The sequence below is a fragment of the Paralichthys olivaceus genome, chromosome 16, assembly GCF_024713975.1.
Source record: "Paralichthys olivaceus isolate ysfri-2021 chromosome 16, ASM2471397v2, whole genome shotgun sequence".
Classification (NCBI taxonomy): domain Eukaryota; kingdom Metazoa; phylum Chordata; class Actinopteri; order Pleuronectiformes; family Paralichthyidae; genus Paralichthys; species Paralichthys olivaceus.
Genome location: NC_091108.1, coordinates 17171970 through 17230779, shown reverse-complemented (window position 1 = coordinate 17230779; position 58810 = coordinate 17171970). Strand labels below are relative to the sequence as shown.

Here is a 58810-nt window from a genome sequence, read left to right as displayed (position 1 = left end):
AAACGATGTGTGATGAATTTAACACTTAACTCAGTGTGAGAGGCTTGATGATGCGGTTAGGAGGCTGATCCATATTAATGCTCTCTTGCCTCGGCAGGACGCCCCCTCACAGTTACAGCTGCTGCACATACAGTATGTGGTGGGAGAACAGGGGAGGCGGCTGCTCGTCCAAATCTGCTACTCTAGATCACCACTTGACCTCGGGGCCCCATCCCCGCCTGCTGACCAAACAACTCCGGGGACTATGCGACTTGATCACAATCGAAACCGCGATTCGTAAACCATGTCCTCAAGCCGTCAACCATTTCTCAACTGCCTGCACTGATATCACTAATGCCACATTTCATCCCTCCCAGCACATAATCACAGAGCATGGCTCCCTGTCATAATGGATTGCTGTTTTTGTGCCTGATGGATCCCTTCTCAGATTTTCCAACATGTCCAAAACAGTTTCCACAGACAACAAACCGTAAAACGCCATGAAATTTGGGAGCCAAACAACAAATCTTTTATTTACACTGAAGTTGGGAACGACGGGTGCAAAGCCACTGGCTGACAAGTCACACAGATTCCAGATTAGTCTGTTTGCAGTGTAGTATTGCTGTTGATTTTATACAGAGTGTACACAGAAGAAAACTGTATAAGCCAAGAAATTAATTCATTGTTGTCAGTTAAACATCTCAAATGGTTCTTTTACACTGTTATACGAGTGCTGATAATAGAGTCATAAAGGCTTCCGAACACAAAAGGCTTCAGGCGTTGTGACAAAACTAGGAGAGAAAATGAGGGTCTGATGGATGAATATGAGCGTTTCAGGTCAGTCAGTCACATTTTAAATCAGACCTTACTTCCCTTTTGAGTCCATTGGCCTTTAAAAATCAGATAATGGAAATCAATCCGTTCAACAGATTATTCTAATTAACTGACTCCCTCTGGTTGTCAGCTCCTGAAAACAGTAGGCCATGTGTGGTTTGGGCGAGTAAAAGTGGGAACACTGAGGGTCCCTGCACTCAGGCGGGGCGCCAGAGCAACAACGTAACTTAGGGGAAGATGTGGACAGCCTCAGAGGCTGCAGGAGAGGGACGCTCGCTGGAGCTCAGATGGACAAACGTGAAGAAAGATATCGCCTAACAAAAAAAATGGTGGAAGGGGGAAGGGCTTGAGAAGAGCTCAGTACTTCTTGAACTCAGCATCGTCTGGTGGGTTCACGTCCACTTTTCTCTTGCCCACGTCTTTCCAGTTGGTACTCAGGACTGTACCACCTGACTCCATCTGCCCAGGGAGGACACAGAGAGAGAGAAATGGAACAGTCCGTCATTACATTAGTAGTGATGCAACACCTTCTCTGCTCAGGGTTTAGATTAGTCCTCTGCACCAACTTTCCATAAGTATTGATGGTCAAGGTTGATTTCTTTTCGGACCTCTTTTTAATTTTCCTCTTTTCCCATAATAAGCTGAAAAGTCAAAAAATTCAAGTGCTCGTCTCCATATGAGATGACCTTTATTCTCCTAAAGGTCTTCAGCTCTGGGTTATTTAAACCAAATGGAGCTGACTACTTGATGTGAATATTAAAAACTGTCAGCTTCAGGAAATTACAGCAAATCCATAATGTCACAGGTTAATAACAGAATGCTGATTCAGACCAATCAAAATTTAACTGCAATCACACAACGTTACGCATCCTTCCACACGAATAAATAAAAGCACTCCAACGGAAGCTCATTAACTAGACAAACAGTCACTGCTGCATCAGTCCACGCTGCATGTGACATATTACTTTGTGGATTACACAGATATAAAATAAACAGCTCTGTGTATAGTTTAATTTAACAACAGTATTTTTCCAATTCATATAATTGAGGTAACTCTAACTGTATTTGTACACTCTGTTGTGGAGTTTGAGGAAACATGATTCTTGGAAAAAACTAAAGGGAAAAGAAATGTGTCCAGACTTCAGTTTGTGTCTGAAAGCAGCTGGTTCATTAAGTGTAAAAACTCTGATGGAAACTGTGGGTACCTGAATACTTTAGATTAAAACTTACAAAGGACTTGTTCATGGCTCGCTTGACCTCGTCTGAACCATCTGAGTAGATCTGCTGGAAGAGCTTGTTGAGCGCCGCGTCTCCCTCCAGATTCTCGCTTTTCTCCTCCTCACTGATGTCAACCACCATCTTGTCCCATTTGTGGGCGTAGTGGGATGATGTCGGGTACTGATCTGATGGAAAAGGGAAACAGTGTTTAAACTGGTACAGTATACATGTTTATGTAAAGGTAGGGTTGGTAAGAAGAAAACAGTTGGGGTCTGTGGCCCTCGCAGGACTGCAAAAAAACAACCAATAATTTTTTCTTTCAGTCCTAAAGTAGTGATTGGTTTGTGTATTTGTCTGTCACTAACATGGATAAATTGGTTTCTAGCAGTTGTCAGGCAGTGCATGTTCATGTGTTTTGGGGTGCAGTTTTGATAAGAGGGACGATGGGGGGGCAGGGATGTGTTAGTTGCATTTTTTCAAAGTGTAGGACGCTCTTCCTAGCTTTTTCAGGATTACCAACCCTAGCTTTAAGGCAGCATCAAAGATTTGAAAGACGCTGAGCGGCATTCCTATTAGAACTACAACAAATGTGTTATTGCTATAAGAAACAGTTCAGGTTTTAATATATACTTTAAATTTCATCATCTCCTCACCATGAGACAGGGTTTTACTCAATTTGCTACAGAATCGTCTGACTCAGATGGCGATGGATCACAATGTGATTTGAAGTCTATTTTTTTTTTTTTTTATGGACGCAATACGCCCACTATAATCCTAACAAGAGATGGAGAGCCAGAAATGTAATCCAGACACAGATTTACATAAATACAGCAACAGACGAATTCAGGCCAAGTGCGGACACAAACAGTAAAGTGATCCCACAAAGTCAGATATCAAATTTAAATGTAACACTGGCCTAAGTTATAAGAAGGCCCCTTATGAACAGGGCGTCCTAGAGGGTGAGCCGGGTGCAGAGAGGACAGTTTGGCTGCCCACTTAACTTTTACTCCACACACTTACATAAGTAATTAATCCTGTCAGTAATAGGAATGTGTGGGCTGAAAAAACTGACTCATATTTCGCTGTCATACCTTTCGCTCTTCCTGCCTACTTTTGCAGTCAGACTAATGAAAGACTCTAGCAGGGCTCGACTGCCCACTCTCATTTTAGTGCCGAACAGACAAACACAGGCGCTTATATTGATCTTTGCAGGGAGAGTGAGAGAGAGAGGAATAAGAGGAGGTTGAGTGAAAGAGGGAGCGACGGAGTGATGAGAGCGCAGGCAGGAGGAAAGCTGGGGGAAGGTGCATAAATGCCGAAGCCGTGGACTGACTCGGATTGAAGTGTTTGATGTTGGACTCCTGTCCTTCTCCCTCCAGCTTCTCCCATCTGATGGCGTCTGTCTTCTTCATCTTGATCTCCACCTGACAAGAGGAGACGGGGAGTGAGGGAAAGAGAGGGAACAAGGAAGATAACAATGTTTAACAAAATGGCCTGCTTTGGTGCGAGAAAATAATGCTTCCATTAAAGTGACATCTTAAAAGTACAGGACATCTGATTATTATTGAGGCCAAAGAAAGCGAGCGACTGTTCAGAGCTGCCGTCAACTCAGCCCTCGTAAGTGTCTGTGTGTTTGTGTGTGAGAGAGAGAGAGAGAGCGAGAGAGAGACATCGGGGATATGCGGGGGCACAGCTCAATCTCAAACCTCACTGACAGACATAGTGCACTAACGAGATGCCTGTCAGCCAGAGGGGCAGTGTGAGAGACAGCGGGAGCGAGAGGAGAGGAGGGTGAGGGTGGTGGGGGGATCCTAATTCCACACAGCAGCATCTGATCCAAATCATTACACCGGGAGAACGTGGGAGAGGAGGAAAACAATGAGTGGAGGAAGGACACGGACACACTTTTAACACTGAGCTGCGCTGACAGGGCACATACCAGCGAGACACGCGAGCTGCAGCACTATGTGGGCCCCCCCCCCCTCACACACACACATTACCCCCTTCCACCCATTAATAGTGTGTGTGCATGTGTGTATGCCTGTGCTTGATATGAAAGCCAGCACTGGTTATGTCGGTGCAATTAAGGAACATTTCTGCTCTGCTGGGCGATGTGATTATTCATTTATGAGGGTGCCAGAAGAGAAGGAGAACTAAGAGGTAGACAAGGTTAGAGACGAACAGGCAGAGAGGCTGACTGGCAGCAAGAGGAGCATGAGTGAGGGGAGCAGATTGAGGGAAATAAGACAGCATGATCGCTGCTGCCTTCCCCCAGCGAGGGTGATGAGCTAGTGCGAGTGGCAGCGCTCTGATAGATCGCTTTGGTATGTGTCAGCGCTTTCTGCCCCACAAAGGTCCCCGTGCACAGCCAGGCATCTGTGCAGTGTCCGAAATTAACTTTTTTTTGGCTCACCTGCGAAGGACTGGGGAGCTAAAAAAAGAAGATCTCCGCTGAGAATACAGGTTGCTGCTCGAATCCTTCAAAAGAGTGCGTCGTATAACATTTTTTGTGTGCACAGAATGAGATTCCGTGTGTTCATTTAACATTTCGCTTTCTGAATTCAAAATTGAAGTTTGTATTCTTACAAGAGCTGCAACAGATATTTTACTGCAAGGGCAATTGTTATAGTAGACCATGTCTTTAATACTTGCAGACACAGACAAGGTGTGTATCAGAGTACATGTCAGATCGTCGAGCAGCTTTCTGAAGCTAAATATCACATTCTCACTTAATGCTGTGATCCAGAGGTAAAGAGTTTATACAGTAAGAAAGGTTGTTTTCTCAACCTCACAGTTTCTATTCTTCACACAGCTACTAAGTCACTTTAGCTGCTTTCAGACACGCACTGAACTTAATCTCCTGAAAATATTCAGAGGAGCTGTATGTGAGAAGGTACATTTCCAAGTCAGTTGCTGTTGCTCCTGCATTATCCAGTAAAACCTCTGGATAATGACCACATGCGAGTGGGTGTGTTGATGAGGTGTCAAACGCATTAGATGCAAAACTGAAATAAAAAAAAAAGGATATATAGAAATATCAAGCAGAAGACTCAAATGAAGATGTCAACTTGTAAAGACGACAAGCTTCTAGAGGTTTGGTGATAAGAGCTGACGCCAGTGTTGATATGCTTTAAACATAAACAAGTGATCTCCACAGCATAATTTATATTTTATATCCTGCCTCCTGTATGCTGCGTTACCCCCACACCTGAACCCTCTGGAGATTTCTGTCATGTTGTGAACACGTCTGACCAGAAAAACCCCTGCTGCATTTTCATATGTGAGAGGGACGTAGTCTGGACCCCTTTGTCCGGATTTTTTCCAGAGTTCATATCTGAAAATGGCTTTAGTGTGTGTGAACATGCTATGGAACACTATGTATGTCTTTAAGGAGAGACTGTGTGAAAATGTGCGCTGTTAAATAACACTTTGCATCTCAACCTACTTTATGATGGCTGGCATTTCAGTCTGCCTTTAAATGTAGTTTGGCAAATCTTTTTTGTGAAATACGTATATATTCTACATACTGGGAGTAAATGGAAACCATGACATGAAAGAAGTGTTTGGTTTTAAAGTAACTACCATCACACACACTGCTTCAAACGTGGGTCATATTAGTCAACCCCTGTAGAGTCGAGGTTGAAGGAGTTATTTTGAGCTACCAGGAATCTGGAGGTAACCTTTACCTCCCTGTTCGTTTTCTGCTCAGACTGTTAGAGCTCTTCAAAAGCATCTGTATCAAACCCTCCTGGCTGAATCATCAATACAAATGACGAGTAACAAAATATCTGGCTCTGTAATAAAAATAAAAATAGTGCAAGCCTGTGTAGATGGAAATGTAAGACGAGAAGCTCAAAATTCGTGGGATTTCACCGAGAAACATTCAATCATGATGAGCTTGATTTTTTTCGTTTGTGTTTGCGCTGCAAATTGCGAGAACAGAGTTTACAGTGATGATAAAATAAACGGCTAATATCAGTTCACTTTCTGTTGTTTTTAGCCTATTAACGATAAATTAAGCAACTATGATGGAGCAGTGATTTACTCTGCAGAGCTGCAAAGATTAGTTAATCCACAGAAAATGAATAATAATAGGCAACTAGTTTGATGATTAAATGTGTTAGTCAAGTAACAATAGTAAGTATTCTCTGGTTTCAGCTTCTCAGTGTGAAAGTTTGATGCTTTTCTTTGTCAAGAGAGATGTTCCAGTTCTGATACCTGGACTGAACCAATCTGATACCAGTGCATATATATATATATACACACACACACATTTAAAACATTTTTTGAAAAAGAACACAAATAAATAAATCAAGACAGAACCATTTCTTCCATTTAAAAGCTGTTAAATTGCAGACACAGACGACCTTTGAAGTTTTAAACAGTACAGTAACAGGATAAAACACTGAAATGGAAACTTCAAAACTAAAAAAAACACCCTAGTAATATATAATAATTTCTTTAAAATCCTTTCAACATGCTGCCATAGTTTAGAAAAATAAAATACCTAGGTCTTTCTTTCTGTGAAGAGGCTTCTCCAGTTCTAGAAGAAGCCTCTTCAAGAAACACAAGCAAGTCCAGTTGCCTAAGTAGACCTTGGACAGCATGGGTTTTTGATTGTTATGAGGCAAACTTTTTGGATTGGCCTGCAAAGATTGATGAAAAGAAGAGTTTTCTCAGATGTCATGACATACACAGTATTCGTTTGTATGAGACAGTGTTTCTATGGCGATCCACCTGCTCATCAGCTGTGGAATACAAAGTCATTTTAATTATTTTGACATATGCACCTTAAATCTGGGCCAAGATCTTTTGAGCTCTGTGAGGGGCCTCGTGCTTTTAAGACTTCAGCAGGTATCAAAGTGTTAATTTACCAGATATGTCTGGAAAATACTGCTAATTGGAGTTCAGTCTAATATAGCTTTTACAGCAGAGCCTGTAATTCTTATTAAGTTATCTTAGATTTCTTGAGATCTTAAGTCTTTTTTAATCATGTGGTCAATATTCATCTTTACCCCTGTGGATACAGTTTCATATTCTGATATAAATTCTAAAATTATCTTCAGTCCAGTTATCAAAGAAGGAGAGCTGGTCGAGTTTTTGGTTTTAATGAGGCTTGTAACACGGCAGCAAATCATGCGCCCGTTGGACTGTTTTTATTGGATTTGTTCATAATGATAGAAAGTTTATGGCTGAGACAAAGTCTGGGAGCAGGACAGGACCAACCACTACAGACCAGGAAAATTAATTGTTAGCAACTTAACAAAAAATACCAGCCAGTGCTGCAGGTGCCGTTTATTGTCAGGAATCTTTTTTTGTAGAGCTAAGTGCAGCAGAGCTCAAGCCGATGCCCTTTGTGTGTGTCAAAGTGTGTGTGTGTGCTTCTATGCGTGCTCCTGGGCCATACAACATTAATCTGCTGCCACATCTGTGTTTCCTGGCTTTTAAGGGACATGGCAGGCCAGGCGCCGTGTGTGTGTCTCTCTGCATGCGTTTCTGTGTGTGTGACAGGCGAAGCGATGGCTCGTAAAGGGATGTGACAGCAGAGCCACACACAGGGGCCACCACCCACAGGACCCCAGGGGCTGAACTATAGAATACTACACACACAGACACACAGACACACAGACACACACACACTATTTACAGAGGGGCACTGGGTTCCTGTGTTGCTTGTCACATGTGTTTGTAACCATCACCCCCCCCCCCCCCTCACTGCCATGACTCCTCACCCAGCATCCTTTCCCTCTTTTTCCAGATCCCTGTGGATTTCAAAACAAACTTGAAAAAAGGCGCATAAATGAAATAAATATAAACATTCTTAGACGTTGACAGGCATGGAAATTAAAGAGGGGAGACGCCACTTTAGCTATTTGCCGAAAAGAGATGAGTTTCGAACTGAATGGACGAGCGAGCCCGGATACGAAATTGTGTGTGAAAGTGTGTGTGGATGAGACTGAGTGTGTGTGTGTTTGTGTCAGCCGTCTGTTCTGATCAAACACACTGGTGTGTAATTGGCTCCCCGTTGTCGCGTTGACCCCTGCGGTTGGAATGTCTGTCATGGCGGAGGACAGGAGGAGGTCGCACTGAAGATAATGTGCTACAGACGACACTCACGCACACACATACACAGCAAATACTTTGGTTAAATGGCACAAGTGTGTTGAAAGATTACTGTTTAGCCTCTGTATTTGTGTGTGTGTTAGTGTGTACGATCGTGCACGCTCATGACCAGCTTAGCCTTCCCCTGCTAAGTTGTCTTTAAAGACAGCGAGGAGATGAAGCGTAAACATTGTGGAGCGAAGAGTGCAGGGCAGGCTATTACAGAGACAGACAGACTGACATTGGTTGGGAATCAACAGCTCCGAGGGCAATGCAGTTTTTTTTCCGAAACGTTCATTAGGGATGCATGCCAATCTGGAGAAACTTGATTTGCTGATGCTGTTGTTCATTTGAATGTTTTTTCTCCCCAGTGGCTGCTTGGCTTCGGGAAAATGAAACGCCTCCAAAAAATGTAAATGAGACACAAAGCGAGAGAGCCACTCAGTGTGTTGGGGTCTCTTACATTGTGGTGAATGAATTTCACCTGTAGTTTATTATGAGTGAGGACCTTTTATGCTGTTCTGACTTTGAATGTTATATTTACCAATAAGGACTTATGAGCTTCGTGTTATATGTGTGTATGTGTGTGCAGGGCCCATGTGTACCCAAGGAACCTAGTGGACCAGGGAACAGTCAGGGCTTTGTGGGAGAGGAGGAGGGCTGAGCACACTCTCTCGTTATCCTTGAAGTGTGTGTGTGTGTGTGTGTGTGTGTGTCCGTGTTTGTATCAGCCTAAAACAGACAAAGACTGAAGGTGTGTGCGTGTGTGTCAGTGAGGGGGCATGAGGAGATTGACAAAACATATACAAAGAAGGTAAATGAGGTGAAGAGAGAACAGACAGTGAGTGTAGAGAGATAAGAGGGAGTCTAAGACCATCTTCAGCTGTGGTCTCTCAAAGACTGAGCCCTTGTTTAAGCTGCAACCCACGTGCACCTCTGGTATGCAGTGTCTGCTGTTGCCATGGAAAAGTGAGAAAGTGAGTGAGTGTTTTTTGAGAGGGGGCCGTTTCTGTGCAGGTCAGTCTCTGCTCGGCACAGCGGAGCCAGTGGATATAATGCATACAATACAGACTAAAGGCAACTAATCAAATTTCTCAACATCTTTTCACAACTCTGGAATTCCAGCACTACGTGACAACGTGCTGTGACTTCATTCCCCTAAAACCTTGCTGTAAAATAAATTAAAATAAATATCAGTGCAGCTGTCAGAGGTTTTGTGGGGGATGGTTTGTTTTGGGTAAAAAATAAAGGTAGTACATTTGTTAATTTTTTTTAAAGTTGGGGAGTTTTCAAAACTGGAAGTCTGATTTGGTTTGACATTGCAATTCAGGGAGTGCTCTTAAGATTTGGTTATTTCACATTTATGGCTTGTGTTTACCTATATTGGACATTTATTGGTTTGCAGACAGGCGGGCATCTGATGTTGGTGTGTTGTCAATTCAGCAGGTAATAGTCTTTCAGTTTGAATGGAGGAAATTAATTAACCAATTAATTTTGTTGCCACTGTAGTTTCACTATGGTATTACCACCAGCATCTCCAACTTCAGGTGAAGTGCTTCACACTAGTTTGTTTCTCTTAGTCCAAACATTATATCATCGGAGGTGAAGACTGCAGTTCTTTGAGCATTCAATGATTCTTCTTTATTCTTTGAAGCTGTGTCAACCTCCTGCAATTGAACTATGAACTATATATATATAAAATTATCTTCGGTTCCGTTTAATCCAGACCGAGACCATGTCTTTTGGTCTGGACATTTCGCACCTACACTGTGTGTAGGTCCAAACCAAACAAGTTAGGAGTGAAAACACCCTTAATCCTAAAAATAAAATAATTTTATCTGTTTATGTCTGGAGAAATGGGTCCGGACTACCTCTGGATTTTGCCTGTCACTCATGCACAAGTATCTTATATAATGCTAGACACAACAAAACTGATTCTAAATAAACTGCATTTTTCATCAGCCACCTTGACAGCAAGTGGGCACCATTAAAATAAAGAGTTGATTAGCTGGAAAAATAGCTGCTAAATTTCTTAGGTAAGACACAATGTTTTGTTTCGACAACGTGTAAATAAACTAAACTAAATTAACTTGTCAATAGCAAGCAGCTGTGAAATTGGGGCAGACTTTGTGTTTGTTGGCCTGGTTGGGGTTCGATATTTCTCAGTTTGAAACTTGTGTTTAAAACACAATGAACAGTGTGGTTCAGTCCAAGGTAGTTCCTTTCTGGGTTGAATAGTAAAACCACTATTCAACTCCTCTACAAAGTGTATGTGGCCTATTAACATTTTGTGCATTTCTAGCAATAATACTGTTTTTCTTTTGCATGGAGTTGTGGTTGGGTTGAAGTAAAGGTTTGAGAGTGAAGATCAATTCATTATCATTATTTTCTTGAGGCAAAATCCTCAAACTGCATCTGTGGATCAGTCCAGGACTTGACTGCATAATAAGCTGCTAAATATACATAGAGAGGGCTCCTAATTTATTGAGTACTGCAGCAAGAATGCTATGTTCTGCGTAAATGTGGCCTGTGTTGAGTTAAAAAGTATCAAAAACTGGATTTAAAAACCGCATAACAGATAATGAATCTGTCCTGACACAGACCTTGATTGATTCTTAATACATAACCAAGCCCTGTATTTGAGTATGACATACACATAGCTTTGCACAGATTCCAATCTAATTAATTGATTTTTTTTTTTTTTACTTCTTACAACAGGGTGTAATAGGTTTGCTCCTGAAGATGCTCTCTTCATAAACTCTGGAAAGATTGTCCACAACTGTCACTTAGAATAAGTTTCTATGTATAAACAGGATCCCAGGAAAGAAAGAAAAGATTTAAGTTGTGCTGTATCGGCAAGGCCAGGTAGATTAGTGCCCTAAAAAACAAATCCCTCCCCTTGATGACTAAAACAACAATCAACACGACTCACACTAAAACCTGCCTCTTGATCCACAGGCTACAACCTGACAGTGGGTCTAAACCCTGAATCAGCACACATTCAGCCAGCACACTCATTAGCCCACATTCTCTACAATACACACTAATTAGTCGATAGTAAAAACTACCCTACCTACTCATTAGGCCCATAATCATTTTAAACAGTGCTGACGAACTCGCAGCAACTACAGCACTAATAGATGTGTGTGTAGGAGGGAGGATTTGTACACATGCATGAATCTCCGGTTAGCTGCTCAGATGAACTGTGCTAATGTCTCTACAGGAGCTGGTCTGTATGCAGCAAGATTGGATTTTCTCATTTTGATTCCAGCTACAGCGAGCTTTACCAGCATTAAGGAATTATAGGTGGTGACAGCCTATTTTAAAAGGCTTTAAATTATTGAAGAGATTAAGATGTTAATCTCAGAGTGGTAACCCAAGTAATGATCAGTCACAATTTCAGTGAGCTGCTTAAACTCTGCATCATTTTCTTCTTTGCCTTTTTTATTGTTATCTGACATTTGATGCTCTGCACTTGAGAAGCAAAAAAGTGCCTGCGCTTCTCCAGTGTGCGACATTACTACATCATTACTACATCATATTTTCTTTATAGTGACATAAAAATGTTCCCTGACATGTTTAATAGTCAAAGCTACGTCCACTGATTCTGATCTGATCCAATGACCTTTCATTGACTTTCAAAAACTTGAGCCAAAGTGTTTCCATGACCTAAAGATGTTTTTTCCTTGTCTGTTCATGCTGACTGAGAGACATTGTTTAAGTGGTAAACAAATACATTTTTGAGTTCGCTGCTGAGAAAAAGATCTGATACTACTGCATGTGAGAAGCAGGTTGGTAAATTCATGACAGAACCAGAGGAAGTATAATGTTTTCTGACTTCTTCTTACATGGCCTCACACTCAAGGACTCCAGGAATGGTTTAATGATGATGCTGCCACCAATGTTATTTAATAAAAGAGCTTCAGACTTTTGAGTTGGGTCTGAACCAAAATAACAAGTTTGAAAGGTGGCTCAGACAATGGTCTGGACCAAGAGACTAAACTTTTGTTAGAGCAATAGAACTCTAAGTCCAGATCAAACTAAACCATGGTTTGGTTAATTTGCAATATCACATTTTTGGGGGCATTGTGGGGCAGGTGTATGATCCCTGTGTCTGCCCCAAGGAAATACCTGTATAATGTTTGTACGAGGAGGACGTTTCATTTTGGACTAGTGTCGAGCACTGTACCTGAAGTTGGTGATTCTGGCAGTGATGATATTATAATGGCAGTGAAATTAACGAAGTGAACTGGCTCATTAATTATTCATTCAAATAAAAAGATAACTTCTTTATAAATGGACTTCATTCAAAAATGTTGGGGAATTCAAATCAAAGCCAATCAATGTCAAGTATAGGTAGACTCAGCCCAAGTAAGTCTAGGGCACTACCTAAATTACAATGTGAAACCAAAACTAACCAGATCAAATGTAAATAATGTAAAAAAAAAAAAGAAAAGAAAAAAAGACATGAACCTTGGTTTGGACTTTCCGGGGTGAATACGCCCTGAGATTAAAACATGATCCCATTAAGGACAACAGCTGGCTTGTTTTGTTCTTTATGCTCCAGCGTCAAAGAACACACATCACAACACATTTTTACATAACTGGTGCTTTTGAAAACATGTAGCTCTGACAAATGGTGTTAGATTCTGCTTCATGAGCATGACTTCTGTCTCAGTAAATATGTCAAGTCCCTGACAATCTATGCCAGAAAGTAAAATCATAAATGCTAATATCAACATTTTATTCCTAAATAGTGCATCCCCTTTGATTTGAAGGTGGCACATTAAGCTCTGATAAAGATGACTGAACAGGATGGGTGTGGTACCTTGGTGGTGAGGATCTTGAAGTTGCTCTGTTGAGGGACGATGGGGTGCAGCAGGTTGAGGTGAAAGTTGTAGTTCTCCCCTGATGCCAACTGAATCATGATATTGAGCTGAGGACACCAAAAATCCCAGTTATTAGTCAATAGCCCTCGCTGATTACCATTACGTTTAGAAGTGAGGAACGATGAACACATACAAAACAGTTTCATATGAGACAATAGCAGGAAAATGAAGTAACTCATCCTTTCAGATCATTTTTATAAATCTTAGATTAGATTAAAAAAATAACAACCCTAGATCTTTAACTGTGGCACCAATATATTTTGTCAGCATGTGAACAATGATCTGATGTGGCGGTGTGTGACAGGCAAGAGTATCCGTGTTCTGTCCCCTTCAGCCAGTGTGACCAGTTATCAGCAGGTCACAACGCTGACAGCCTGTCACTCACTGAGACTGGGTGGGTGTGTGTGTGTGTGTGTGTGGGAGGGAGGGGATGTTGGTTTAGAGGGACATGGGCTTGGCTGTGGCCCAGATCCTCACTGCTTACACACCCATCATCTGGCACATGCTGAGTCCACATAAAAAAACATACTGTGTTGTTTTATTTTGTCTTTTTGGACAAACACCTCATCACTCCAACCTAAATCCAAGTGCGATTTAACGCCCACCACTTCTCTGAAAGTGGAACTTTCTGATTTTGGGCCAAAGTAATGCAAAACTTTACTTCATCGAGGATAAAAGCTTAGAGAGTTATATGAAGTAGCTTTTGGGCAATTCTACAAAGCTATTAAACCCTTAATATTCATTTCTAGTTGAGTTTCTGCGCCGTCTGTAGGTATACAGATGCTGCATACTCAGCCACAAGGGAAAATAACTGGAACCACTGCTTTTCATCTTTACTTTTTTGTATAAACTGACCTTGTAAAAAATATATGAACTTATTTGTACTTCGCAGCAAGCTGGTAGCTTAACAAGTGACTGTGTGATTCAGAGCGAGTGAACTATTACTTCTGAAATGGGGTAAACTCAGTTTGTTATTCTATTAGGAAAGACAAAGCTGCTCCCTCGGGTGCCCTGCAGTTACCCCTCTGAGAGCAGGAAAGAGGAATGGAAAGACTAAAAGGAAAAGAGAAAAAGAGAAAGAAAGATGTTGTCCCCGGAGGGCTCAATGGCTGATCCTAGATCAGTTATGCCTTTTATCTATAGACAATTAGGAGGTTGGAGAAGCTGGGGAGGGTAAATTGTTCTTAGATCTGTACTTTGGGGGCAATGTTAACAAGGCACCACTGGAGGCATAGTTGGATCCGTGGGGAGCGGGTGCGGGTATGTGTAAGAGACCCACCTAATGGGCCCCCCTGAGGAAACACCCAAGAGCCAACCCATCTCTGTATCTCTCACTCACACACTCACACACTCACACACACACACACACACACACACACACACACACACACACACACACACACACACACACTCCTACATTTAACATGTGCTTGTACCTCTTTTTCCATGAAGTTGACACACACACCGTCCTTGGGTACATTCTTCGCCATGACTGTGACAATGACTTGAGATTCTGTTTGGTACCAGTCATGTCTGCAAGAAACACACACATATAAGCCATAAAAAAGTGTGAATTACACACAGTGTACTGATATGACAGTCCATCTTATTTCCACGACTGATGTGATCATTACAATCTAGAATCACAGAAAATTAAATGATCAAAGAGCAGCTTGTTGTTAAGTGTGTATTGTCTATGCACAATTTATTTACACACGTATATGGAGTGAGGCTGCTTTGACACACTGTGGCTTGGTTAAATATTGAGCTGGCATAATAAAGGCACAGTAAAGACATAAAACTGATGCCTGGATAAGGAATATTTACAATTATATACTTACTTGACAGGTGGAACCGCCGGTGTCTGCAGGGTCATTCAGCACCCGAGACAGGATGACAATTAGAGAGGAAGACGCCGTGATGAGACAGAGGGATGAAACAACAAGGACACAAATGAGTAAAAAAAAAAAACATAAAAGCAGATTGGTAGAGATTTCTTCTTCAAAGCTGGAGCATTCACTCAAGGCTGATGCTGGCTATTAATGCCGAGAGCAACATTGCCCCCAGGTGGCTGTGCAGAGAAACTCACCCTGCTTTCGCTGCCGTTCTGTGTCCAATCTGGAGGGACAGCGAGAAGAGATTGAATGTAGTGCAGGTGGATGCATTTCATACAACATTTGAACCAAAGTCTAGTCAATTAAATATGATTATTACAAACTATAAGAACACAACGTTTGAGCCATCTGTCATAAGATGAACAAAAGCACACAGGGGCCTCATTGACATTGACAAACACACACACACAAAGACACAATCTCAATGCCTTGCCACCAGTTTGTTTGCTGGTCCATCCACGCCCATTATAAGCCCTGTGAGACCAAGCAAATCTGATCACCGTTTACCAGCATGCTATCATATATTATTCACTGCTTTCATTACAAACACAGAGAGAAAGAGAGAGAGAGCAGAGAAATAGAACGAGAATACACAGAGAGAGCAGACAGAGAGCAGTGAGAGAGAGAGAGAGAGGGAGAGAGAGAGAGAGCAGAGAGAAATAGAATGAGAGTATACAGAGAGAGAAAGAAGAGAGGTGATGATAGGAGGTGTGTTAATGTTGTCTTAATGAGGTTGCGATTGAAATGGTGAGGTGGCTGTGCGACTGTGAGTGTGTCTCTGTGTGTTTTGATACAAGCAGGGTGCCACATGTGATGGAATATCCAGGTGCAGTGTGTGTTCATGTTGGTAGTAAACATACTGTCACCAGAAGAAACAACGGCTTCTCCTGGTGTGAGTGTAAGCAAATGCAACTAGGGTACTTTCAAGTTTTAAAGTGGTTTTCGTGTGTGTGTGTGTGTGCGTGCGTGCGTTCCGTCTTTGAGCAGACTTAAGAAGGGGTTGGGTCTCATCGGGGGCTTTCAGACATCAGTAAAGTTAACTCTGATGAATCATACCGCTCCTGGGAGGACGTGTGCACGCGGGTGTGAAGCGTGTTTGTCAAAACTCATGCTCTTGTTTACTTGAGACGATCCAGAGGGCCCAGACATCACCAGCAACAGAAGCACACCGCCCAGACATGGCATGCATCTTTTATTGGACTAAGCAGCTCTAAGTTAACATGCTACCTCCATGCGCACAAACTGTAGATTAATGGGTGTGTGTACGCTTATCTGAATGTTTGATAGCATGTACATAAAAACCATGTTATTAGAGTTAGAGTGCAATAATAGTTTATACATTTTTATGAATATAAATGGGAATAGACTTGAAAGTCTGAAACTTTTTTAAGTAAAGCCGCCGAAGGGAATATTGTGTAAGAACATTTAATGCTTTTGAAGATTCTGAATAAATTAATTCAACCATTTAAATACAATTTTTAAATACTGTTTAATATCCCCATGAATTTTAGAATTAAAAATCAATCTGCTCCAAATATGGTTTGAGAAAACACAGACATAGATGTTTCACTTACCCCCCATCATCTCCTCACAACGCTTGATCCAAATCGCATATGATGTGTCAGAAACTGTGGAAAATACAGAAAGAGATACATTTTTACTCTTGCTCTGTTTCAAGGTAATATATATATATATATATATATATATGAATGTACATTTTAAATACAGTATTATTGAACAGGTTTTTTTTCCAAAGTGAAATTACTTGGAAGGAAATGGGCATACATTTTGGGATAGGTAAAACTAAAAGAAAAATAAAGTTAGAATAAGTTTAACATTGGTTTTGTTTAGTTTATAACACTGTGCTAGTATCTCATATTGTTGAGAAAAAAACAACAAAAAACAGTAACATTTCCAACAATGCATGCAAAACATATCTCGTAATATTCAAAGCACAACAGGAGTAGTGTTATAATAATGTTAATGTCATTAAGCCCTACTGAAACCAATTTAAGACCTATTACATATTTTTTCAACATATTTAAGACATTTTATGACCTGAAATTCTGATAAAATCAATTACAGATGTATTTAGTTTTACTTTTTGAGACCAAGCTGAAACCCTACTTTGAACTATTTTTGGTAGATTTAAATCTGACCACAGATTCATTGATTGCTTCTTAAAGATACTTGGACCCTGTAGGGCATACAGTCCAAGAAAGAAAAAAACATCTTTTGTAACAGAGCTTGTTTATAATAAAATAAATATGTAAGATAAAACATGTCCACTAAATTCAATTAATTCCTCAATGACAGTGATGCGGTTGTGGCTACAGCTTTTTCTTGTACATGTTCAAGTTGATGATTTTAAAATACCCTTAAGTGACATTTTGGAGGAATCCCTGTTTTTGGTCTTCAAGCCCAGAATCTCTTTTGTAACATTGATCACACGTGGACTGACATTACACAACAAGAAACAAAATCACTAACTCATTTAGACCCTACTGGACAATGTGATGTAACAGCTTCAACTACAAAAATGATTCTAAAATGGCCCTTTATGATAATATGATTAGGCTGTACTTGAAAGAAATTTTACTGATTTGCTGTTTTCCTTTCATTCTTATCACATATAAACAGATTGAAAATGCTTAAGGAATTAACGAGAAAAGAATAAAAAGAGAGCATGATGTTAGTTATCAGGTTTATGCAAAAACTACTGAACAAATGTCATTTTTTGGAAGGATGGGGCACAAGAAGGAAGAGCCAATTCAATTTTTTGACCTGATCCAGATAAACGGGCATCTCTAAGATTTTTTTTCACTTACTTAAAAATGGTTAGATATGACACTAGCCTTCGCAGACCTTTATGTTCTCTACGCACCCTTCTGGTTTTAGCTTTTTTCATAAGACGTGAAATAATATTACAAATCTGTTCACTTGGATCGCAAAAACACACATGGATGAGGGTGGTTTTCCAAAGTAGTGGGAGTTTAAAGTGGATATTCCTAAATGCTGCTGTAAATTTAGGTCATACAGCTTAAAAGGCAAACTTGACATCTGTAATCTGTCATGGCAAAGTCAAATATATCAGTCACATACAGTTACAAACATGCAGCTACATCTGTTACAACACCAAATGGACAGTTATATAAAAAATGTCCAACTGCTACCAGAAACAAACAATTTGGGAAAGGATTGTCTTCACTTTGAAGATTTACTGCTGCTACTGTCAAACATCTTAACAATGACACAGAATATCAGTGACAATATCATTTTTCACAAAAGCCCAGTATTTAAAATCTAATTAAAAAGAAATTCAAACAAAAATGTAAAAAATGGCACAAAACAAAAAGATACCTGATATGAAAATATGATGGTTGAGGAAGAGTCCTCATGCAATGTGAAGTGATTGGATATCTGTTCTAACCATCAACAATTTCTTATGTTTGTTTTTTTTCTTCATTTTGGTTCAGTTAGGTTAGTCTTGAATAAAATGGTAATAACGTAAAAATGTTGTGATACATGCATTTTGATATCGCATAACTATTTAGTATAGTTACAAAACTTTACAAATTATTTGAGGTATCATTTAAAACACTTTAAATATACCTGCCATATAAAAGGAAAGAAGTTTTGAGATCAGGCCAAATCAGGCTTAACTCACCATCGAGTTGGTGTCCCTGAGTGAAGGCTTCTTGTGCCGACTCATAGTGGTTCAGGTAGTACTCTGCTATTCTGCAGTTGGGACAGAAGAACATGTTAAACACTAGATGGAAAGAAGAACATGATAAATGCCTGGCCATTTAGGGCTTTAAAAACAAGCAGGAAAACATCTTAAAATCAATTCTATAGGTCACAGGTAAGTGAAGGGCAGCAAGGATTGGCGTAATGTAATCCCTTCTCGTTGTGCGTGTTACACACCTAGCAGCAACGTTTTGAATTATTTCGTTTATTGATACCAGAATAAAGTGCATTGCAATAGTCAAGCTGGTAGAAATAAAAGCGTAGATGACCTTTTCTAAGTCTGCAGAAGACAGGAAAGACGTGATCTTCTTTAACGGTCTCAGTTGGACAAAGCAGGACTGCTGCACTTTGTTCATCTGAGCATTGAACAATTCAGAATCTAAAATAACACCTAGATTGCAGGCCTCTTTATGGAGCTTATTAGATAAGTCACCCAGACTAGAGCGACTGTTAATGTCTCTTCTACTGGGGCCAGGGCAGATAATTATGATGACTTTGGAGTCATTTAATTGTAAAAAGATTTTGGTCATCCAATTACTAATGTCAGTAAGGCAGGACATAATGCAAGAAACATCAGTGGAGCAAGGCTGTAGCGGGACATAAAGCTGCATATCGCCTGTGTAGCAATTGATGTCAATGCCATAGCTACATATGATTTGCCTCAGGGGGCAGCATATAGATGGTAAACAACAGAGGAGTCAAAATAGACCTCTGTGGTAACCCGCAAAAGAGTATGCACACAAGAAGAGGAAGCATCTCCCAGCATTACTGAAAAGGACCTGCTAGACAGATAGGAGATAAACCAATCCAGCATCACAGCTCTAATACTGACAACATTTTTTTAGAAAAGCTGTTCACGACATTATGGTCTATTGTATCAAAGGAAACAGTCTGAGAGCAAGCCGTAAATCATTTGACTATGATCAGAGCACTCTCAGTGCTATGTAGACAACGAAAGCCAGACTGAAATTTCACCAAAATTTGATTTGTGCTCATAAAAGAAAACAGTTGGGAAAAAACTATTTTTTTCTAATAATTTCCATAAAAATTGAAGCTTGGAAATGGGTCTAAAATTACTTACAATACAATGATAGGTGAGCATCAGGTGGTTTAAAGAGGCAAGTGAAACACTGAGTCTGTTGTTCTTCCATTTCCGCTCAGCCTTCCTACATTGTCTTTTGAGGTTCCTCACTTTTTCATTTAACCATGGCAGAGAATACGGTTTCTGCTTTCAATTTCTGACAGGTGCTATAGAATTGAATATATTTGTGCAATGGTAAAAACACTGAGCCTCCCTGGAAGAGCACTGCGTTATGATCTGGGACTGCAAAATTGAACAGGTTCACATTGCCCACACAAAAGCCATGGGAGAGCACAAGGTCATGAGTGTGCCCTTTGACATAGCTGGGCTGCTTGACATATTAGGCCAAACCAAAAGTATCTAAAAGTTTTTTTAAAAATCTAAGAAAAACGAGGATGGACAGCAGCAAACAGATATTTAAATCACCAAGAATAAGAACTTTGTCTTAATTTAACATTCATCCAATTCATCAGTCAGAATTTCAAAATCATAGATGTCAGGGGACAATTAACATCAGTGACACAGCTTCAAACTAAACCAACAGGAAAAACCTGATTCACTTTCATATCGGAAATGATTGTGCAAAATTAGGTGTTAGTAGCATCATACTGTAACTTTTAAACAATTCCACTTTCTTTATCATGTAGCAGTACACACCCTGTTCGCATGAACGCCAGAGGAAGGCTGGGTTTTAGCTGTTGTGCTTTTTTGGCATCATCAGCCGCACCTGTCAAACAAAAGGAAAATACGTTTTTACCATACAGTGTGTGTATATATATATATATATTATGTCATTTAGAATACGAATATTCAACAAGTAAACACAAACTAATACAAGATTACTCAACTCATTACTCTAACCAACATTACTATCTTCTCCAATCTGGATCACACAGTCTAATGAGCAGTTTATTAAGTCTGAGGAGATAAATACTCCTGGTTGTATGAATAACAAAATGTTAGCACATTATATCATAATATTTTAGAAAAATTCACATGTCTCGCAAGCAAGTATAATCATGCAAAGTCATTTTTAAATTCATGTAGTATGTAGGCTTACAGCTGTAGTTTTTGAGAAGGGTGTGGGCATAAGCACGCTGGCAAAACCACTCAGCGTTGTCAGGATCTCCCTGCAAGGCCTCATTCAATTCCTAGGAGAAAAGACATGGTGTTTAAATTGACAGAGTTCTGTGCAAATTTAGAAACACTTGTTTTAGTGGTAGAAAAGTAACATGTAGCAAATGACATAGAAGTGACATGGTTGTCTGCTCTCTCTGCAATTCTGTATTATTCATGAGATCGATTTGGAAAATACCAAAGTGGAAGAGGTGATTCAGAGGCACTGATGGGTGAGTAATGTACAACCTGACATGAGATGCTAAGTGTAATGCTGTCCATACAGGAGTCATTTAAAGGAGTGTATTCAAAATATTGCCTTATAAAACAATATCTAAACAGTACAATGGTTAATGATTCTATTACAATCTGCTGACATGTCTAAAATGTGCTTGTGAAATTTTCTCATGACTTGGAAATGTTGGCTTTTCAAAGGCAAAGTAAAACAAAGCTACTGTGTTACAGATGTGCCAGATATAGCTAACGATGCCCCGTTTTGTACTTGCAAAGTGATGCTAAAAGGAAACGTTAGCTAACTTTGAAGGCGAGTAACAGTGGAAAACCTATGCTAACGCCAGAGATGTGTCACCAACACCACACGTAATTCCCTTTACACAGAAACAACTCGTCAGACAAAGTTAACATTGGAGCTACAGCTGGAAAGAGGCGGCACGTGTCGAGTTAAACAGCGTGTGGCGTGTGTTTGTTAGCTAACTGCTGTGTTTACCTCCAGAGCTTTCTGTGGGTCGTCGTCAATGAAGCTATCGGGGAAGCTGCTAAAGCGGAAATAAAGAGCAACCGTTAAACAGCAGAATGGAAACAAGTGTACTTTAAAAACGACCCGGGGGGTTCGCTTTAACTTGCCGTTCGGCCGCCATGAGTTTGCCGCGGACAGAGTCTCTGTAGTCACGGAAAGTTCTCGGTGAGGAGGCAGCTGGAAACGTGATGGCTGGAGCCGAGCAGCGGGCCTGTCAACATCCGACTGTACACTGCGCCCACCGCCACTGCGCCCCCTATCGGCCTGGAGGAGTCGGTGAGGCGACACAGCTCTAAAGACGTAAATATACACTTGGTTTTATTTCACTGATAAACTCAACTTTTCACAGTCAGTGGTGGAGAAGTATCCAGCTGCTTCGTTAACACCTCGCGATGAAACATAATAGTAAGCTTTTGCAATTTAATTTTACACCTTTTTCTATTCACAGCAAGTATTATTTAAATTATTAAACAATTAAAAACACCTCTACTAAGACAATTTCCATGTCTTATCTTAACTTTAAATATTAAACTATTGTGTTATTTCTATAAAATAAATACAAATTTATTGCAAACAATAAATCAAAATCAATTGCAATTATAAATTATTCAATAACTTCATTTTTTAATTGAAGCAATGAAAATAACTGTCATACCGTATCTTTAATCATTACTAATTGTAAATATAACATTATTTTATTAGTTGAATTAAAGGAAATTAGCATGTCAGTGTCTTATTGGTTGTAGATATTAACATATTGGATTATTTGTATTAAAGCAAAAAATATTGTAATGTCAGATTCTTATTAATTGTAAATCTCAAACTACTGGATTATTTGTTCTAATAATATATGGGCATCTTTTTTAATGATGTTGCAAATATAACCCTATTTTAATCCTGAGCCTTTCCCCCCATAACAATGCATCATGTTGTATAACAATAATACTAAGATTGTGAGTAAAATCTCAATCTGTAGTTACTTGTAACTACAGCTGTCAATAGAGACGAGCTTTCCACCAGTGATGCTGGTAAACCAAATGTGGGTGAATCAATGAGCAGGGATGAGTTTCACACAGACGATGACAAAATTAAGTTTATTTTGTATGATCGACCATTAACTTTTCAACACCTCAGGACTGCGTGAAGGCAAACACACGGATAACAGCAACATAAATTCCACCTCTCCCTTTGCTACAAGCTCACAAATCTGTAATCGGTAAAACTTAAAAATCTCAATGGAGCTCCAGGTAAGGCAAAGTTGGAGGATTCCAAAATAAAAAATTTTCTCAGTCATAAAGTGAAATGCATTTTTGCATAGGGGGTTCCAGGGAGGGGCAAAGGCACAGTTTGAAACATCACCTAACCAAGTTTAGCCTCACAGACGCCAGAATAAAAGTCTTACACAACAGTTTTCATTTGGAGTGAGGTGAACTTTGTAGTCTGGCTCTGTAAGGCCAAAGCAAGATCAAGAGAAGAGAAAATGCTGAACTCAGCATTACTTCATTATAAAGGGCCGACTGTTTTATTTACTAACTTGCATAGAGTGCATAGAGTCTTTGCAGCAAAACAAATTTTTACAAACCTGAGGGAGAAAATGGAAACAAGGCACAAAGTCAAGCATGTTCACAAACATACAGTATACAACACACAATACAAAGATATGCTTTAGAATTCCATGTAAGCACTTATATGCTGTACTTTATGCGTGGTAACTAAAAAGAATATGTGCGTGGCATAGAGGCTGCACTACAGGAGGCGCTGTAGCTAAGTAAAAGGCTACGACATGATTTCATTGGTGATTGTCAACAAAAGGTGAGGTCCACTGAACATACATCAGCTATATCAGCAGCAGTGCTAAATTCCTATTCTAGAAATAACAGTGATCCCTTGTTTTTCAACATTTCACAATACAAACATAATTCAGTAATCTTAAAAAATAATATACAATAATATGGAATGTTTTCCCTCAACAACCTCACGATTTTCCAGGAACAGTGGAAGCGGGGGAGAGGATGGTCTGAGATCTTCAGGCACTTATGAAAAGAAACATACAGCAGCGGTAAACTTTAGTGCATCAAGGCAGAGAAATTATTCAGCATGTGACGGTAAAAAGAAAAGAGTGAGAACGAGCGAGAGAAAAGGCAGAGACGGAGGGCACAGTGTGGTAATTAGCTCCATGACAGTGGAGCCCACGTGCAAGCAGCGCGTGTATCTGCAGAGAGACTGTAGATTCCAGTGCATGTCTGTCTTTGGTGTCTTGTACAGAGAATAACAAAGGCTGAGATCAAGGACAGGAGTTTTTATAGTCTGCCTGTCTACTGAGAAGTCAAACTACTGATCGCTGCCAATTTCCTCTGAACTCAAATGTCAGTAAGGAAGGATTGATCTAGAATTATCTTTGTTACCTATGAATAAAAAAATCTGAAATACAAAAACAATCCTAGATCAATAACTGCTCTTACACACGTATGAAATATAGGCCCCAGTGTGAACTCGACGCCGCAGAAAAGTACAGCTCTGTAACTGGACCTGAGTCAGTGGAGTGTATGTGCATGTGTTTGGTTGTGGGCTGCTCTGTTCTGTTGGTCAGAGCTAGTGAAAGGCCTCAGCTGTGAAGTCTCTACTTGTGAACTTTTCTACCCTTGGTGGGACTTCTCCTCGTGCATGTCAGGTGCACCCACGCTGTCGACCGCCACAACAGCGGCGGCCTGCCGCTCACACAGGCTCCCCAGCAGCTGAGCCGTTTTAAAGACTGACGCGTGACCAGCGGGCTGCAGAGACTGGACCTTCTCCAGGTTCTGGAGGGTCCGCAGCATCTCAGCGGACACTATGGGTAAGTGCTGCTCCTGGATGAGGCTGGTGCTGGTGGGCCGCAGGACGGAGTCACGCTGGCCCGGAGGTCTGGGTGCCTGCCTGGTCCGCGGTGTGGCTGGGGCTCGCACCGAGCTACTAGATGAAATCTTCTTTTGTGGTGGGCGGGGATCTTCCTCTTCCACCGATTGGTCACTAGAGGATATCTCGCTATCATCAGAGTCATGACTCACACCATCATCATTGCCACTATTGTAGTCGTGATCATCATCTTCTTCTTCTTTGGTGCTGTCTCCATCTGTGATATAAATCATGTCTTTGGGCAGAGAGGTGAACTGATACACAAGACGCTGGCCTTCCACCTTATTCAGTATCCCCCTCTGGTAGTAGTACCTACATGAATACAAAGAGTCAACATTAACAAACTTAAACCAAGCATCATATTTGGTCAGAATTGAGCTTTTAAGCCCCTGTTCCTCGTAGATAATTGTAAAATCCATCCTACAAACTTTTTCGATCTTAAGGAATAGTACATTAAATCAACTTACAGGAGAGACCTGAAACTGAATGTTTTATTTACTTCTTTTTGTTTTTGTCCATTCAGTCCTTTACCATGATCAAGTGAAATTAGTGCTAGATTGACTATATACAGTATAGTGCTACATCTGCTAGCCTATTATTGTCATGAAACAGCAGAAATCACAATATTGACTGCAGCACTTTGATGGAGGAAGTTTATGTACACTAGATTTTCTAGTTTTACTTATTTAATGGCACATTACAGTTTTTCTGTCAAATAATAAATATATGAATTAAAGCCTGAACAATACATAGGTTGGTCTATAATATCGACAGATATAAGCCTTCCACAGACATTTTGATGTGTCGCCATTTATGGTTGCTGATATGAAAACCTTTCTGTGACAAAATAACAAAATAAAATATTTACATAAGAAAATATGTTTACTTTTTCAGATTCAAGTTTTTGGTCTTCTTGTATAGTTATTCATATATTCATATTTATATCTTAGGAATGATTGCCAATTTTTTGAAATATCATCTGATATATCAGTATGGGAAACTTTTAATTCCCCCATATTGGTATTAGCATTGACCCCTAAAAATCCATATCGGTTGATCGAGCTGTTTCTACAGTTTTGTTTACAACATCTACTCTTTGTGATTCATGTACTTTTAATATGTATCATTGAGTCACAGTTACAGTTTTCGTTTTGTAAAATAAAATTATTTATTTAATAATAAGAAATAAGTATCTAAAATACTTAAAATAAAAAATGTATAATTATAACAATATTTGTATTTAAATATACTTAAAAGTATACTTTACTTAAAATACTATGTGACTTAAAAGTGGTGTTCAACACTCTCCTCAGCACCACAAATACTCAATGTGAAGAGGATACCACCAGCATGGACATGCTCTCATTCTTAACGACTGCTTTGAGAAACACATGAAAGATTAAGTGTTTGAAGTTATGCTCTTAGTCAATTTTGGGAAACTGGTCGGGTTATATCACCTTTTTGAAATAAGAATAACAGCATGAAACTTATGAACATGTGATGTTATGTTTGTGTGGTACACACCTGAGTGCTCTGCCCATTGTCTCATAATTCATATCTGGCTTGTTCTTGTGTTTGCCCCAGAGTCGAGCCACGGCTTTTGAGTTAACCAGCTTGAAGATGCCTGCGTGGGGATTAGTCCATTTGATGTAGCGGGGACAGACCTGTCGATCCTGTAGCAACTCCATGAGGAACTGCCAAAGGTACAGTGTGTTTCCTCCTGAAGCACAAACACAGGAAACATGGTAAAAGAGAGACAAGGACACAAAATGGAAAATTACTTTGGTAAAAGCTGTGTTATAAAAATGACTGATCTCCCTGTGAGCCATATAAATCCCTTTTTGGACACTGAATTTTTTGTCTTCATCTTTCTGATAAAATGTGGACTTTGAACTCTCAAGCATCTGTAGCGTTGACATAAAATTTCCCTCTGACTTTATTTAGACATGACATTTACAGAAAGAGCAACATGCCAATGTGATACTTGTCACCTGGTGCGCAAGCTACAAATTTTAATGACTTTCATGAGTTCATAGGATGTTTATCAATGCATTTTACAGTTATAACCCAAATAAAATTTTATCATCAGTTTCTTAATTTGAGATCAAAAATTAAATGATTACAGTCGTTAACTTAAACAAATTCGAAGTAAGATGTCTTGCATTTTATTCATTTATTTATTCATTATTCAAGAAGTTTGCAGTGAATGCTAGAATTTCTTACTGACTGGCATTGGTAGCTTGGGGGCCAAGTGACTATATAGTGTGCAATAAACTGATTCAAATCCAAATATCACAGTTTCATTCTCTTCATTATGTCGCTCATATGGGACATGCTTGCACCCATATCATAATGGAAAAATAACATTTTTAGGCTATTTTTTTCACTATAACGAAAATTATGAAAAATGCTTGATAAAATTTCCCACAGCCCAATCAGCCAAATATATGAAATAAAAGCTGGAACATTTGAATCTTTGATATTTTTGCTTGATAAATGATAGATCACGTTTTCTGTGAGTTGTTATTTTTACATGTGACCAACACGGATGTCCCTTAACCATAAGCAATGAGATCAATGCCTGACAGTGTCTTTATATTTGTCACAGTACCTTTGTTGTATTTGTCCTTTTTCACTGTGATGTCTGGTGTAGGAGACTCTGCCCTGCGATGTCGACGTTTTTTACCTAAGGTGTTGAAGAATAAAAATACATAATTAACCTGAGATAATTAATATAATCATACAAGCTAAAACCATAAAATACTTTCTGATAAGAAAATAAATAAATAAATGGCTGACCTCTCTTTCTGGACTGCAGCTGTGCCGCAGGCTTCTTTGTGTGCAACGAGTGCCATTGTGACTGGTCAACAGGTCCCACTATCCCCTCTGCTGACACAGTCACCTGGGTAACAGGAGCTGTGATGACATCACCCAGTGATGGTAGGAAGGTCTGGGCTGCAGGGGGCATAAACAGATGTAATGAAAGAGAACAGCACTGTGACCACCATGTCTAAAAATAACGTCCCACAGTCAAACATGTCCTACATCAAAAAGAAGAAGGGGTGAGGTTTTACTGGGACATCGTCTCTCTGTTGGTGTGCATTCTACTAGTGTTAACTCAGGTGTGTGTGTGTGTGTGTGTGTGTGTGCACTTACAATAGTGTTGTTCCAGGGAGAGGGTGTCAGAACAGTCCATGTTGAGAAGCGAGTCAGCAGCAACAAGCGTCTCCATGGTCTCTTCTTCTCCACTTTCACATGGCTCCACTTTAGACGAGGAACAAAAACATGTTCAGTGGGTCGAAGAAAGAAAGTTTTTTTTTAACTGTTGAGGATGAAGCTTCACCTTAAAAGATCAGTTCAACCAAGTTATTAAACACATTCTTGTCTTTTATTGGCATCTAGCAATGTAACTATTTCACATTTTAGTGAGGAACAATGAGGAATAAAAGGAATTTCATTTGTGGTACTAAAGGTAAGGTAAAAAATTCAACAGCAATATATCTTTCCACAATGTTCCACGACTCTGGATAAAAAGAACACAGTGTAAACATTTTCTCTAGACTCTTCCTACTGTAGAAAGTAGTTCACCTGAGAATAGGCCTTTTTCACACCAGACCAGACATGTTGACGTGTGACAATAGCAAAAGACTAGTACATTCAGCTGCTTCAGTTTCAGCCATTTTTAATGTTATTAGTAACACTTATGCTTTTCCTGACAAACAATACAAAATGCCTTCTTGCAAAAGGCCTGTTATCCATAGTAGCATAGTCGTTTCTGTTAAGAGATGCTACTGAATGTTACTTTTTTGTGTTGAATTGACTGAAAACATTTGTGTTTGCATTAACTTTCCATTATAATGATTTATAATTTTAACTTGCTATAAAGTTATATTCATGAGTACAGATGACTTTATCCATATCATCTATCCCTGGTTATAAGCATCAGAAATGAAATGAAATGCACCTACTTTCTACTGGGGTGACACAAAATATTTAAGTGACATAAATCAGAAATCCCCAGCATATAAACCTTAACTATCTACATGCGCAGTGGTTACCACATTGTTATGTAATGTTAACCTTGCAGACCAAACAGAAGGGTTCAAGCACCTCTTCAATGTGCCCCCCTCTGAAGATGGGATGGGCTTTTCCTGTAATTGTTCAGAAGTAATTCAATGTAGTGACAGTAGCTAAGATGAATCAGTAGCTGCACGTATAACAGTGATCCAGTAATTGTCAATGTAAGCTTCTTTATTAAAGACGTATGCGTTTGCCGTGACGCCAGGAGATACAGCTGCTGAGCACTCCTTTTTCTATTTTTTCTGTCTCATGAGTGAATTGATGGGGAGCTGAAGTGTGTCCTATACAGTCGCTCTAACGTAGCTGGAATATGATCAGTATGTTACAGAAATGAATACACTACATAACAGAGCTGGGAAATAAAACATATCAATAATTATTGTAATATAGTTTGCATCAATAGCAAGATAACAAAGGTTCAATATAAATCAATATAATGCTAATGCATTTTGGAAGCACATTGACGAAACATTATTGATCTACCTCAGATTTGTAAAATGTTCTGTGTTAAATAGAAGAGTTAAAAAAAAAAACTTCACTCAGTCCAAAAATAAATGTGATGTGAGATAGTCATTGACAAGTATGTCCTGTCGTCATCAGCTACATGCACTGCGTCTCATAAGGTTTTTTAAAACAGTACTAAAAAAAAAAAGTAGTCTTTCCATTTAAGTGAAGAAAATGAATGAATGACTTTCATTGACACTGTAATATCTCTACAATTTCACTACCAGCTTCACCAACTTCAAGGCTTTGTACTCGACAGAAGTTTAAATGCACAAAATGAACATTCATGTCATTCAAATGAAGACTGCAAGCAATCCTGCTATCCACCAACAAATTAACCATGGTTTAGTTTGATCTGAGAAGAGACCACATCTTTTCATGGGACTAAATTTACGTCTTATGTCCAGACTGTGAGTGAGGTCTCTTTCACACCTGTTGGTAGTGATTCAGAACAAACTTAAAAGTCAGAAGGTCTATGGTTTTTTTTTCCTATCTCACTTAAGAGTTTGGTCTTTAAGTTAGAAAGCAGGACAATTATGATGCATCTAAGAATCAGAAATTCCCACATTTTTATTTTCGTGTTCAGTTGCGAAGTGATTTCCATGTGAAAGTGGCAACTGGCAATTCAGTCGGGCTAAAGAAAAAAGCGCCAAGGGCTACAGCCCTGGATGCTCAGGCCAGGCGACACCCATGGACAACTGTAAAAAACATGGCAGCCTCCATAGAGAGGACCCGCTCCCGATGTAAATATAGTATTTAAATATGAAGGACCTATTCAAGGGTAAAGAAAACAATTTAGTGAAAACACTAGAATTATTTTATATTCAATATCTGCCAAAAGATCCCTTTCACCTAAATCTTACACACTGGACCTTTAATGACCCAACTAACTATATAATCCATCAATAATCTTAGTTATGCATCAATGGATCCAAACAGCCAATAAACCTCACTCTATACACATGAGTAGGTCTTTTCTTCTCCACAATAAACAACACAATCAGATGTGAACTTCTTCCACTGATCACATGTATCAGCAGACATCTCAACACATGCATGTGCTCGAGGACACACATGATCAAAGGGAGGAGGAGGGGGGGGGGGGGGCATGGGTACAAGTGACGTGAAGCGTCAGACAACATCTGCTAGCTAACAGCTGTGAGCTCCGACACCTTGAGCCGCAGAGAAAACCCAGCAGCGCCCTGTCACACCGACTGGACATGTCCGCAGAGACACGACAGGTGGACCGCTGCCTTTAAACTGCACTAAATATCCTGCACATGCTCCACGTCTCACGTACGAGCTGCTCCGCTGCTGTAACTATGCTAAGAGAGCCTCGCCTCGCCATGTCCAACACTGCTGCTCCCTCCAGCCACAACAATAATGGAAAAGAACCACCGGGAAACTTACTTTTAACTGGCAGCAGCGGTGAGGAACAGGTTAACGCATGTGTCCTGTGGCCAGACGTCACCTCGCCTACATCCTAATATGATTCATTAACTGTCTCTCACACGCACAAGCTCGGGATGTTTTGTTTCACTTCCTGAATTTTTGCGGAGGGTGGTCCATGTGCGAGAGGTGCGACTGCGCATGCGCGGTCCCGGGCTATTTCTTCTCGTACCTGGTGAGACCTAATAAAACTTCTCAGAGCAAAGTCCACGATGATGGACAGATATGAGCATGAGCCAGTAGGCTGCAGGTTAGGTGTGTGTGTGTGTGTGTGTGTGTGTGTGTGTGTGTGTGTGTGTGTGTGTGTGTGTGTGTGTGAGAGAGAGAGAGAGAGAGAAAGAAGTTTAGGTCTGGATTTTAGTGAGTTTAGATTAAGATTTAGGGTTAGTTCAGTTTAAGCAAGTAGTATCATGGTTGAGGTTATAGTAAGTGTAACCTCAACCATGATACTATAGTAAGTGTCCAGGAATGTCATGGAGACACGACTGTCTGTGTGTGTGTTTGCTCTGTACTGGTGTTGTACAGTATTATTATTATGATGTGTCTCCTTCTATTCTAGTTGTTACAGAGTTATATCTTATTTGCAGCACATCCGTGTGTGTGTGTGGTCCAGGTATTAGCCTGCTTGTTTTCCTCATGGAGACTAAAAGCAAGGTCCCATGATACAAACCATAGCATTTATCTTAATTTAAAGGTGTGGACATGTTTTAAGGTTAAGAATAGGAGAATAAGAGATAAGTTAAGATAATGGTTTAAGTTAGAGTTAGGTTGAGGTTTAGGTTGGGCTTCAATTCAGGTCAGTAGTAACTTTGGTTGAGGTCTCCGGGAAATCAATGTAAGTCAACGTAATGTCCACTGGAGCACAACTGTGTGTATGCGATCACAATGTTGCAGCCTCTGTAGAACCCTTTTTAACAAAAACATTAACCTTGTCAGGCCCAAAGCCTGATAATGATGAGGCAAAACTTCAGTTCTGAGCTCCTGGTTAAGGTTGGAGGTCAGATGTGAATTGAAGTGAGGTTAAGGTTGGTGTTAGTGTTAGACATATGATATGGGGACTTAAATCTGTTTACACAGCCACATTATTTGGACTTGTCTTCCTAATGGGGACACAAAGCAAGTCCTAATAACATAACAAAGTTTGGGACATGCTTTAAGGTTAGGTTAAGGTTAGGGTTAAAGTAAACTCCCAGGATATCAATGTAAGTCAATGTAATGTCCCCTAACGTCATGGAGACACCCCTGTGTGTGTGTTTGTGTTTCTGTGTGCACTCACTGACCTTTGAGCATCTGCTGGTGATCCTCTTCTGTGTGTGGCTGTTCACACGCTAGTCCTGCATATGAGAGCAGGTGTGGATGTGGAAGCTGCTCCACAATCACCGCAGGGTAATCGGAGTGACTGACCAACTGCAACACGCACAGAAAATGTTTTGCGATTACACCAGATTATAATTTTAAACAACTGATTCCTCAGCTGTGTGTGTTGCAGCACACACAAAATTGAAATCAGATTAGATTAGATGAGATTACAGTTTATTCTCACATTGCATTGTGATTTGTCTCGCATCGCAACACACAAAGATGCAACACTCACCTGTGACATGTTAATGTGGTCACTGGCAAAGTCAAAGATGAGCTCTGACTGCTGCAGCATGGTTGTATATCCCAAACACACACTCACACACAAACTTGCAGCTAACTGGGTGAAAACAACATTGCCGCTCTTCTCTGAAGACTGTTAATAACTGAACAGGTCTGATGTTTGTTTGTGTCCACACAGGTCCAGTGTTTGGAGAGAATCTCTCATCGGCTGTCAGAGCAGATCTGCCAGAGAGCTCCTACCAGGATACGTCAAGGCTGCTGTGTTTCCATGCAGGGTGAATCAACAGCGTAGAGTGATGTGACTAAACGAATTGACCAGAGACACAGAGACGTTACAGGAAACTCATGCACGTCGCTCGCTCGCTCGCTCTGCTCCGACTCTCGATGAGGAAGCGGGGACTGCTAAACCGTCCTGTGGTCTGACCAAACCTGAAGAGAAACAAGAGCAAATGTGCGTAAGTTGAGGCCGAGCACGAAGTGAGAACAAGGCACCTGCAAAAGTTAGATTTTAAAAAACAAATATGCTAACATCAAAATAAAGAAATGTGGTCAGGCTGATCTGAGGCACAGGGAAAACAGAACAGTTTGCTTCCCTCTTTCAAACATCTCATTCTTTTGCTCTTATCTTGCCTCTAAAAGAGGCTAAACCAGCAACAGGAAGGAAGCGTTTGCACTGCAATGTGTGCTGGGGCTGTGTGTGTGCGTGCCTGGGCTGTGTGTGTGTGCGTGCGTGTGTGTGTGTGTGTGTTGTACGAGTACGGGGGAGTCAACTGGTGTTCAGCTTGAAACATGATGTCTTTGCACAACGTTCAAGGTTTTTAAGGCCGTTGTGTGCACATTCCTGACGACATGACTGTGAAGTGGTCATTTAGTACAGAACTACGAAACAAACTCCCCTCCATTAGTCTCTCCCCCTCGCTTGTTTTTCTTCCCCTCCTCTCTCGCTCTCTGGCCATCACCTCACTGTTAATTCCTTGAAATCATTTTCAGTCCTTTCTTTTAATTTCCTGCCGGAGTCTGCGGCCCATCCCTTCTCTGAGCTCCATGTTAAAGTTATTCTGATAAAGTGAAGTATTGTAGTCTTGAAGTGAACCTGCAATTAACTTCAGCTCCTTTCTGTCGAAGATCAAATGAACATTTAGGTTTTGCTCTGTGAACCAGCTGTTTTTCGGGATGCTAATTTGAACCACTGAGTTTCTACATTTTTATCTAATTTGTCCAAAGTAAAAAAAAATGTTTTCATACCCCAGATGTTACACATGAGGCAGAATGCAGATGTCTTTTTCTTTGTCTTCATGTGTGTGTGTGTCATGGAGCCACAACATGTTTCGGTCAGTTATCACACAGGAAGCACAGCTCAGTTAGAGGCACCGCTTCCTGAGTTCTGTGCCAAACCACTGCCAGCATCTCTGTCTGCAGTGACCCCCTTGTTCTCCATTTCCTACTGCGTGAGCAGTCGTTTGGCAAATTAACATCAACGTAGGATGCAAGGGAAATGGAGACTAGTTTAATATTGGCAGTAGTGAATAATAGTCTGTGTGCACTATGCAATGCTTGATTTACGGAGAAATTAAAGATGATAAATTAGATTATTGATGAGACCAATTTAAATAGATTAATGATAATCCATCTATAAGCTATATCCATTCAGAATTTGTAATATTTAACTTATCTTATTATATTTCCAAATCAATCTACAAGGGTAGGAAACAAAGGAACACTTCACTTCACAACAACATCATTTCATTACTCCTCTGCTCAAAACTGAATGTAATAAGATTCAAATGCATTAATTTTGTATTCATGTTATTTTGTCAATCACATTTGCAATATGGTTATTACCTCCGTTACTACCTCCTTGTTTGTTTGATTGTTTGTAAGCAAGATAATGAAATATATGTGTGGCTCTGGATCCAGGATTTTAATTAATCTATTACATTTTTTTAACATAACAGAATTCTTTCACATTTTCCTTGTTTTCCCCAGGAAATAATTCCTGGATTCCTGGAGCTGTGTGTAGTTTGCTTGTTCTCCCCATGTCTATGAGGGTTTTCCCCAGGTACACAGGCTTCACCCCTCTGTCCAAACACATGTAGTTTAATTGAGACTCAACCAATGTAAGTGTGAATGGTTGTTTGTCTCTGTTTGTTGGCCCTGTGATACATGACCTGTCCAGGGTGCACCCCGCCTCTAGCCTAATGTCAGCTGGGATTTTGTGTGTCCCTGTCTGACCATCAAAAGGACAATTTTTATACATAATGAATTGATGGATAATCATTGCTTAAGAAAATTACAGGCCATTTCTTATTGACAGAAAATCGCAGAGATGTTTATATGAACTAACATGAACTGATTTTTTTTCTCCACACACCTCAATGTTTGCTCAACATTATTAACTAATTGCTGCAATTCACTTCCTAACCTGTAGATCAGGCTCTGGGTGTAAAGTATGTCAGGCTGTCATGCTAAAGCTAGTGGCAGTGAATAAATGTAGCAAAAAACATGCAGAGAGCAGCTGCCACAGCTCCAACAGAACATCAGCATGTCTGACACGTTTGACTTGTAGCCACTGCTGGCTGCCATTGTGCCATGTGCATATGCTCATTGTTAGTGTGCCCTGAAGCCAGCTACTTCTATAGAAGACTCTTTAACAGTATAGAGGCTTTGTTCATCAGCACTCTGGTCACATAGGTTTGTCTCTGTGGCCTTGGCACTGGGATCTGAGTCTGTGAAGTTGCTGCCAGGCCCCTAAGGACACTGATAAGCCCCCATAACATTCACTCCCCGGTTTGCGTGTGTGTGTGTGTGACGGAGACAGAAAAAGAGAGAGAGAGCGAGTCAACGAGCAAGATAGAACGAGTGCGGGTGTGTTTGACAGAAAGGGCCAGAGAGTGTGTATGTGTCTGTGTGTGAACTAGGCCAGGCTGATAACAGCATGGAAAGTGAGGGAGGCACTGATAAGCCCCTCCTGTTGCTTGGGGTAACTGGGCCCTGTTAAATTAACACAGTGAAATATGTATGTGTGTGTGTGTGTGTGTGCGTATATGTATGTGTGTGTGTGTATGTGTGTGTGTATATGTATGTGTGTGTGTGTGTGTGTGTTAAAGGCTACCTCTGGGGAAAGAGAGGGAAGGAGATTGAGGGAATGGAGGTGGTCACAACACACCCGTGTCTTCCTGGTGTGCACGTGTGTGGTTTGGCTGTCATGTAAAGTAAATCATATAGCTGTATGTTGTAGTAGTTATTTTCTGTCTGATTTCAAAAGTGTCAGAGAAACTCAGAAACTCACACGCTTCCAAAATGCTTTCACTTTCCCTTCAGCACATGTCAGGCAGAATAAAGCCTCATTTTCTTTCGTTGTTATTATGTTTTTCCACAATAAAGAGTAGTAGATGTGTTCAATGGAATACAAAGCTTTAGGCTTACCTTTTGTTTATAGCATGTGTCTGTATGTGGCAAAGCAGCAGCTGCCTGGAGGATCCAAGTGAGGAACGGAAATGGCTCTCATCCCTTTTTGGCAGAGCATAAACCTTCATGTGCTCACAGACCTGACCTGGGTTCAGTTCCTGTTTCCAGTCTCCAGAAAGTGCCACACATACTTCAGATCAGTGGAGATCGTGTTGATTTTTTTTTGCTCTGCTCCCGTCAGTCCTTGTCAGGATATTGCTTCCTCTTCATTCTTTTTTTTTTCAGAGAACTGCCCCCTCCATGAGATCTGATTGGTTACCTGTGTTGTGAGTCAAGGTAACCCATAGTGATCATTGTCAGTGTGGAGCAAATGTAAACATGGGCGTATTTGCAATGTAAAGCAGCAGACAGCCAAGCAGCTGATATACAAACAGCGATTTGTTTATATGAGGGTGGACAGCCAGTGTGTGATGTGTGTGATGAGCTCACTTAATGGCATATTAAATCATTAGAACTGCTTCCACTAAACTCAGTAAGATTTGCAGTATGATGAAGCTCTGTTTGATGCCATTGACAGTTAGTGTTATGAATACAGACTGAGAAATAGAGTCAAGAAAATGGGCAAAAATACAAAAAAGGCTTGCAGACGGGCGGATGGACACTTTATCCAATCCCTGATGCTCCCTAGTGGCAAAACCTTGCACCGACACCCTTAACAAAAAGTCTGATTCCCTGGGTTTCTCTGTTTTAATAAACAACAAATGGAACAGAAGCTTATGGGACCATCCGCCCTGAGTGTTCCACTAACACTCAGGGGTCTTTTACATTTGATGCGATCACTGTCTCCACTGTTTCATGGGAGTCATTAGCTCTCTTATGAGGAGAGGGGCCTCCGCAGCCAGACCTGCTTTCTCTGTACACCCGCAGTTGCGTAACTATCCACTCTGTGAACTTCGTCTCACATCCTGCATTGTGCTCCGCCATCACATGTACACAAATACATGGTAAGAATGTAATAGGCTTGATTGGTTCTTTGACAAAAGTCATCATTAAATGTCTTCTATCCTGTCCCCAGAACTTCATGATGCAACAACACAGAAGAACGTGAGATGAGTGTATGTGCATAATGTTAAGAGAATGACACATTTAGCCAAGTCTTTCATTTTGTAAGAGTCAGATTAATGCCAGGAATTTCCTATTTGCATCTTTGAAACATTGTGCCGGGAACAGCAAGTATGCATCTGATCTCTATACATGCCATGTAAGTAGGTGGAGTTGATCTGATAAGACAGAAAAATAAATAAACACTTGGCAACGCCCCTTCATTCTTTCATTTCTTTTTTCCCTCTCTTCTGCAACATAGGCAACTTCAAGAATGTGCTAGTTTGGCTCAAAACTCCCATATTGTTTTTATAAAGTGGCAGAGGGCAGGGTGTGATCATTACAATGTGTGTGTCTGTGTGTGTTTGAGAGAGAGATGAAGAGTGGTACTTTTATTTAGAAGAAATTGAACAGACCCTAACTCTGAGGTTAACTCAGTTTTAGTTCTTGTAACAATCAAAAAATGTTAGTTTTTATTCAATGCTGGAAAGCAGGTACAGTTTGTCTAGTTAAGATACTACAATAAAATCAGACCAGGGCCCTGTCAGGAAAATGTATCACATACATACTGTGTAAAGCGGAACAATTGAGGACTGTAGAACAATTTTCAGGAGGTTGGAAACATAGGTTGGAGGGTATAGTACATTTTCTTTTGGCTGAGGGCTGAGTGGTCTGATTTTTTCGGGGGGAGAACAAGGGTCATCCTAAATGTATATATCATTTATGCATTTCTTTTTGGATATTAAGATATAAAACAAATAATTTTCACTTGTGCCTGTTTATTAGTTGAACCTTGCCAGAGAACAATCCTTCATGAGTTCAAGACGATCAAATAGTAAGTCAATGTTTTTTAGCTATTGTAAACTGGGTTTCTTTGGGTTCTGGTTCTCAATAATTTTGCTCTCTGGAAAACTGTTCCAGGCATTTTCACTTTTTCTGACATTTTTAGAGCAAATGGCCCAAGAAAACAATTGGCAGATTAATTAATAACAAAAATAGTAACAATGATTATCATTAGTTGCAGCCCCAACACTGTTTGTCTATTGTTCTGTGTGAGAATTAATTTATTTTCCACATTTGACATCAGTGACAAAGTTCGTCTTTCAAACTTAATATATCTGATTTAATCAACATTTACAATATTTGGCTCTGCCTGCGAGCCATATGTGTGTGTTCACGGCAGACAAATCATGGTTCATCTTGTTCTGTGGTCACATAAATGTGTCATCACGTCAGACAAGCAATAAAAGAAGGTATGTCTACAGTGTAGGACTGTAACATATAAACTGTGTTTCGAATTTAAGCACATGCAACTTTAAATCCTGCTGGAAATCTATAGACCTGGGGAGATTACTAATCTAATTTTATTTGCTTAATCTCAGATAAAGCCTCATCACCTGAAGGCTACAATAAACTGTACCACTCCAGTCCACCAGGTGGTGGTAATGCAGAATAGTGAACAACAATAATAGACTACAGACTACAACAGGATTTACAGTAATCATTATTCATGTGATTTACTGCTTTGCAAATGGGATTATATAGTCAACACTTTAAAAGACGAGTCCTAGCAAAAAGCGTATACAAAACTCATGAAATATTCGACTAAAAGTAAGAAGACAGAATTTACAAGCTATTGTACTCCACCAATCAGTGATTTTCAAGATTTACCTCCAGATCTGAAATTATTCATTTCAATTATGTCATTCAAACTGAATGACGTGATTGGCTGGCGTACCTGTCTGTTACTAACCAACCTGTCTGCCTGTGCACACCCTGCTCATGCTCTCACTGTGCATGGCTGGAGACATGCACTGCTAAAGCAAAGACGAAAGACAGAAGTCAGCAAGCAATTCACAGAAAAGTCGTCTTCAATCACTTGTTTGCATGTTCATGTTTTTTGGAGGCACAACTTTCACGGTAGGGTTGATGGGAGGAAATGGTGGAAACACAGAGTTCCTGCAAATGGTCCGAGGAAGAGTTTCTGAAAATGCAGCTAAAGCTTGAACAGATGTAGAAATAAAATAAGGTGTTTTAGTGTCTGTGGTTTTTCAGTCTAATGACTTCCTGTTGTTGGCCTCATCTGTTCATCTTGGGAGGGGTGTGATGAACTGTGTTTAGTGTAATTCATTAACCATTCCACTGAATGTGAAATCAATTGTGTGTGACCAAAAACAGAACATCAAATTAGAAAATTAGTCTCATACACGTGCACACTCACATGCATATGGACGCACTCACACATACTTTGATGCAGCGTCTTAAGCTCGCATACCTTTGTTGTGTGTTCTCGTAGGCAGTCTGTCTAAGTTTGAACTTGATTCAACATTTTTCCCTTGAAGTATTTCCATGGCAGAGCAGAACACAGGCAAAAACTCACAGACACACATGCACGTCCATGCTCATAATGAAAGCATATTTTCTTTGTTCTACCCAAATGTTAGCAGAGGCTATGCCAGACTGAAAGCTCTCCTCCTCATGCTATCAATCCAGAATAAATGTTGTAAAATGAGTACAGCCAGCAAGTCTTACTCGTCAACAGTTGTGCACATGCTCTTAACTCGTTGAATTTCTCTCAGTGTTTTCAGATGACATCAAAGACAGGAGGGAGAGTCAAAGAAAGTAGAGGTATGTGAGAACAGAGACAGCTGTACAAGTACAATAAATATCAGTTTAAATGCTTATAGGGTTTAGTTTGGAAATTATGATATACTGAACAATGCAATGTGCAACAAAAGCTTAAAGATAGAAGCAAGTACTGCCTCACAGATATTTGAAAGTAAAGTCAAACATCATGTTCATACAAATGCTGTTTTGGAATGCAATTTGCTGGGGAAAAGATGCTGAACCTGCTGTGTAAATATGCAAAACAGCAAATAGAAGGATACAAAAAGTCTGTTCACTCCCCGACCCCTGAGACCCTGACCCAAAACTATCATCCCTCCAGTCCAGCCATACTGCAGCCCTTTCTGCCGGCTCCTGAATCTGTGGGAAGTAAAGAATGAACCATATGTTGTGTCTAAATATATTTCAGGTATGTGTGTGTACTTGTTTTTGTTGCCTCTTTAGGGACCTTTTCCAGCATAAACACAGACCTTGTCAGGACCAGTAGACCTCATGGGGACCAAAACTCAGTCCTATGCATATACGGTTGAGTACCGAGCTCTGTAGTTGTGTACTGACCAGATTACATTGGTACAACCAAACACTGATTCACGTTAAATCAATCAGTGAGGGTGCAAGTTAAATCATCTGGGTGAGAGAGCAAGAAGAAACAATGGAGAGTCTATGCAAGCATTTGTACTTGTTCGCTTGTGTATCTGTGTAGCAAGCAACACTACATTTCTGGGAAGGTTTACATCAGGCCATGGTGTTGGTAATTGTAATCAAAGGCAAGCTGAAAGCCATCTCAAGTGTGGTTACACTTTTGCGAGGTTTTTGGAGATGTTATCTGCAAAATTTGTTGTGCGAATATTGGTTTACAGTTTGATCGCAAAGAACTTGTTGCATACCGCCACCTACTGTACCTTTTTTTTCACTATGCATTTTTCTCCCGGGGATGAAATTACATTGTTTGGTTTTACAGAGGGAGCAAAAGGGAAAACTGTAACGTTGGGTACCAAATTCCGAATTCAACTCTACTAATGAGGCAAAACATCATCTCTGAGGTCCTGGATTAGGTAAGGGGAAGGGGCTAGGAAACACATCTTATCAATGAGTGGCTTCACAAAGACAGAAGTACAAGAATGTGTGTTTGTTTCTGTTTAGAGAAGGACATGCAGCCTCTTGGTCCATCCAGAGTTCAGTGGGCTTAGTGAGTCCACAGTGTTTGTTCAGTGAAGAGAAGCTCCCAGCCAAGCTCACATGCTGAGTTTATCAAAACCTTACAGTAGTTTTTATTACTAAACACGGTGCTTTCTCTCATTAACCTTTTGGCATCTGTCTGCTGCAAGTTTTCATCTTCACTTTTCAGCTCCTACTAGAAATAAAAGTGATGTTAACTCTCTCTGCAATAAATTGCTGTTTAGCTGTTGACTAGAGTTTAACTATCCGTCCTCCATTATTGTGTTGAAGCCTTGATAGAAAGTTGCATCTGTATGTAAGTAGAAAAGAGCAAATGACCACATTATTATTGTTGTCAGTGTCAGTAGAAGCTCAGTGTCACTATCCACAAGCAGATACATCAGTTGACTCTCTGCTGGGAGTAGAAAAGGAGATCATTTACGAAGGAATGTACTGAATGTGATTTCTCTCAGTTAGAGCTGCTTTCACCGGTGGGTTTGATTTAATGTCAAACCACACTAAGATAGTTTGAAAACATATTGGAGGAACAGAGGCAGAAGGGTTATGGGATGAAGTGGAGACAGGAATGTAGAGAGAAAGGGTTGGGCATGGAGAGGTAGGAAAAAAACTGGCAGAAAACGAGTGAAGCCAAGGAAAGCGGATGAAGAGATGAGTCGAGGAGGGGTAGTCACAGAACAGAGAGCTTCTTTGACGGTTAATGTGACATGCGTGACACTGGTTTAGCCTCAAGGAACATTCCCAGGTCAGAGCTGTGTGTGTGTGTTGTGGAGAAAGAGAAAAATAAAGAGATCACAGTAATGTCCTGTGTTAGCATTCACAATCACATGATGCCGCCTGCTGTCACACTTAAATCAAAACCACATGGACAAATGCGTACACACACACACACACACACACACACACACACACACACACACACACACACACACACACACACACACAAACAAACACACACTCTCTCTCTCTCACACACACTCACACACACAGAATCAGGCCATGATAACAGGCAAAGCTAAAAGACTCACAGCCATAAATGGTTACAAGTGAGTGTCTGAACTGATAATGGATAAAAAAAATATGCTTTTCCTTTTTCTTTCTTTTGAAAAAAAATACAGAACTGACTGCTGCACTACTTTCTTATTTATTATATTCATCATTTTATTTATTGCAAAAAAAGAAAGGTACACCTCCCGCCACACCAGCTGAGGTACAGGTCAGCTGAAGATAATGTAGAGAAAATACAGTCTCAAAACACATACAGCCTCATGAAGAGGCCCAATATTGAACAGTATAATACAACAGCTGAGTTGTCACACAGCCTATTAACACACAACATCAGTAGTTCAGTAAATACTGGGAGTATGACACAGAGACAATACATATAAAGGCACTAATGTGACAAATGATTAAGTATGCAAAAATATTTAGTACATACATTCATACATACATTTTAAGGGAAACAAAAATTTGTTCTGCAGAGTGTGGAGGCAATACATCATCACACTCGAAAATCGTCCATGCAACGCCAAACTTATCACAAGATTCATAGCATCAAAGTAACATTTGCTATCCAGGCTCGGAGCCTGAGAAACTGTCTTTGCTAATTCACCCTTGAACCCCAATTTTACATAAACTTGTGCTGGAAATTCCCCCTGCGCGGTTCTCGATATTTGGTGTTTTCTCACACTTTTTCACACAGCTTTCTGCAGTGCATTGATGCTTTTTTTCTTCTTGGATGGAGGAGAGTGTACAGCGCCCCATAATGATAAGTGTTCAGAGTTTTAGGTTAAAATGAGGGCTGATTTCCAAGGGAATGTCTGTTAGTAGTTTCAGGAGACTTCAGATGACGTTATAGATGAGGCAGGATTGAGCACTCCCCAGTCAGTCCGCTATACTTCAATATGTTGTTGTTCTGTTCTTGTTTTGCTGTCATCATATCTCCTCCCCCTTTCTCATTTCTGGGTCTCTCCTCATGCCGTGGTAGATTTGTTGGTCATGCGGGAATTGCTCTGGTCAGAAGCCCGATCAGTGACTTTCAGCTTCATGCACGATTGTTTCTCGTCCAGTAACATCTCGGCCGGTAGACACCAGCAACACAAGCAGGACTAGAGTGGGGAAAAAAGTGGTGAGAACAACTGTAAGGAATAGGCTAGGTAGAGGAGAAAGTATTTACTACTTTGTTTTCTATATAATAAATACACATGGTCGCATATTTAGCAAAAGAGTTTGCGCAGTAGTGGTCGTGTTGTGGAATTGCCAGATGCTATCCATAAACTGTCTTTAAAATCAAACTACTGGAAAAATGTACACTTGAATGTGCATTATTGTAATAAGAACCACCTAAATTAAACTATTTTAGATGTGTAGTTTAACCTTTCAGTTTGGGCCATGTCCAATCCATTAATATGGAGAAGTCAGGGTTTATGACCTTTTCTGCCGCCAGCCACCAAGGGGATATCAAAATGCTCTGGCTTTACTTTCACAGAGCAGTCATGTCTTCCATCTTTTAATACAGTCTATGATGTATTTTTTTGAGACATTTTTGCTTTGCACATAATATATTGCAGCAGAGGTACTTACCCTGAAGCAGTTCTTGAAGCGCTTGCTGACCATGTAGAGGGCGATGGGGTTGATGCAGGAGTTCACAGATGCCATGTTGATGCCGATGTAATCCAGGACCAAAAAGAAACTAAAAAGGTAACAGATACCTATCAGTCTTCTGGGGGTGGGGGTAATTCAGCTCTATCATTTATGGTACTTTTTATGTGCACTATGGGAAATGTATTTCCTCCCATACCTGAGAAGTTCACAGCGGTTTGGGTCTTTCTCATCGTAGATGGTCAGCTTCAGGATACGGCTGAGGTGAAGAGGCAGCCAGCAGAGAGCAAAAACCAGAACCAGGCAGAACACTGTCTTAGCCACCTCCCTCCGCTGAACACAAACACACAAACATCCATTAATCACTGTACAGTAACTTCTTTGATGGTTTGGCAATGAAATAGCCGTGGTGAAATCCTGGTCACAAAGCAGATTGGAAACTTTTTTGATTTTTGATGATCAATTAAATCCGTTTCAAAGGAAAAATTGTGTCTTAGATCAAACTGCAACAAGTTTGGTAATTCAAAGGCATTTAATTTTGTGTTTTTATAGTTTTGTGTCAGTATACAAACATTTTGTGCCTGTCCTGCTCTTAAATGAGTATAGTGTCACTTTATTTCTAAACCCTCAAAATTAAAAACAGTTTGCAATGAATAACAAATTTAAATAAATGCCATCATCAAACCTGCTTGAGGTGATCACTTAGAGCTATCTGGACGCCGTTCTTCTTCCTCAGCATCTCACAGGTCATCAGGGTGTAGAAAATAGCTGTGACGGCCAATGGTAGACAGAAATATGCACTGAACAGCCACCAGTCCTTTGCTGATTTATAAAACTATAGAGGGAAAATAGGAGAACAGCACAGAATCATGCACTGACATCTGCACATAAGAGCTTGGGTTGAACATTAGAAGTTCTGAAGTTAATTTAATGCAGGGGAGGGGGCTCCAGGGTGTGTCTCAAATTCAGACATATTGACTTACATTTAAAAAACAATTTATCAAAGTATCTTAGTGGAGTTAAAACACACATGCTCAAGTGCTGCAGGATTTTCTCTCAGCCCAGGGAACAATAACTCCTTACATGTATTGTTTGACTTTCTTTTCAGCATAATCTAATTTCTGTAAACTTGATTCACCCGTGATCTGTCCTGGAAGCTTTCACAGAACGGCTGTGAGTGCACATACACAGCCTAATGTGCCAACTTGAACATTTGCATCTTTGTGCCTGTACGTGTCAGTATATGTTATAATGTGCATGCAGGTTTTTCAGCGTGCACAGCTGTGTCAACACGCACATATTTTCTACACAGGGAAGGCCTCTGAGGGTCCATGAGATTTGCCCTCACCTTCATAAACTCGGTTTTCTGCATGGGGTGTAGCAAGCAGATCCTCAAGTGTTCTCCTTTGTAGTCCATGGTGATCATGTCAAAAGCTATTGCCTCTGGCACAGCCAGGATGATGGATAATATCCAGATGAGAGCTATCTCAGTAGCCATCCACTTTGGAACGCCAATCCCTTTGATACGACTCCATGAGGCCACAGCACGATACCTGGTAATCCAGCACATGTGCAATAAGTTCACAAAACAATTAATATTAAGTAAAGAAACAGTTAGATTTTTAAGAAATAAATGTACTTCTCCTACTGAGACCAATGGATAAATACATTAGAGGTGCTTATAGGTTGATTTGTTACCTTTATACTTTCCTCTCACTCTTATCTTTGCATTTAACTACGCTAACCATCTCCTGGCTCTGGATTCATATTTACTGAATAGACATGAGAGTGACTTTGATCTGCTTATTTAACTCTTGACAAGAATCAATCATGTTGAACTATTCCTTTAATAATTTATCTTATATATAATAGATATAATATAAAATATATAATAGAATATAATAGATGTGCTATTTTACTAATTTCAGAAACCTTGACACAATCAAGCTGTTTAACAAATTTAATGATCATCTTTTATTCTAGCTGATGAAACTGAAATGTATATTTTATAAATAACTAGAAAAGAAAAAATCCAAGCACACAGTTAAAATGAGAGTCAATTTACACATTTAAAAGCAGCAAGTAGTAAGGATGTCAAAGGTTAAGTTTTGAATAACACGTCTGTAATCCCTGACTCTAGTTGCATTAGAAAGTAAAAATGAAAGCTAATATCAAAGGAGGGTTAATTTGGCGGTGGCCCAGTTTACCTGTCGATACTCAAAGCACACAGGCTCAGCACTGTAATCCCCACTGACGCTTTCTGCACAAACGGCACCAGCTTGCACAGAGCCACACCGAAAGGCCAGTCTTCTGCAAGGAGCTGGAAAGACGTAGACAGACATGGCTGATGATTGAATTTTGTCTGGCTCCATGTTGTTTTTCTTAGCCTCAGACCATATGTGCATAAACTTTAATTTATGGTTTTCTTTGAATGTTCTGATAATTTTTTTCTTTACTCTATAGTTTTAATGTTTCAATATATTATCCTGTAAGCACAGTGAGGCTTCTTGAACAGAGAGCATGGTAAGACAGGGAGGTACAGTAGCTTATCTAAGAAAGAAAAAAGACCCCAAAAAATGTAAACCTGTACAATATGGGACTTTTTGTGCTTGCTTTAGGGTCTTTAGATTGTTCATACCACCCTGAGTCTCCTGTCTCTTCTGTGGTATGCCAGACCAGTTGTTTTAACATGCCTGCCCCCTAACCCAAATAAACAGATACTCTGGTCCACTCTCACTCTCTGTCTCGCTGTCTCACAGGGGCACACACACACACACACACACACACACACACACACACAGACACATAAAAACTTGGACTTCTTTATAAGGATTCTCTGACTCTCTTGTCATAATGTGTTTTCAAGAGCCTCTGAACCTAACCCCTAACCATCACAACAAAATCCCAAACCCTGAAGCTTACCCTACTAGTTAAACAGCCCTTTGAAGGTGTTTCAGAAAGTGAGGACCTGCCAAAATGTCCTTTAATATCTGTGAGGTCCAATGGTCAAATGGGTCCTCACAAAGATAGAAGTACACACATGAACACACGCACACACACACAAAATAAACCCGACAGATAATAACATGCCAGAGACACAGGGGGATATGGCGGGGCTCAGAATCCAGTGAAGTAATAACATGTAAAAAATGAATTGGAAGCCCCCTCTCAAGAGTGTGTATGTGTGTGCTCTGGTATGTGTGTGTCAATATGAAGCAAAATCTTAGAAAACTACCTTAAAAGGTTAATTGCGTAAGAGTACAACAATATAAATGAATGGAAGTTTTGAATAAGCTGATAATGAAATGTTAATAAGTGCAGAAAATCATCATCATTATTCTGTCAATAGGTCTGTAAGGTATAGGCTTTTTTTACCTTACCTTGTAAACATTAATGGGAATGCCAATGATGATATGCAGCAAGTCTCCGAGTGCCAGGCTGGCGATCAGGATGTTTGGCCCATTGCGCATGCACTTATTCTTGTAGATGATCCTCAGAAGAGTGGAATTGCCAATGATACCAACAAAAAACACCAAGCAGGACACCACCGTGTTGATGTACTTGAAGGTGTCCCGGATTTCCGTGGGTCCAGTGCACATAGGAGGTAGCCGGCGACGGGGCATCGTGATGTTGGACCTCACAGGTCCCTGCACGTCCCTCTCAACAAGCCCTAGTCTCTGGGTTACGGGCAGAGGGTCTTGGGGGATTTGTTTCTTTGGCTCCAGCTGCCCACTGGCCATGAGGATGTGACCCGTCAAGAGGAGTAACCCCAAGCAGAGGAGATGAGTCTTCATCCTGGACTTTTTTATGAATATGGCTTTTATTCAACAGGGGCCACAACTGATCCTCTTTGAACGTGTCTGGAATACAAATCGCAAGAAAGTACTGTATGCAGGCTCCAGGATTTATTATGTGACTTAAGCTCCCTTCGTAACATTATATTAACTTTTTAAGAGGATGGGGGAAGGAGGGTGTAATTTTGTCCTTTTGGCTGAAAATAGGGTTTGACTTTGTGGGGGAGCAGAGGAAGGTCTTTTATTCTTATTATTTCAGCCTAGTTTATAGATATGAACTTATCCATAGTCAGCAGAGAACAGTTCAGTGGGTTATTAATGTGGACTGTGTCGTTGCATGCACATTATAAGTTCCCTTATGACATTAAGGTCAGAACAGAGGGTGCCCAGTTAAACAAGTTTAGTAGTTTATCACTGTAACATTATTTTTGACCTGTTCTGCTGAGGGTGTTATCCTTTTTTAATCGAGAGGAGAGTTCACGAAAATCATATAAACCTTGGAGGGCCCCTCTGCAGTGAAACAAATTGTTCAGCCCCTGACTCACCACCATAATAATTGTCATACAGTCCCTCAATCCATCAATTAAAATGTCCTCCAGTCACGGCATCTTAAACTCTTACTTACCTAACTCCTGACTGAGGTAGAAATTCTCCAATGTTTATGCCTCTTCAATCAAACTTTCCCCAAAAACTCTCAAGCTCTCAGGACAGAGAAATGTTCCCAAAGAGGAGGGATGCTGTTCCTGCAGTGACAGTCCAGTCATCTCCAGCAGCAGCAGTCCTCTCTGTCACTGGTGCCAGTGTAATAAAAACAAAAGCTCCAGGTCTGTGGTCCTGAAGCTCCAGTCACCTCCTCTGGTAGTCCAGTCTTCTCCAGCACTGGCTGCAGTGTGCTGGTGTAAACAGTATCAAGAGTCTGCTGAGTTGATCCCTGTCCTCCCACTCCTCCTCTTTTTATGTAGAAGAGGGGGTGGAGGAAGACTGAGGAAGGCTGGCAGGATGTTCACAAGTTACCCAGCGTATATATCGAAGTGCCCACATTTTTATGGAGGGTAAAATCATAAATGAGTTATTTTGTATTTTTAATGCTCAGTGACGAGTTCATAATCTCTTACTTTTATGGTATATTTTATCCCCCAACACAATCATCCAATCAATATTTCTGTAGACATTGATCACTGCTTTTTATTTGTCCTGTTAAAATATTAAAGGTTTGGTACACTAAGGGGAGCTAAGTCAAACAAAATGCTGTTACCACCATTCTATACGGAACCATTTCCTTTAATCTACATCCACCACAATTCTATCACTTGGACTTTATCAGGCTGCCAGTGTGCTGTCAGACTGTAGATAGCTATACCATGTTTGTCCAAATGATACTCATTGAAACAATGTTATTTGTCAAACTTGGTTAAAGTATTTTCTGGAAATTGTTATCAGAATGTGGTGGACATTTATCTCGAGATGTGAAATAAAGAGTTTCTCAGACCGGAGTTGTCTTTAGGTCATTTAATAGAAAGCTCTGCAGAGGGTTTCACACTCAGCATGAATGCTCAGAGTGGAACAACCCCGAATAGGGAAAGAAAAAGGTTTTATACAGTCAGGTAAACAGGAAACATAAGAAACAACTGTTTCTGAGTAATGGCATGAAAAACTGAAGCCACCTGTCATCTAGTTGAAACAGGAAGCTGTCTGCTTTTGCTTCTGTATAAAGGAAGAAGTTTGCTACTGTCCAGATCAGGGTCAACAAGAGGATCATCATCAAGAAAGGACATGAACTCTGAGGTTAAATCTGCCAAGTGCATAGCAACAGTCATGGCATTGCATAGTTAAAGGTAAAACAGTAAAAGGTGTCTGTCTAGTTTCGAATCGTCCATCTGCACGTGCGCCAAACAGTTCCTCTTATGCAAGCACAATTGTGTCTCTATATAAGTTATAAGTTATTGTTGGACACAGCACACGAGCATTGATCAGACATGTGGAAAGAGTTCAAGCTAAGGTCATATGCATGTTTTCCATTACAAGAATCTTTCGGTTCAGCGGCCACACAACATTTTACTAACCAAAAGAAAGTGTTTGAAAATCTGAGCAGAAAACACTATTACAATATCTAAATTTAAAGGGCTGATTAATGTACACTTTTAAGTCAGCTTAACATACATTGTTTTATATATTTGATTACTAATACAAAGTTTCACATGCAAGGATCAGTGCGCTGTTAAACAGAAGTCCAGCCAGCAGCTCAGTGCTAAAGCCAAATGCTAATACTGGCAAGCTAAAATACTCCCAATTGCAACATGCTGTTGTTAGTAGGCCTAATATTAAGTACTTTTACCGTCTTAGTTTAGTTGTTTAAAACCTTGAGTTACCGTGGTATATTTTTCAGCGCCATCTTTGCTTAATCGTCTATTTTACCTTAAATGGGACAGTAATTTAAAATGAACATCATGCTGTATTGATTGTCCTCTGCTGGTCATTTGGAAGAATGCAGATTTTCAGGCACTCTCATTTGCTCCACTTTCTGGCACCATTGTCCATTTCTGCATATGTTCAATGACTAATTTGCAGTAAACACAAAGTAATGCTGTTGCTGATGGATATTTGGTCAAAAAGCAAAGTATTGATCATTGATGATTATCAGTCTGGATCAGTCTAGATTGACCAACATTCCAACATGGCTAAAAGAAGAGATCTCCCTAAATGTGCCAGTACTTCATGTGTAGATCATGTATCGTTTGGTTAAAACATACCATATTCTATCTTAGTTTTCTTGAACCAAGAAATTCCTGACAATTTAGTACATGTTAAAGTTACCTTGTTTCCCATTTTTAAATATAAGCATATATGCTGTATCACTTTTAGTTTTAGTTTATAAACACAACAGGGGTGAAAATGGTGCATTACTTCTACACAAGTGTTGTTAGTACTTAAAAATCTTTTTTAATCTACACTTTATTTATTCAATTAGATTAAAGCCTTTACCTCCTGTCACAGAGGATGTGACTGTTTGTCCACCGCCCTACTCACCTCAGTGTCACTCTGCCTTCGTTTGTTTTCTCTAATTGAATTTACTGACAAGGCTAAAAATGTCGAACGTGATTTTGTTGTCATCCTTTCACTTCTTCCCCTCTGCACTCTAAAGCAATCACCCAGTAACATATTCAGTTTTTTACAGTATTCAGACACAATGTGAAATTTGGTTGCTGGCGAGTCTCTTTTTAAGATATTTAGGCAGCAGCCATAAAATTAATGTGGTAATCATTTTATATTACTAACCTGAAGTGTTCCTGTGGTGTCTCATGCACACCTGTATTGGCCCAGAGTTCATCCTCCCGGTGAGGCTCAAATTTTCTGAGAATGCTCACATGCCGGCCAGAAAACTATTAGATCCAGATGTGTTTCTCTGTTGATAGATTACCATCTCCCTGGAGCTTTGAGAACTTCTATTTGGTAAAGTCTACATTTATCCTACTATTCGTCTGTTGCATATAGGCATGTGAGTTGATAAGAAAGAGTTGCTTATCACTATTAAGGTTTTTTTTGTAAAACATTAACTGTGAATTGTCCCAGAAATGCACCTAGTTCACACTTTGCTACTCTGTGTCAACTTTTTTGTCTTGTAAATTTTCCTAGATTTATGCAGGGATGGTACAAACATCTGTCGGCGATTGGAGGGCATCAGAAAAGGGAAAGACATTGTAATACAGATTATGTCAAATCATTAAAGTGAAGTTATATAGAAAAATGTTTAGTTTTATTTGAAAATGTTTGCAGTCATATGAAAATTATGAGATTATTTACATCAACCTACTAATTCCACAAACATCTGACTCTCTGCATGTCAGGGTTCACACTTGACATTTGTAGTCTTAATGGTCCAAGGAAGTGCACTGTCGAATTTGGTGCAATTGGGACGCAATATTTATTTATATGGTTCAATATTAATGGAAAAGTGAATTAACAGGTAAAGAGCACTCTGTGACAGTCAGTGGGGGTGGTGCAGTGTGCCTTCAATCTGTGGACCGAGTTGAACTTGTCCTCTTCCAATAAACTACAGCCGTGGTTGGCAACTGTGTCAAACCACGGTTCAAAACCGCCCCCAGATCATTTTGATAACTTGATTATTTTAATTTCCCCATGTCGGACTGAGACACAGACACTGACAGAGACATTCCCTGGTGCTGATCTCCGTGATGACAAGATTTAAAGAATGACTTCCTCTTTAGCAAGTGATCTTCAAAGTAAAAGCGCAATGTTACTGCAATGCTTTATATCACAATGAATTACAGAGCTTTTATTCTAATAAGGTTGTTAACTTGGGTCTGAAGATTGTGTCAATTACTTAACATACCTCTGAAATAGCCAGCATGCAATGTATTGAAAAATAAAAGTTAAAGGGATTGCTCATAGAAACATTTTAATTCACTCATTATCTACTCACCACTATGGAGGGGTGGGTGAAGTGTTTGAGTCCACAAAGCACTTCTGGAGTCTCAGGGGTAAACAGCATTAAACTTATACTGTATGTATAAGCCACACATATGAACAGTAATGAAGCGGTTTTATCTTATGAAAAACATTGATCTTCACTGCAGATAAACCAGGTAGGAGGAACACAACATTTTCTAACTTTACACCATAGACCATACCATAGTTTATATAAAGCTCTGCACACAACGTCCAGTACACAAACAATAAAGGGTGACGGTATATTGTAGAACTGTTTGAGAGGGACTCACTAATGACAAGGAATAATTCTGAAGTAGCTCCAGAGCTTTAACACAGGACAAGAGAACAGTCTGTTTCAAACAGGCAGGTTAACAACAGGCCCTGCAAAAGTTTATATACTTTAATAATATATAACAGTAGGATACTCATGGGGGCAGTGCTGTGCATCAATTATGACCAATTAGATTATTGTTATGTTAAGAGCTATTCTTAGTGTTGCTTCAAAAAAAAATCATCTGGAGCTCTCCTGTACATCTTCCCGCCTTCATTGGACACTGTCACATGATAACAACTAAAACATCTCCATGAAGATTGAGCAAAATTCATAAACTGATAAAGGCCATGACATGAATTCTGAAAGCTTCACAGAATTTCCATGAAATGCCCCATTTGCTCTGTTTAAAAACAAAAACAAACTACAATTTCTAAGGTCAAAGGTGCCTTAATAGAACCTATGTTTAGATGATGGATTAGGTTGGATGGCAGAATTTTAAGATGTTCCAGAATCATCTGAGGTCTGACTGCCTCTTTGTCTTCTTCAGGGTGTGGAGGAAGAAGAAACACCAGAAATGGGAAACTTCCTCCCCCACCCTGGTGACATGAAACGTTGCCCACCTTCAAACTGCCGATTGTACATATCTTAGTCACTGCCAGGTTAAGTTACTTATGTCATATGTCATATAACTCAGGACAGACTTTAATGGTAACTTCAGGAAATACATTGTATTGTACAGGGGTGCAAAAGTTTTTTTTTATATAGTAGTGGTGCTATATAGCACCTAAATCACTCCAAAAAACCACTGAGGAACCACTAAAGATGCACAAAAGAACAGCTAAAGAATCCCTTAAGAACCAATATTTTTGTGTGTGTGACTTGACTGGTGGGCGGAGGCATACAATCTCAAGGCAGTTATTGCAGTTCACCTAGAGTTCACCTAGAGTTTGGTAACACACTGATGATAGTCATGAGTGCTTTTTCAAGTCTTATCAGTTGACTTTTGTGTGATGCAAGCTTCATATATATATATGTTATGTTATTTTTGTCCATACTTGGTCTTAGATGTGTTTTTATAGGAACTGTCAGCTGAGTGCAGATCAGTTCCACTACAACTATAGATTATGTCACTTCCTGTAGTTTATGCATGTTTTGTAGAATATCTAGCTCATGGCCTTCTATCTTCCAACAACACTATCACCATTCTAACACGTGTTCTTCCGTTCCTGTAAGCTACAGCTTGCAGCTACAGGATGATTGTGTTTGAAAGTGTGAAATGCTCTACATGCCATGTGATGGCTTTGCCATCACAGTATCTCGCCACAGATTCGAGGAGCAGTAAGCGAGCCTTGTGAGTCGGAAGACAGCGCTGTGCCTCATGTTCAAGCCCCTGAGGCAACAGGCAATGAACACTGAAACCCTATGACTCAGTAACTCTGGTCTGTAATGAAGAGAGTCACTCTTTGCGTTACCAAGGGATTCATAGCATTAAAAAAAGAATATTAAAGAGACTTGGAGTGAAAAAGTATTTCAAAGAGTTTGGACAAACTTGACAGTACAATGGGAACAGGTTAAAGTTGACTAAAAGCTTTTGAGAGATTTGGAATCAGTAAAGAAACTGAATGAGTAATATAACATTTAGTTAATTGTAAAATCATGAAATAAAAATTAACAAGTAATTTATAATTTCATCATACCTTTAAAGAGTCCCTGTCATCAGTGTCTAAAAACACAACTGTCACTCAACCTCATTTTTGACTCTCCTTTATTAGCAAGTTTTTTTTTTGCTGTCCTTTGACAGTGACTGATGTTCCAATAAACTGTTTTACAGCCAAGAGGGGCTTTTGGCATTGTCCATTGTTTTTTTTTTAACAAAATCATTTGCCAGTGAGTTAATGGGCAGAGAGCCTCCCCGCCCCATATAAAAGCATAAAATCGTCCTCTGATATACCAGAAGGACAAAGGCCTGACTTGTTGATGAACAAGTTGGGATTCATCACGACTCTGTCAACAAGAGGGCACCTTCTCTAACACACAACATGCCCTTTGAGCTCGCTCTGAATATACGGCTTTACAGCCCAATCATGCCCACTGCTGTGTTTTAATGCATATATAAATCCTAAGTGTTGGGGTGGGGAGTGAGTGGGTCGTCAAAGGTTACAGATGACCCTGGTCTGTGGACGATAGGAGGGGGCCAGGCAAAGGTAGATGGTTGATCCTTAAATTAGACAGTATGAAAATTGACTTACCGACTTTATACAAATTTTACTTTTTTACATAAGTGCTGAAAACCCATTTCAACTTGTCATCTGATATCACACCATCCACTGTTGTAAAAAAGGTGCAGTAGGAACTGTTACAATAGATGCTGTAAAATGCAGAGTCACCAACAATCTGGGGCTGAAAAAGAAAGACCACAGCAGAGAGAGGAGAAAACGAAAAAGAGCAGAGAATCAATGGCTGAATTTTTGTAATAAAAAACAAGAGAGGCATGAGGTATTACAGGCTAGACCCAAATATTAACATGGGGATTTTTTTTCTGGAGGTTATTTTTGTTTGTCTGTCTGTCTGTTAGCAAGATTACTCAAAGAACTTCAAGAGAGATTATCACAAAACTTAGTGGAAGGATGTGTTATGGCTCAGGAAAGAAATTTTGATGCAAATGCAGGAACTTCTTTCCACTTTCTTTAAGATTTTGAGATAGTTTTTCATTATTTTTATTGATTTCTGATAAAAAAAATTCATTGCTCTTGATAAAAGAAAACAAGACATGTTAAGGGGACTGATAATTACAAACGTGTGCAATTTGGTGCAAATCCAAATAAAAACCTGTATCTGTATATACTATAGTATATTGAGATGTAGGCTTTGTTTGGCCTTGGTGGAGGTAAACACTCTTTGAGGGCCATTATTAGTAATAATAGTAGTACTACCCATTTTGTTATCTTACATGAGTAAATTCTTATTTCATTGTAAAGCTGCATGCAGCACACTGATTCACTCAGCCCCTCTCTCTCTTTTTTCTCTCTCTGTCTCTGAATAACGCTCCTCTCCGTGCATACTCTGAACCCAAACATGTGCGGGATGAAGGACTGTGTTTGGCTTTTCCCCATGGAGAAGATGTCGGGCATAGCTGTTAAATCCTGTTAAGACCTGGTATTATCATCCTTCTCGAGTGACCTGTTCACAAGTGAGCAGTTCTGAGTTTGTCAGTTCACACCCATTAGAAAGTATCAAATCATGAGAGAGGGAGCCAGGAGAGAATCAATCAGTCAGCTCTACGAACTAAGATTTTACTAATTTGGAAGAAAGTCAATATCTGGTGTGCAATGTTAAGTTTGTAGTAAAGAGACACAAATATATCAATGTATAAGGAACACTGAGATGTGTAATAATATTTTCAGTTTATTATGAAACTGTGGCCAGATGATGTCTGCTAAGGGGTCACTTAATTTGGCCCATTCACACAGAAGAATCAAAGAATGTGGCCACATGCATCCCAGACCACCTCCGAATATGGTTAAAGTGATCGGGTTTCAAATGCGTCCTGAATGCATCTTGGTTGTGTTCACACCTGCACTTAGAGCTGTCTACTTGTAATCAGACCACTCAGGGTGAATGTTATGACCATGTCTGAACAAGGATCAAGTCAGTATTGACTCCTCTTGAAACTGGATAATCCATCTATCCATCATCTATACCACTTATCCTTTTTGAGGATCGCGCTGCAGCCAATCCCAATTGACATTAGGCGAGAGGGGGAGACAAGTTGCCAGTCACAAGACCAACATACAAAGACAAACAAACTTTCACTCTCACATTCACAATTAACCTAACCCCAATCTGCATGTCCCAAAGACAGGAAGAACATGCAACAGTGCTAACACAGCACCACTGTGCTGCCTGAAACTGGTGATTCATTTTTTCTCTCTCTCAATCCAGTGCAAGATAAAAAATATATTTTTAAAGACTCAAGAGATCTTTTCCTGAGCAGGCACTAACAAAACACCTCTGGACACGAGGTATGAGAAAAACCATTTGCCCACAAGCACATGTGGGAAAAGCTGAACAGTCCAACCGTGATCATCCAATGAATTAGTTTCAAATAGTTTCTGGCTTTAACCGGAGCTGCTTTGGCAGCTGAAGCAACAGGAGGAAGAGGTCAGGAAGAGACATAGCTAATGAAGAGAGAGAAGGAGGGGAGGAGGACAGCAACATGCTGTAGTGGAAGATTGACAGCAAACAGCAAGTACTTGTCAATTTGAATATTTGCAGTGGAGCTAAGGGTGGGGTGGTGGTGCTGCCAGAGTAGGTGTATCCGTGTGTCTATAGTATAGATGTTAGTGTATGTGTGTGTGTCTTCAGTTGATCAGAACAGGTTGATTGGCCTTTACCCTGCAGCTTTGTGAACGAGTACCTCTTTACTCTGAAATTACTGCGTAAATTACTGCGTAAATTACTGTGTAACCTGTTTCAAAAAGAGATTCTTCTCTCTCCGTCAGTAGAGCAGCTCACTCTGAATCCGAGATGCTTTGGTACGTAAATGTGTGTGTTTTAAAGCATTTCAAGCCTGTGCCCACTCTTGCCTTTCACAGTACATCCTCAGAGGGCCTGCAGATGGCCGATTAGCTATCTAGTTGGCTACCATTAATAGCATAGCCGTGCTTGTGTGTGTGGCCGTTGTATTGGGTGCGCTCCACAATAAAGGGGCGCAAATTAACATGTCCACCGTGTCATTGCCAATTGGAGCTGGAGCGGCTAAATACCCGTGACCACTGCAGTCACATTTGACCCAAGAACCAATGCTGATTATTTCCTTTCACCCTGAAGACAACAGCCAGATACTGGTGAGTGTCAGTGGGGTTTTGTTGTCCAGTGTGAAAGGGAGTTAAGTTGTGACTTCTTAATAGGGAGCAATTACCTGCCACCTAAAGAGATCTATAAAAAGATGCCCCTACTTTCCTCTGTTACCCTAGTGCCTTTGTCCTTTCATGTCTATTGGGTCTTTCTCAAAATTGCATTTGAGGAAAAATAAGTTTAAGTTATTGAAGTTGAAGAAGAAACTTCTACTTCCAACAAAGGAATATTTAGATAAATTGAACTTGTGTTTTGCTCTGATCATAGCATTTGAGGAAAGTCATAGAGAATAAAACTTAAGTGTCTTTTACATCTTTTGTTTCTGCCATTGCTTTAGCTGGTGACTTCATTCAATGTTGTCCTTTTTCTCCCAATTCAAAGACAGTTTAGTCATTCTGACGAAAAAAAGAAAAATGCACATGAAAGTCTTCAAGAACACAACACTCTATGTGGACACAATTTATTAAAGTCTGCCCTTAAATAATGGAAAGAGCAGTTTTGTAGGTTTGGTAAGTAAACGTCTTCAGTGTGTTTCCCATTTCCATCAAGGACAGAGCACATGTTTTGACCAGCTGTGTTGCCAGATGTGAGACTGAAAGCTTGAACCCAGCAGTCCAACATACTTTTTCTGCCTGGTTTAATTTACTGTCTATTTACCCATTCAGATGGGTTGAAACTTCAATGCTGACCCCTAATCCTCATTTCTGCCCCTGATTTATTTTAAGATCTATTGTGGTGATATATTAGACTTCATGCATTGTTAAGTGTTTTATTTAGCTCAGCTAGCTAGCCGTCTCTGACGTGGTGTGTAGAGCATATGTTATCAGATAACATGTTCATGCCAGTGTTGGTTTGGTCACCAAAGGAGCTTTAATGACACTCTCACAGAGAGAGGTTTTGCTAGCACTTGGAGCATGTGGCTCAGAGACCGATGTTAACCAAACAGTTCTAGTTTGCTTTAGAAGTCTGTGTTGAGTGTGTGGTTGAAAGTTAAAGAGGGGGCTTGTCATGGGGCGTTGGAACACATTCTTCAATCTGTGCCATGAACAAACTAAATGAAACCCCAGAAGTTTTCCATTTAACATACCGAGCAGGGCTCGGAATGTTGGTGAGCTTAACCTCTACCTTTTCCGAGCACTTTGTTAAGATGTTTTCAGACATGCACTAAGGTCCTATATAATCTCCTGAAATTATCTGGAGGGGGCTATTTGTGAGAACACAATAGCCATTAGCCATCTATACTCAGATTTGCTGTGGCACTCAGTAAATTATTGTTTTGTATTAAGGGCCTAAAATCTGCCGAAAAAACATTTTCCTCACCATTACACCACTACCCACTTGGATTGTTGACACAAGACATGTTGGGCCCACGGATTCATGCACCTCACACAAACTCTGACCATCTGCAGTTTCAGAAATAGACACTTATCAGACCTGTTTTTCCAGTCTTCAGCTACCTAGTGTCAGTGAGTCTGTGTCCATTGCAGCCTCAGATTTCTGTTCTGGGCTGACAGGAGTGAAACCTAAAGGGGTCTTCTGCTCTTGTAGGTTAAACGCTTTGCTCATTCTGATGGTTTTCCGCTCACCACAGTAAAGAGTGGTTATTAACTGAGTCTTCCTGTTAGCTTCAACTAGTCTACTCATTCGCCTCTCTCATCAACAAGGTGTCTCTGTGCACAGAACAGCTGTTCACTGGAGGATTTTTGTTTTTCACACCATTGAGGGTTAACACTGAGACTGATGTGCATGCAAGATCCGAGGGAATCAGCTGTTTCAGAGATATTCCAACCGCCTGGTCTCACACCAACAGTCGTGCCATGGTCAAAGCTTCAGATTTTTGATATGAACATTAACTGAAGCTACTGATTTGTATCACCAGGATTTTATGCCTTGCACTGCTGTCACATGACTGGCTGACTAGGTTTCAGCCTTAGTTCAATCATCTGCCAGCTCTCCCTCTATGCTCAGTGATGAATGTTTTAACCTGAAACGCCACTAGACATATTGTAATACAAGGCTCTGCCACGATAGAACTGTCTCTGACTCTATGCCGGCCATTACAGAGTTGTCTCATTACGCAGGTAGGAGCTTGTTGTAAAATACCTCCCATCTCTCCTTCCCCCCCCCCCCTCTGTTCTTCTTTTCTCATGTCTCTTTTATGTACCGCACCCTTTTTCTCCCCAGTCCTCCCTCTTCTGTCCGTACTCTCGCTCTGCATCCTTGAACCTCTTGAACCATCTCCAGGGTGTGATTTTCCCATCTCCTGACAAACAAAAAAGAAAGGTCACGTCCATCTGACAGTGACAATATTAGTGACCAACAAAATAAATGAAACTGAAGTCCTCGGGCTTTGCCATCATCAAGATGCAGCATTGTATGT

At 40.2% G+C, this 58810-nt stretch overlaps 3 protein-coding genes across 6 annotated transcripts; all 3 read right to left on the bottom strand.

Annotated features, from left to right (window-relative positions):
* Positions 1–485: 485 nt before the first annotated feature.
* sugt1 (SGT1 homolog, MIS12 kinetochore complex assembly cochaperone) lies at positions 486–21879 on the bottom strand. Of its 2 annotated transcripts, none has more exons than XM_020113637.2 (13): positions 21726–21879; positions 21589–21637; positions 20806–20896; positions 20403–20472; positions 18585–18655; positions 16492–16545; positions 15112–15140; positions 14864–14886; positions 14459–14555; positions 12962–13069; positions 3365–3455; positions 2044–2216; positions 486–1272 (listed from the first exon to the last, which is right to left on the bottom strand). In XM_020113637.2, exons 1-13 carry the CDS (start codon positions 21737–21739, stop codon positions 1171–1173), a joined length of 972 nt encoding a protein of 323 aa, XP_019969196.1. In that variant the 5' UTR covers positions 21740–21879; the 3' UTR covers positions 486–1170. The 2 variants fall into 2 exon arrangements, with proteins under 2 accessions (XP_019969196.1, XP_019969203.1); XM_020113644.2 differs by having other exon boundaries at positions 21589–21634; positions 21726–21860.
* Positions 21880–22693: 814 nt separating this feature from the next.
* On the bottom strand, positions 22694–35890 carry LOC109647223 (ETS-related transcription factor Elf-1-like). Of its 3 annotated transcripts, none has more exons than XM_020113010.2 (8): positions 35572–35890; positions 32138–32574; positions 31824–31950; positions 27667–27774; positions 27310–27465; positions 27122–27196; positions 26035–26230; positions 22694–24822 (listed from the first exon to the last, which is right to left on the bottom strand). In XM_020113010.2, exons 2-8 carry the CDS (start codon positions 32195–32197, stop codon positions 24255–24257), a joined length of 1290 nt encoding a protein of 429 aa, XP_019968569.1. In that variant the 5' UTR covers positions 32198–32574; positions 35572–35890; the 3' UTR covers positions 22694–24254. The 3 variants fall into 3 exon arrangements, with proteins under 3 accessions (XP_019968569.1, XP_019968578.1, XP_019968586.1); XM_020113019.2 differs by lacking the exon at positions 35572–35890 and adding an exon at positions 32675–32877; XM_020113027.2 differs by lacking the exons at positions 31824–31950; positions 32138–32574; positions 35572–35890 and adding an exon at positions 30505–30964.
* A 5686-nt stretch (positions 35891–41576) lies between these two features.
* Positions 41577–47775, bottom strand: ednrba (endothelin receptor Ba). Its single transcript, XM_069511666.1, has 8 exons — positions 47476–47775; positions 46437–46916; positions 45264–45376; positions 44405–44609; positions 43742–43891; positions 43256–43389; positions 43039–43147; positions 41577–42563 (listed from the first exon to the last, which is right to left on the bottom strand). Exons 2-8 carry the CDS (start codon positions 46848–46850, stop codon positions 42429–42431), a joined length of 1260 nt encoding a protein of 419 aa, XP_069367767.1. The 5' UTR covers positions 46851–46916; positions 47476–47775; the 3' UTR covers positions 41577–42428.
* Between the last annotated feature and the right edge of the window lie 11035 nt (positions 47776–58810).

Coding starts and splice junctions, on each gene's coding strand:
- sugt1 (XM_020113637.2), bottom strand. Junction 16,546..18,584: donor TCAGGGACACCAACTCGATG/GTGAGTTAAGCC, acceptor TATTTTCCACAG/TTTCTGACACATCATATGCG. Junction 13,070..14,458: donor TCAACTTCATGGAAAAAGAG/GTACAAGCACAT, acceptor TGGTGTCCTCAG/CTCAATATCATGATTCAGTT.
- LOC109647223 (XM_020113010.2), bottom strand. CDS start 32,197: ATGCTGCAGCAGTCAGAGCTCATCTTTGACTTTGCCAGTGACCACATT. Junction 31,951..32,137: donor ACCACATTAACATGTCACAG/GTGAGTGTTGCA, acceptor TGCGTGTTGCAG/TTGGTCAGTCACTCCGATTA. Junction 27,466..27,666: donor CTCCCTGGAACAACACTATT/GTAAGTGCACAC, acceptor TGCCCCCTGCAG/CCCAGACCTTCCTACCATCA.
- ednrba (XM_069511666.1), bottom strand. CDS start 46,850: ATGAAGACTCATCTCCTCTGCTTGGGGTTACTCCTCTTGACGGGTCAC. Junction 44,610..45,263: donor TGTGCTTTGAGTATCGACAG/GTAAACTGGGCC, acceptor CTGGATTACCAG/GTATCGTGCTGTGGCCTCAT. Junction 43,148..43,255: donor AACCGCTGTGAACTTCTCAG/GTATGGGAGGAA, acceptor TTACCTTTTTAG/TTTCTTTTTGGTCCTGGATT.